At 40.3% G+C, this 72,089-nt stretch overlaps 3 protein-coding genes across 3 annotated transcripts; 1 reads left to right on the forward strand and 2 right to left on the reverse strand.

Moving 5' to 3' along the window:
- Positions 1–2,851: 2,851 nt before the first annotated feature.
- LOC139475027 (alpha-amylase-like) lies at positions 2,852–10,882 on the reverse strand. The gene is made up of 8 exons (XM_071258245.1): positions 10,806–10,882; positions 9,902–10,038; positions 7,078–7,229; positions 5,990–6,324; positions 5,054–5,240; positions 4,633–4,923; positions 3,887–4,242; positions 2,852–2,960 (listed from the first exon to the last, which is right to left on the reverse strand). Exons 1-8 carry the CDS (start codon positions 10,843–10,845, stop codon positions 2,923–2,925), a joined length of 1,536 nt encoding a protein of 511 aa, XP_071114346.1. The 5' UTR covers positions 10,846–10,882; the 3' UTR covers positions 2,852–2,922.
- A 4,381-nt stretch (positions 10,883–15,263) lies between these two features.
- Positions 15,264–26,317, reverse strand: LOC139462311 (alpha-amylase-like). Its single transcript, XM_071243945.1, has 8 exons — positions 26,261–26,317; positions 23,868–24,004; positions 21,112–21,263; positions 19,972–20,306; positions 19,237–19,426; positions 18,350–18,646; positions 16,334–16,689; positions 15,264–15,418 (listed from the first exon to the last, which is right to left on the reverse strand). The coding sequence occupies exons 1-8, from the start codon at positions 26,298–26,300 to the stop codon at positions 15,381–15,383; spliced, it is 1,545 nt and encodes a 514-aa protein (XP_071100046.1). The 5' UTR covers positions 26,301–26,317; the 3' UTR covers positions 15,264–15,380.
- Positions 26,318–32,366: 6,049 nt separating this feature from the next.
- Positions 32,367–54,336, forward strand: LOC139462318 (uncharacterized protein C8orf34 homolog). Its single transcript, XM_071243957.1, has 20 exons — positions 32,367–32,468; positions 32,852–32,947; positions 34,302–34,344; positions 35,793–35,843; positions 35,975–36,073; positions 37,099–37,179; positions 41,591–41,748; positions 42,686–42,831; positions 43,632–43,774; positions 44,968–45,035; positions 46,499–46,545; positions 48,153–48,190; positions 49,570–49,620; positions 50,068–50,135; positions 51,335–51,368; positions 51,850–51,925; positions 52,238–52,364; positions 52,833–52,941; positions 53,093–53,122; positions 54,167–54,336. Exons 1-20 carry the CDS (start codon positions 32,412–32,414, stop codon positions 54,172–54,174), a joined length of 1,530 nt encoding a protein of 509 aa, XP_071100058.1. The 5' UTR covers positions 32,367–32,411; the 3' UTR covers positions 54,175–54,336.
- Positions 54,337–72,089: the final 17,753 nt, after the last annotated feature.

Here is a 72,089-nt window from a genome sequence, read left to right on the forward strand (position 1 = left end):
TTATTGCAGTCAACGTTTTTTTGACAACAACATTTTTGACAATGAGGCACTATACTAGTATTAATTACTTGAAACTAAATTAGATTTTGCATTTAGTTTACCCTTTTAAGTATAGGCAAGTATATTTGAATTAAATATCAATAATTTAATTTAATCTAAATATTTACATTCTAAACCTACAACCTAAAACCTTCGGTTAGAATTTTCTAAAAAATAGATCAAACTATTTCGGATTTTTAATACCTGCCAACCTTTCAACACATATACACCGTGATGTTCCAATCGATAACAGGAGTGACAGTGACAATGACTGACACTAGCGCTATGGAAACTACACTCTTTCTATATTTTCTATTGTATTGGTTAGCAGGTAAGCCTAGCGTGATGGTTGGAACAGCCTTGTCGTAGGAGCCCAGTCTCTATTAACCTGACGTGTTCTGTTCTCTACGAACAACGTCATTGATCTAAGCGAGAGTTAATTTCTTTTTATTGAGCCCTAGTCGCCTTATATGCAGATCTGGCGCACTCATTAATCTATTCTAGGGGGGTCATGTTTCCCTTCACTTAAGGAAGTCGACAGGCCATTTCCTGCAGTATTTTCACTGAGCAGTTTCATCATTAAAATCGAGGTAAAGATGAAGGCTAGCGTTAATACGGCAATTTACTCTTGGATTTACTTTGGATAGCTGTCTTTAAAACTGGTTTCACATCTATTACACCATTCGTCAGTGATATGATTTGTGCACATTGTTACGTTCACAGCTTCATTCAGCACGAGACAGATCAATAAGAACAGGAATATGACCCCAGTTACCTTTTAAAGCCGCCAATTAATCAAAAGCACTCATCTACAAAATGATTCAGGCGTATGTTTTACCGCGTTGCGACCTAAGCTGATTTCAGTTCCTCGTGAGAATGATAATGATGAAGGCAAATATACCAATGAATGCGAGTACAAAAACAAGTCATCTGGGTTCAACGCAACATTGAACAGTATTGAGCCAGTTCTATTGCTTACCGTTTGCTTAACTCTTGCACGATGTTTGAGCAGGTATACAACACTCAAGGCCTCAGAAGGCTTTCAATGGGTTTATGGTAGGTATGTGGAAGACATTTCCAATTTTGACGTAATTGGAAAACTAACTGATGTCCAATGAAATTCTCTGTTTTGACTTGCACTATATGTTCCCCTGTTTGTTCAGGTGAACAATTGACGTGCCGTTGCATGTGTTTGTGACGTGTGCCAACAAAGGGAAGTAACACCCTGGTATCACCAGTGTTTGATTATGATTCATAAACACATGCTCGTGACATAGACGGAATCGAACAATGATCGTCTTATTATTGTGGAAAGTGTTCTGTCGCTTTTATTCATCATATATTGTAATATTTCTTAACATGAATATGTGGCGTAATTATAATGATAGCAGGAAAGTGCTAATGTCAGGTCACAACATTATGAAGCTTAGTTTCGGTAACTGTATCTCAGGGGTACAGACATCATTCTATCACGACATATTATTTTCTTCATCCCCTACGCTTTTTCTCCTCCTGCTTCCTTTCCTCCGTCTTAACCCTCTTCTTCTGCTCCTCCGTTTTAACCTTCTTCTTCCCCTGCGCCCTAACCTCCTTCTCTTCTCCGTCTTAAGCTCCTCCTTCTTCTCCTCTGTCGTAACCTCCTCCTTTTTCTCCGTCTTAACCTCCACCTCCTTCCTCTCCTCCGCCTTATCTTCCTTCTTCCTCTCCGTCGTAACCTCCTCTTCTCTTCCGTCTTAAGCTCCTCCTTCTCCTCCGTCTTAAGCTCCTCCTCCTCCGTCTTAGTCTCCTCCTTCTCCCCGTCTAATCTCCTCCTTCTTCTCCTCCGTCTTAACCTCTTTCTTTACCACCTCCTTCTCACGCTCTTTTACGCAATCTTCTCATCTCCTCCGCGTTCTTCTTTTCGCCTCCTATTTCTCTTCCTTCGTCTCCTCCTCCGTCGCCTTCTTCACCTATTTCTCTTCCTTCTTCACATCGGCCTTATTACCCCCCTGCTATTTTGCCTTTCTAAATGTGTCTCTTTTAATGGGACGATAGAAGGTCTGCCCCGAACACGTCATGTCGGCGGTTCGATCCCCGCGTTATACCAAAAGACGTTAAAAGATGGTACTCCCTTAAGGGAGTTAAACAAGGACCGGTCAGTATAGTGTGCATCAGACTTAAACTTTAAAACCGGCACAAGTCCCGACGACTGCAAGCAGCCACACACACGTGCATGCACATCGCTATATAAACGTAATAATCTTCAATGCGACATTAAACCCCAATCCTCACCTCACCTAATGTTAATGTATCTTCCAGTAACAATCATATTGTTAGGTAACAGTAGAGAAGTGTATTTGTAGTTATTGTCAGTGGCAGCATACGATTGAAGCGCAAGTAAATTGTCGAGTGCTGCAGTGGCCAGATTGTAACAGGATGTGATTTAGAGTTACCTCCCGTGGACGTAGACAAACATGGGAGGCAGTATCGCGACAGTTTCTAGAAGTCTGGTTGTACCTGCAACATGAGGTCGATGATGACTCGCATCTCGCAACACCGAATTCCTTCCAGCCGGGCACTATCCCAGATGCAAGTACACAGTCACTGTTACAAGATACACCTAGACGAGGGCCTGTTACTTAAGTACATATTGCTGATGACACGTATGTGATCCATTGCATTGCCTGATTGATTGTAAATCTAATGTGTGTTAGAATATAATTGATTATTCAGTGATCATGTGTGGTCATTTACTGATTTCACAATTTAGTTTTGCATGAACCGATTTCTCGGTTAACCTTTGCTTTTTGACTTGGAAATCACTTCGCAACAATATGAAATAACAGTTTATTCACGTTCGCACGTCCCCATGTAAGATTACAGCTCCTGACCAATTTACAGCTCCTAACCAACGCGCCTTGGCGACGATCCCTTCTTCGCACCTGAAAATTTGAATGAAAAAAAATGAAAAAAAGAGAATCAAAGGAAGAGTTAGTATTCTTTACCGATCCACATTTTGCTAATAAGAACTGACCGGCGGTGGAGTTGTTTTATGATTAACGGGGCGTTTGGGTAGCCTACAGCTAATGGTTAACGCATTTGCTCGTCAGTCAAAAGGCCCGGGTTCGATTCCCCACATTGGTACAATGTGTGGGCTGGTATATTATCAAAGCACAGAAATTGTCTCCGAAATTCTTGTAAACATTAACCATGCATGCATCAGGCTCATATCTGGTTTTGTTGTTGAATGTACACAACGAAATGAGTTGTGTGTTTGTTTTTTGTTTAACGCCGCAATATTCCAGCTATATGACGGCGGTCTGTAAATATCAAGTCTGGACCAGACAATCCAGTGACAACATGAGCATCGATCCACGCAATTGGGATCGATGACATGCATCAACCAAGTCAGCGAGCCTGATCACCCTATCCCGTTAGTCGCCTTTTACGACAAGCATAGTCGCCTTTTACGGCAAACATGGGTTGCTGAAGACCTATTCTATTCCGGATCTTCACGGGCCCAACAAAATGGATGTTACAATTAGCATAAATAGGATTGTTAAGCCAATATGTTCTAATCTTAGCGAAGCATAGGGGTTGCAGTAACAATAGTTTGTAATTAATATTAGGCCTTTTGTAAAGATATTTCTTTATTGTGTTCACATAAACGTCTAATTCAACCGGTTCAACACAATATAGATTATATAATTTTGCCCCAATCCAGATTCCACCATTCAAATGTTAATCCACATGATATTGACTGATAGAGCTGGCTTGGACAAGAATTAGATAAAATAGTAATTTTCTGTTGAAAGAATCACTAAGAAAGAAACAAAATACCAATTGAGTGAATGAAACAAAATCTTACCGGCATGGATGGCCACCATTGGATCTTTATCGGAGCTGCTGATATGAATCGAAGCATGGCCACTTCCATCAACGTCAATTGTCTTGCCAGTACAGCTGCCGTTCTCGAGGTTGCCAGAAATAACATCGCAATAGCTTCCAGACGGAAGTCCAGTGTTAAGGGATTTGGAAAGGTCATATCCCTCAAGGTTGAAGGCAATAAAGGCCTTGTTTCCTCTGGAAAATGCTATCTGATAGTCTGAGCCTGACCACCAATTAGATAACCCGGAGTAACCCGCGATGTTCCTGAAGGCAACCATGTTGTACATCTGGCGCCATCGGTGCTCACACGTCCAGCCGTTACCACAGTTCATACCACTAAAAACAGAAAATGGCCTCTAGATAACGAAATGAACAAATATGAATGGTGTTGTTCCCCATCTACGTTCAGGAATCATATATATGATATAACTGGAATACTGTTCAAAGCGGCGTCAAACCCATTGACAGATATAACGAACTTGTCTTTTTGACCTGGCCATTTCCTGTTTATATGCTGTATATATGCCTATAACGAACTACGACTGTTACGAACTAAAATTAGTGGTCCATTTGAGTTCGTTATAACCGTAGTTTACTGTATATCAAATCGAAATTATCTCCAGAAACGTGTTTGCTTGAAGGATTTCCCATATGCTTAGACAAGGGAAAGGTACAGAAGATCTGAAACATAAAGTGTACATTGGATCCTGGATATACTTTACATACTTGATGGTTACCGGCTTAGTACTCATGTCGCCGTTTTGAGGGGGTCCTTGGTCAGTGTTGGCTTGGTTGAAGTCATATGAGCTCATCACCCTGGGGAAACCATAAGGATGGGCCAGCATGAAGGCTGTAGCCAGCTTATAAGGACGGGACTCAAAGTGGGTGAGAACACCTCCGCCGCCGCCATGACCACGCTGATTGTCATGGTTATCGATGAAGACGACAGAATCGTCGGATTTCAACATGCCCCAAGCTGATCCCCAGTTGGCTAAATACTTCATGGCGTTTTGCTTCCTAGAAAGAGAAACAGTTTTCATTGAACATCCATGCAATATCAGAGACTCGTATGCAAGGAGCCGGATAGCATTGCAATGTGGAAACTTGTGAATTACCACCTTGGTCCGATAATTTATAAATCAAATACCTGAAGACTTGAGCCAACTTGGCACCAAAGATGAAGTTGGTGACCCTACCACTGCCAAGGTACTGGTCTCCTTTGATCGGCTCACCACCCATGTCGATTACCTCCTGGAAGATGAAAGGCTTCTTGCCACCCCCAAACACGTCAGAACGGAGATTCTTTACACTCCCGAATATAGCAGTCAGGTCCCCTGCAACACAGGAGACGGAAAATAGTTCATTTGTAAACTCTTTATGTCAATGACATTATGTTGGTGGGTTGGTGGGTTTGTTGTTTTACGCCGCACTCAGCAATATTCGAACTATATGACGGCGGTCTGTAAATAATCAAGTCTGGACCAGACAATGCAGTGATTGATATCATGAGCATCGATTCATGCAATTGGGATCGATGACATGCATCAACCAGGTCAGCGAGCCTGACCACCCGATCCCGTTAGTCGCTTCTAACGACAAGCACAGTCGCCTTTTACGGCAAGCATGGGTTGTTGAAGATCTATTCTACTACGGATCTTCACGGGTCAACATTTTAAGGACATTGTTAGGTATTGTCTTATAGTCGTACAATTGTGAGGACTTTATTATGTCTCAACCCCACAGTGATTTTTTCCAACATCTTCACGGGTCTAATGTCATTATGTGGTACATATTTTTCACCATATGTGGAAATTAGTTTACTTCTTTGCAGTACTGTGATAAACAGGTATTTATCCTACCCAAATGGTCTTGGATTACAGTTAAGACCCCATTGGTAATGTCATGATAATGAACACTGATCACAATTGAATGACATGTGCTTATTGGGGTAAGTCAATGTTATTTGGAGTCAACAATGCAATACCACTTTTGGAAACACTCAATGGGTACTGACAAAGACATTGGCAACTGAACATTACCGTTTTTACGTCGCTTTTGTCGCCAAATGTACCAAATGGCCTACCTGGCCACATATGTTTGGCAGCGTCGACTCTGAATCCAGCAATTCCAATGTCGACCAGGTGGTTAAGGTAACCCTCAATCTCGCTCCTCACGTAATCCTTGCCGGCTTTCAGATCCGCCAACCCGACCAACCGGCAGTTCCTCACCTCTTCCGGGTTATTGTAGTTATGAATTTGCATGTCGCCAGTGTGGCAGTTGGAGTTGTCGTTGAAGTCGGTTGGGCCGAATGGAACGCCTGGGTACTTCAGCTGGTTGGCGTCGTACGAAGATCCAGCAGTGCCTTGACCCGTACCTCCAACACCGGTCATGTGATTGATCACAGTGTCCGCATATATTCTAAAGGAAAAATGCTAAAGAACTATATCTTCGTATTAAAAAATGTCTATACATGTATTTATATATAATTTATGGTATATATATCTTGCTTTATTTGTGCGTGCGTGCGTGCGTGCGTGCGTGCGTGCGTGCGTGTCTCACATATATTCACTGTGTCCGCATATATTCTAAAGAAAAAGTACTAAAGAACTATATCTTCGTATTAAAAAATGTCTATACATGTATTGATATATAATTTATGGTATATATATCTGGCTTTATTTGTGCGTGCGTGCGTGCGTGCGTGCGTGCGTGCGTGTCTCTTCATGCCGCACTTAAATATCATGCAACGTGTCAGGTTGTTACCTTTTTTACAGAGGCGACATGCATTCATAAGACAATCTTCATTTGTGGATTTATTAATTGGGTAGTTATCACCGATTTCATATGCTCCCTTTAACATTTTTCTTCGAAATGAATCCTCTCCCAAGACGACGCTCTCGCACGCACGAAGCTCACCTGACTCCAACCTTGTTGTACTTTGCTCACTCACTCACTCAGTCACACTTGCTTAAGTCATAACATGTATGTGACCTTCTTCTTTAACCAGCCCCTGATTCTATGTGGGTATGTGTGAAGCTCACCTGACTCCGGCCTTGTTGCACCTGGCTCACTCACTCACTCACTCAGTCACACCTTGCTTAAGTCATAACATGTATGTGACCTTCTTCTTTAACCAGCCCCTGATTCAGTGTGGGTATGTGTGAAGCTCACCTGACTCCGGCCTTGTTGCACCTGGACACCATGTCCCTCAGGTCCTGCTCTGAGCCGCTCCTCGTCTGAAGTTTGTAGCTGACAGGCTGGTACCTCTCCCACCATGGCCGTCTCGGGTTAGTGACCACACGGTTCTCATTAGGAGGAGATATCTGTAGGTAGGAACGTCATGTTAACCTGCATACATTTCTCTTCTCTGAGCTCATGGTTTCCCCAAAGGAGTCAAGTCAACAAACAACAGACTACAAGAATATAATTCAGTTCACGCTCTATCGTAAGGCCTGCTGAATAAAGGATACACTAAATGTGTTAATTACAAAATAAAACCAGTTCATCCATCGTTGACGTTTGTTCAGAAAACAAATCCGACTTTTTCCTCATTTTAAAAGAAACCTTATTCTCAATGCTGAAGGCACTCCTCAATGTCGTTGGAGGCTCTTCATGACAGAATTGTATCGTACACTTTTGCACACGTTTTTTGTTTGATGATCCTCTTGTGAAAAAAGGGATGCCACAGTTTTCTTAAACGAGCCAAGGACGTGGGGCATAATCTCAATATCAGTGTTTATTTTTTTAATGGTTCTGTATGATAGACGGTATAGAAATAAGTGTCAACCAAGCGGTGCCATTTCAAATCGTCCCAGAGGCTATGAACGTCGAGTTTATGTGCAGTGTGTTGAGAGAATCAGCCGACCTGCAGGCCTCAAAAGTGAAACAGAAGGCTCTCTGTTTGCTGCTCAGGACCAGCCACTTCCCAATCGAAACCGTCAATGTGTGACTTTGCATCAAAATGTAAATATGAAATGTAGAATATTCAAGGAATTTAATGTGTCCAACACATTGTCAGTGGATGCCCACCTATGGCACGAACGCAGTATCTTAAACGACGTGATGGAGTGGTTCGATCGTTTTCTTGTCGCCGTCGCCATGCTTGTGGTTTTGACACAGAGGTCCATCCATTGTACTACCCAGAATATTTTGAGGGCGTCGTGGAAAATTATAAATGCAATGTATCGGCCTATATACGAACTCAGACCTATCCAGGCCAACAAACCTGATCTTGTCCTTTTTGATAAATCCAATGAAATCATTTATATTATTGAATTTTCTGTCCCTTTTGAGGAAAAACATTGCAAATATTCAGACCTCGGTTCGAAATGTCACGCTTGAATCCAGAGTACATAGTTGTCTGACTCCCTATTCTTCTCAGTGCCTTAGGTTAGGTAGCTCCCAATCTACTGACTGACATTTGGAGAGTACCCGGGTTTGTTCCAAGGAATACAGCCCTTCTGACAATCTGGTAATACAGGAGGCTGCAGTGTTGGGGAGCCTTAGGCAGCGGAGTCTTGGGCTGCGTGATTGAGGTAATGAGCCTGACCAGCCTGACTGTGATCACCCGAACCCTCTTTGCAGTATTGTTTGTTTTAATCTGTAACTACTACTACTACCACCACCACCACCACCACCACCACCACCACCACTACTACTACTACTACCACCACCACCACCACCACTACTACTACCACCACCACCACCACCACCACCAAAACCACTACTACTACTACTACTACTACTACTACTACTACTACTACTACTACTACTACAACGATATGTAATTTAAAATTCAATCTCAAAAGATAATCAAAAATCAAAAACGTTCGTTTGCACAACGAATATTTATTTGTCCGATGGTGTAACCAAAAAAGCTAAACAGTTTAGGCAAAGAGGATACCTTGATTAATTTAAATATAATATAAGAGAAAAAGAAGTAAACTCGGTCTTTACTGGAAACCGGAAGTTTGTTCACATACTACAACGAAGTGGAATCCACTCTTGCTTGCTTACAAGGAGACTTATGCTCTGTGCTTATCGTCAGAGGTGACTAACGGGATCGGATGGTCAGGCTCGCTGACTTGGTTGGTGCATTTCATCGTATCTTAAGTACGTACATCGATGCTCATGATGTCAGCCACTGGATTGTCTTGTCCAGATTCGATTATTTAGAGATCGCCTTCATATAGCTGTAATATTGCTAAGTGCGACTTTAAACTACGAACAAACAAACAAATAAACATTCTGTTCAATACCCTTAAGACACTCAAACAATTCCGTTTGATACATCTGTATAATGGTGTAACCTTATAAGCGAAACAGTCAAGGCACAAGGGAGTGGTTGGTCCGTGTACTATCTCTTGGAACCTTTCAGTTTAACGGAAATCCTACTTTATGTATGTATTTATGTATGTTAGGTGAGGTGAGGTGAAATTGGGTTAAACGTCTCGTCCAAGATTATTGCACTTATATAGCGACGTACATGCACGCGTGTGTGTGTGTGTGTGTGTGGCTACTTGGACTAGTCCGGACTGATGCCGATTTATAGTGCTAGCACACTGAGATATCATGCCGCAGTTTAACATGAATACCCCACTCAGACACAGTATACTGACTCCGAGCCGACCAGTCCTTGTTTTAGCCCTTTGATGCCGAGCGCCAGACAGGGTAACAACAAGTACTATCTTTTAACGTCTTTTGGTATGACGCGGCCGGGGATCGAACCCCGGACCTTCCGCTCTCCGGGCGGACGCTCTACCACTAGACCACGGAGGCGGTCTTTTATGTATGTTAATGGATATAACATACATGTATAAAAATACAATTAAGGAACTAACATATATACATGTTTTCATAGTTTTCCTCCTACCAATGCCCATGTTTACTTGTGAATACCTGTAAAGTCGTTTAACACAAGAGTTATTGCAGTGAATGGTATTGAAGCTGTATGGCGAGGTGACTGATTAGTAGTCACATGTGACCATCTACTGACCTGAACGCCACAGTAGCCATATGGTCCAAGGAACCTCTCACATTCTTTCGCAATGTCCGACCACGTCCACTCGAACAGGTGGGTGATGGCACTCCTACCATTCGAACAGTGGGGATCACTGTACATCGACGCTAGAGCTACGCAATATTGCAGGAAAAAGAGGCATGTTAAATGTTGAACATGGTTCGAAACAGATACTTACGGACATATTTCATTTGCTTGATTAATTAGGGTGTGTTGTTTGTCTGGTTTGTATGCATTTGATCTCGGCACGGTTCCTCACCCTCTGACCAGCGGTTAAGAGAAATATACCATAGCTCGCTTTCCATCGTCGAGTGTTTACCGGCAAAGCAGGACATGTTACCCTTTTCGTGAACACCCGGTGTCATCACTTATTTTCAGTGATCCATTCATACAATTTACACCACTGTGATACCTTTTATGCCCTATTGAATCTGTTTCGGCAGATAATCGAGACTGGGTATTCTCTGGCGTTGACGTTTTATATTTACATAACAGTAATTCGACACCTAACCAGTTCGAAAGGATTTGATGTGATGTGATATCTTTTAGAGATAAACCATTTTCACATGTATATGGGTAAGGATATGATTCGACCGGCGTGAAGAGTCCAGGTTAGACTAATTTTAATCATCAGCGGCCAATGACTGTCGTTAGAAGCGACGAACGGGATCGGGTGGTCAGGCTCGCTGGCTTGGTTGATGCATGTCTTAATCCAATTGCGTAGATCGATGCTCGTGATGTTAATCACTGGATAGTCTGTTTCAGATTTAATTATTTACAGACCGCCGTCATATACCTGGAATATTGCTGAATGGGGCGTAAACACCAAACAAACAAACAAAGTATGCTTTAAACATACTGGTGTTAAGTACAGACTTACCCGTTGGCAGCAGGAACGCTAAAGACCAGGTAGGAATCATGACAGACGTTGCTATAATGACAAGAGGAGATAGCCGATCTGTCTTTTATAGAGAGATAAAAATTGCTAGGGACAGCCTTGACATATGCTTTATATAATTTGTCATAAGCCTTGTCCTTTTCACTTTCACAAACGTCATCTGTTTTACTTGACATGAGTCGCACCTTCTTGATTAATACCACAAAACAGCACGTTTGTGAAATCTGCGCAGTAATTATGACCTGCAGGTTTGTCATCGGGAGATTATTGTTTGAAAGTTTACTCAGGTATTTTTTTCTTAATGACCACATCCCGTTTCACCAGAAATATGACACTCTCTAGGAGAGGTCACAAAAAGTAATACACACATTAGGGGAGGGTCATGGAAAATGGACATTTAATAATGAAATACAAAGCCCTTAGTGTTTTTTTTCATTTTGTCTTTTCATGGCGGGTTACGGAAAGTTGTACATGGACACAAGGAGCGCCATCCAAACATAGGGCAAGCATTGGGGAAGGGTAATTACTTTCAGTGTATCAGTGCATCTACAAGGTTTGACCCCCACCCCAACCCCTAATAACGTTTGACATTTTGACTTTGACATTAGCCAACATGTGTTCATCGTTATAGACAGCGACAGCGTCATAACTATCACCTTACCCAAATGGATTTACCAGACTTTTACCTTGAAATGAATTAACTGTAACTCTGTCCTTCAAGAAACTAATCCTTTGTTGTGACCTTAAATTATTCTGTTCTTATCGCCAAGACCTTGCGAAGTATTCAAGGATATCTTTATCTCCTACCGATAACAGACGTTAAATTTCACTTAAACAATCTCTGCATACCAATGATAAAAGCTATATATGCTACTCAAAGTTGGTAAGGATCACCACTATAAAAGGTAATACACCATATTGTGTGCATCTGTTGAAACAGCCAACGACAATATTGGGTGAAAACATGTTTAATGAGAAAAAGCCCGTTGTCATGTGCCACACAATGCCAACAGACAACAGGTCACCATTGATCAGTCAGAGGGGAGGTGAAATTGGGTTCAACGTCGCGCCCAAGATTATTGCACTTATATAGCGACGTGCATGCACGTGTGTGTGTGTGGCTGTTTGTACTATTCCTGACTGATGCAGACATTTCGCGACAATCCATCGGTCTGTCCGCTAGAGTAACTTCCCTTTGTCAAAGGGCCGTCCATGACGACTGCCACAGACCCTACAACTACGGCGACACGTTAATGTATATCTACTTCGGTGCATGTAATGCGAGAAACGTTATATCCCATTCCATTTTATCTGAAACCATTTATTTACGCTTGTACAACTATTTTGCAGTTAACGCCTCAATCATATTCACTGTTTACATGTACAGGTTCACTTCAATTTTGCACTGATACGTTAAATTTGGAAATGTCATCACATATCTACCATATGTTTTTTTCTGAAATACGTTCATATATATACTCTTAAAAAAGCCAGATTTGTGTGAGGTAAGAAAATACATTAAACGAGGAACCGTACAAGGTATTGAGCCAAAACGTTGTGGAGAGAACACTTGGTGATTCTAGTCATCTCAGTTATCGGTACATAGGAAAATTCCAAGGTAAAGATCAGTTACCATCAATAACGCGTATGTCCCCCGTTTGGATCGATAGCGGCCTGACATTTCCTGCCCATGGAAGAGACGAATATGCGATTCACATCCTGGTGAATGGTAGCCAACTCGATCTGCAATGCAAAAGCAATGTGGCGTAGCCGTCTATCCAATTCATCCAACAGGTGCTCCATCGGGTTCAAATTCGGGAATCTGGAGGGCTAGGGGAGAACATCCATATTGACAACATGGACAGGCTCTTGTGATCCGTGCTGTATGCGGTCGAGCGTTGTCCTGCTAGAATACACCGTTGCTATTGGCTGTAATTGGGAGGACGTGTGGTCGGAGAATTTCGTTGATGTATCGTTGAGCCGTAAGATTGCCCTGGATATGGATATATGGATATATGCTCTTAAACGGTTTCGTACGATCTGGTCGGAGATTCTGCGCAGTCCGGGTATTTGGGATGCGGTTGAGGTGGCTGTGGTCGTCCTTTCACGTAGGTGGCGCAGTTGGATGAAGCGGTTTTGGCCAGGGGTGGTGGGCGCTACATTGAAAACCCTGGCTACGGCTTATCGGGATTCCCCTGCCTGCAAGCGGCCTATGACCTTGTTTCTTTGTGCTTCTGTTAATCTTGGCATGTTGTTGAACTGTGACTGTTCGATTGACGCAGATGCCAGGCAATCAAAAACCCTTCACTTTAATACCGTTCATAGTACTGCTCCACTTGCAGTGCGTGCAGCTCCGTGGCCCTCTTGTTAATGTACCAGGTGCGTTTTTTTACGAATCGTGCGTGTTTACGACTAATGGTTTGCATGTCCTTGTTGTGATCATTTTGATCCGGGAAATTTGTCACTGACTCTATAACACAATAAACCTCTTCATTTTGCATCCGCTAATTCTGCTTTTATGGCCAAATATATCCGTGTTGCGTTTCTGTTTTTATTTAAGAGTATGTATCCTTATATTAAATACCTTAAGGCAGATATGAACGCCAACAGGAAATATATGAACATTCTTAGTAGGCCTTTGACGTGTTTGGGTTAGTGACAGCGCTTCACATTCATTCACAAAATCATCATCACCGTACATTAAATATCATCTCTTAACGGCCAGCAAACTCATCTTCATCGTCATTCACACCCCCTCTTCAGTCATTCACAACCTCACCATCATCTTCATTCACATCATCTTCACTTTCTATTCACATCTTCACCGTCCATTAACGACATCACCAAACCGCCATTTGCAGCAGCAACTTCCAAACTGGACTTTAAACACTCTCTTCAGGATTAGCTTGGCCGTCAAGGACAAGATAACCGTTTCTGCTGTTCATGACATAGGTATTTACATCAACGCCATTTACACTATCAACATGTATAGCATTGTTAAAAAATATATTTATAAAACAGTTACGTATATTCGTATATGAAATACGTATCGTGATTTAAGGATTGATTTAAAGCACAAACTAGTTCAATCCACATTCGTTCTTCAGTTCACATTTACAGTAAACGCAGGGATCTATCGATTGTCGCAGAGAGACGTATAAACGCATTCATTTTCCCGTCAATATATACACCATTGATATTTGTTCTTGCACCTTTTAACCCGCGTACAATGTGGTCTTTATGGATAAACCGAGCAGGTCCATGTTTACCTATGTAACACAAACATGTAATATTTCTCCTACCTACAACAAAATATCTTTGATCTGTAAACATCTATCCAGCAATGAGGAATCGTACAATGGACTGAAATGTTTGCAGAGATTTCTTATGAATATGAAAAATTAATGCTTTTGTCGTTAATATTTTTTCAATCCAAGCAGCGTTAAACCCAGCTTACTCAATCATAACGTTTAGAGAACTAGACTTGTTTTCACAAAGCAATCTTAGCGCTTTGAGTACTTTAACTCTCCTAACTGTATTCATCCTTACAATCTTCGTAGCATTGTGTCCATCTGAGACCAACCATTTGACATTCTTACAAGTATTTTGCCTGAGGGTCTACCATAAAATGTTGCTACATGCTGGATGTCCCGAAAACATTAATTGTGTACAAGACGAAAAATCTTGTTCGGCTCCCCTTTCAGAGAAAAATATTTGTATGTCTTGAAGTAACTGGTTTTACAAATGGGTACCCTGTAACCTGCTGTGTAGGTTTTCAATGTAGTTTCTTCTTTGATCAAGGTTCGTCCCATGTTGTATTTCCTTTTAGATCACTGTTGTGCCTTTCCAGATAGTCGATATGTTGACGTTTTAAATGCAGAAGTAGTCAAATGTTCAAGGTGTGAATGGGTCATGTGTAGGACTATATGAAAATGAAGAACAATCATTGTAGTTCATATTGCAAAGATAACTTTTTCACTTTTCAGTTCAAAGTTCATCATCTATATGAACGTCTATATTCCAAAGTATCTAACCTTTGAAAAGTGTGTTGTTGACAGGTTCTTATAGTTTACGTGTATTTATTATATATAACCTTTGAATGTCACGAATTGGCTGAAATATTGCCTATGTGACTTTAAATTTTAAACTTTTTAAACCATGGACTTGGTATGTAGGTCCGTGCTGGAACCAACTGATGATATCCTTCCATCATTACAGTTACGATAACAGTTCTTAATGATCTGCTTTGAACAATGTTTTAAAGACTCCTCTCCTTATAATGTGTTGGGCAAAATTTACAAAATTCGTCAGTGACGTGTAACGAATGCATATTTTATGTGTACATTCCAGCTGTATAATATTGACAACATCTACGTTTACAAGCTCTGGAAATTCTTTCTTTTATCATTTGTTCATTTTGTTATCTTTTAATTTGTCAGTTATTGTAATTGAGGTGATTCTTAATTAACTAAATCTTATGAAACAGTTTTCTTTATTACTGTACATATATCTCAAGGATAGTTATTCTGCGATACATCCGAGTAAGCACGGCCTTGCTTAGCCAACACGACGCATAGGAAAACCGACCTTTGCCCCTAGAAGAAAACAAAATATAACATAATGGTTTAGGTTACACATTAAAGTTATCATTTCAGCGAATCCAATTTATCAATAATAAACACATGCTTTTGGTTCAGATAAGGTCAATGCTATTCCAAATATTTACTTTCAAAATTTGATCAGTCAATTTATTTGACTACAAAATACTATTTGTTTCCTTATACCTGCCGGTTTCAAGCATCATCGTTGTACACCTGCAGTGATGGCGGGTTGGAATAAGCCCACAACAAGCTTTGCTTATCATGAGAGGCGACAAAATGGTGGTCAAGCTTAGAGACTTGCATATCATAGTATCGCTGCTCATAACATCACGAGTGAGTGAGTGAGTGGGTGGGTGAGTGGGTGAGTGTGGTTTTACGCCTGTTTTAGCACTATTCCAGCAATACCACGGCAAGGGACGCCAGAAATGGGCTTCACACATTGTACCCATGTCGGGATTCGAACCCGGGTCTTCAGCGTGACGAGGGAAGGCTTTAACCACTAGGCTACCCGACCGCCCCAATAACACCAAGAGGGATACGACAACCGAGTTCCAATTGTTCAGCACCCTTGTCATTCGGGGTAAGAATATAAGGCCCCAGTTGCCTAAGCCTGTCGTAGGAGGCAACTAAATGGATTGGGTGGTCGGACTCGGTGACGTGGTTGAGTTCATGCCATCGTATCCCAAACGTTGACCAATCATGTAGATCGATTCACATGATGTCACTCACTTGACTGTCTTGTGTCTTGTATAGATTCGATTATGGACAGACCGCCATCCGAGTGTGGCGTTAAACAACAAACAAACAATCGAATTATTCAGGGTAAACCTTCTCGAAGGGAATAAAATCTGTAAAAAAGGGTAAATGCTGCTTTGTGATGTTTGTAAATATAATACTATCATTGCTTACCAACATGGATGGCCACCATGGGGTCTTGGTCAGAGCCACCGACATGTATAGGGGCATGTCCGTTAGTATCAACATGCACTGTTTGGCCAGTGCAGTTTCCGTTCTTAAGGTTGCCGGAAATTACATCGCAATAGTCTCCAGACGGAAGTCCAGTGTTGAGTGTCTGTTGGAGATCGGCTCCCTCGAGATTAAAGGCAATAAAGGCTTTGTTCCCTCTCGAGAATGCTATCTGATAGTCTGAACCCGACCACCAGTTAGTCAACTCAGAGCCATAAGCAACGTTCTTGAAGGCAACCATGTTGTACATCGGGCGCCATCGGTGCTCACAAGTCCATCCGTTACCACAGCTCATATCACTGGAATACAGCAAATTGAAAAACGTGAATGGAATCAATAGTTTAATGGTATTCGTATTCGCATTCGCCTTCGCCCGTGAAGAGACCATCCGTTCAATAAGCATACAGCTGTATGACACGTTGCGTAATACCAAAGAGCGTGCTCATGTACTGTGGGAACAAGTTTCACTGACAAATATTGAAAACTCTCAACATCCCTTGGCTTATTCAATGACATTGTGTGTACAGATGATAGATCACTGAGAGTACACTTGACGATCCCAGCAACACCGATGCTATTCTGACGTCACGTGGCATAGGGTTTGGTGACGTGATTGTAAACTTTGTGGTGCAAGGTCCCGTTCCACAATGCAACGACAGTCGTGAGTCTATGTTAAAGTACGGGAGCTTCAATCGTTTTGTGGAACAGACCTCTGAATTCAAATGTTAGGCTGTTGTATTGTATATGGTTAGTACTAAAACTATTCACTCGTTTCACTAAACTGGTAGTACACGGGAGCCCGTTAAGTATTCTATATGTCTGTGATGAGAAACGAAAAACGAGTTCCAACAAAGTGGCAAGACTAAATTATTCACAGTAGGATTACAATGGATATGCATATTCTGCCGCTACATACGTTGTGGGGCATGTATGGCAATAAGCTGATTACCTTCGAAAAAATGTTCAGGAAATAATGTCTCAAGTTACATGAGACTTGATTCAATAATGCCCTAATATAATAATAGTTTCAGGGATCAATGAAATCTGTGATGCTATTATATTAAATTGTTTTTCAAATCCATTTCAAGGGACTTGAGACGATGACAGCTAGCTGTAACATTATATATATAATATATGGCAGACATAGAGAAAGAGCCACAGAATTGAGAATATGTGAGCAATGTGGTTTAAATGTGATTGAAGATGAGTTTCATTTTCTGTTGGCTTGTCCAAAATACGCCCACCTAAGAAGAAAATAGATTGATATGCCTTTTTATGTACATCCAAATCAACAACAAAATATATCGATCATGTCAACAACTGATAAAGATACTCTAAAAATTAAACAGGGCCCCGTTCCACAAAGCGATCTTAGCGCTAAGTCGGTCGTAACTCCCATTCTTTAACACTGACTTACAACAGTCGCAGCGATCTGTAACCACTCCTGAAAACAGAATTGCACTATGGGCCTGAGGCTCTTCAGTATGGAATAAAACTTATCCTTATCCTATATACAAAATTGATATATAATCATAATGACGAATAAAACCCCTTCCATAATCATAAAAAATCTGTGCGAAAAGCAGAGGCCATTGTAAGAGTGTACACAAAAGCGGCAAAACATTTCCATAATTATAAGAAACAGCTGTACGATTCCGACTATATTACAAACAGTCATGATACAAGATATCCGCCAAAAGGTGAGGGTATTCTGCCCCTTCGGTGGCACCCGTCACAAACACACGCAAAGGCAAGTCAGGTGTTCACCCGAACAAACACGTGAACACATGGTACTAGTCAAACTAGGGAATTGCATCGGACATCATTTGTGTCACAGATGCGTCAAATTTGGAAATGTCCTCCACATGTCAACTAAGACATATTCTTGTTGGACCCGTGAATACAGCATTATATGATCAAACATTAAGCTTCATAGCCTTGATCTTGCAATACACATACCTATTGATAGACACTGATTTGATGGTCATGTCGTTGTTATGAGGAGGTCCCTGATCGGTGTCCGTCAGGGGAAAGTCGTATGAGCTCATCACTTTGGCGAAGCCATACGGAAAGGCTAACATGAACGCCGTCGCCATCTTGTAAGCACGGGGCTCAAAGTGGGAGAGGACGTCCCCCGGGGCTCCATGGTCTCCGTGGTCTCTCTGGGTGTCCTGGGTGTCAATGAAGATAACTGTATCGTCAGATCTCATCATCCCTGTTACCAAGTTGATCAACAGTTTCATGGCCTTTTGTTTCCTTGCAGAGAAAAAACAAATACACACGGTCAGTGTAAAGTAAACATACATACCACACTTGTTTGTATACAAACGAACGATTCAAGGACAAATGAAACATAAACAAGCACAGTAACTCAAGATGTTGCTGGCATGATGATATTCCCTTTATATTGTATCATTTATAATATCAATCTAGCCGTTAATAATCACGCAATATATCTCACAAATGAAACTTATAACAACGTCTTTCCTTGCCTGAAAATGAGTACGGTGGCTCATAGTGCATAGTTAACTCGTGTTATATTTAAATTGTTTGAGTGGCGGGAGCTACCGGTAGACCATTGTCCGAACACCAGATCTTCTCAGTTTGGGATTCTAAATTGTCTTCCATGCACAAAGTTGGACGTCGGGTATTGCTGAATGCGCCTACTGGAAGAGCAGGACATGCTTACCCTATTCGCGAATACCTTGTGTCGGCTCTGATTTTCAGTGATCCATTCATATAATTGTCACCACTATTTTGTCTTTAACGCCCAATGGAATCCATTTCGGCCGATAATCGAGACTGATTACTTTTTATATGTAAACATAACCATTGCACATTGTTACCTGAAGTACTTGGTGATCTCGGCTCCATAGATGAAATTGGTGACTCTACCGCTGCTGAGATACTGGTCCCCAGTGATTGGCTCAGGGACAACCCTGTCTATTACTTCTTGGAATACGAAGGGCCTCTTGTTGTGACCAAATACCTCGGAACGGAGGTTGTTCGCTTGATCCATAATAGCTAAAATGTCCCCTAGAACGAATTGATACCAAACATGCACAGATCTATTACGTCAAGTGAAACGTATGGCTTGAACATTAACAGGTTCATCATTTCCATTGTAATATTTTGGATACGATCATCATATCCCAACTGCGTGGATCGATGTTCATGATGTCAATCACTTGACTGTCTTGCATAGATTCGATTATGTACAGACCGTCGTCACATAGCTGGAATATTGCTGATTGCGGCGTTAAACAACCTTTACACAAGAAATAAATAAAACATCGAAACTAAATAGTTAAGTCAGTGAGTATAGTTTTATGCCGTTCATAACAATCACGGTGGGGGACACCAGAAATGGGCTTCACACATTGTACCATTGTCGGGAATCGAACGCGGGTCTTCGGCGTGACGAGCGAACGATTTAACCAGTAGGCTACCCGACCGCCCCCTAAACATTTAAGGTTATAGAAAGTTATCAGATAATTATCATGTACCAACACGGTCGTTGAACGTACACGTCAATTTTGAAATTAAAAACATAAGGACAATGACGGCACGTCTCTACACACCTGGCCACATGTGCTTTGCAGCATCCAGACGGAAGCCAGCGAACCCCATGTCAATCAGGTGATTCAGATAGGCCACTATCTTAACTCGAACAGAGGTCTTGTCCAGCATCAGATCTACCAGGTCAAACAGTCTGCAGTTCCGCACCTCTTCAACATTGTTGAAATCGTGGATGCTCATGTCAGGGCTGTGGCACGTAGCGTCGTCGTTGAAGTCGGAGGGGCCAAAGGGCACGCCGGGAAATTGAAGCGCAGTCCCATTGTACGTACTGCCAGACGTCCCATAGCCAGAACTCGCAGCGCTTGCCATGTGGTTAATAACCGAGTCACCGTATATTCTACAAGTAATAGGTGTCATCGGAATGTAAGGGTAATATGTTGTTTATCGACAGTAAACACTTGAAACATAACACAGCACGGTGACAAAGAAACAACTAGATAAAAAAGTAATACCACATCATGTGTTTCCTTTGCTAGATCAAATAAACACGCACATATCTTACAGATAAATTTAGTAAAAAGCCTTCAAGCAGTTTCGCAATTCAAATACATATACGTTAGTTGTGATATTCGAAAAGAATATAAGTAAACTACGGTTATAACGAACTCAAAGGGACCACTATTCCTAGTTCGTTATAACCGTAGTTCGCTATAAGCATATATATGGCGTATATGCGGCAGTGGCCTGGGCAAACAAATGAGTTCGTTATATCTGTCAGTTCGTTATAAGCGTGTTCGTTATAAACGTAGCTTACTGTATACCTCCGAAAGTTTCCAAAGGAATAATGAGGTGCAGGTACCATACTGTCGTAATATTGCATTGCTCACACCCTATTCAACATCAACAATATTTGCTGACAAAACTAATATAACCCTCCAAGAAGATCAGTCTGAAAATGTGACATCTTAAATAGGCAGCGAATAGAGAACATATGGAGATGGACATACTCACTCACTCGACCACTCTCTCACTCACTCACTCACTCACTCACTCAGACATTCCTTGCATATTCAAGTAATTACATTTTGTGACATTTTTCTTTTAACCAATCCCTAATTCTGTGTGGTTTTGGAAGTATACAAATGTGAAACATGAAACGAACCCTTTCCCTGGGACGATGGTGCCTACAGCCAAAAGCTCACCTGACTCCGACCTTGTTGCACCTGGCTACCATGTCCTTCAGTTCCTGCTCTGTGCCACTCCTCGTCTGGAGTTTGAAACTGATAGGCTGGTACCTCTCCCACCATGGCCGCATGGGGTTGTTGATAACTCGATTTTCATGGGGAGGGGAGATCTGTTAATGAATAATGATAATGGGCACTTATAAAGCCTCCATGTAGCAGTTAATGCTCAAAGAGCTACAATATTATTACCCCGAACAATGGATCACTCGATTTTCCTTCTCAGCTCCCTGGGAAGTATACAACCTAAGCTGCCTGTGAGGCGCTAGAAGGTTAACAGCCACTTTACCATATCATCCTACCGGGTACCCACTCACTGCTGGGTGAACAGAAGCACATTTCGAACAAAGTCACTTGTGCTGCAGTACGGGACCAAAGCCCTAGACACTCTCAGGAGTCAAGCTGCTCAACGTGGTCACCCATCCAACTACTCTCCGAGACCGACGTTGCTTAAGTTCACCTGATTTGTGACCTGAATAAATGAGTGAATGTTGTTTTGCGAGAATGGCAGCAGTGTGTTTGCTACATCACAATGGTCTTTAAATCCTCATCTTCCCGAGGCAAGGGAGTTACCAGACAGTTAAACTCCAGATTCAACCCTTGCCGAACTAGGCTGACAATTATGGGGTTATAGTTTGGCCGGACTTACGAGTCAATGCAAAGTCCAATAAAAATCACGTAACTAAGTCGACATCCGGTTCGTAACTAACATGAATTTCAACGTTAGGATTTCGGTCGACTGCAGGATTTGCAAAAGAGGTGTACCGTCAATTGGGCGTCAACATATATTTTCCAAATCTTTTCATGTTTTTAATCAAGTAGCTCACGTGATTTGATGCGCCTCGCGATGTAAGACCCGTCTTAATGCAATATAAATGCACGTGATATGAGAGAATCTGATTGGTCAGTGGAAGGGGCATAGAAGGGGCATAACTAATAGCCAGTGGCGGCGCTACTATCAAGCCCAGGAATTCCAGCCAAGTGCGGCAAGGGTGGAAACTGGACTTATAAAGTCAGTTAAGACCCTTGCTTCGCGTAGATGGTTAATCCTCGAGGCAAACCAATTGTTGATGGCACGAGGGCACACAAGCAGGCAGGCACTTGGCATGCGTTGGAATGTATAAATGGTTTACATAAGGACAAAAGTAGCTTGCATATATTGACTGACTGTTTGATTGGCATTCTAGAGGAAACTGTTGGTGAGTAAATAACAAAACGTAACAACTTCTGGTTTATTGCATATAGCGACGAAGGTTACTGTGCACCCTGGTCTGATTTTCTAAAAAGGGTCAAATCCTCGGCAGAAAGAAAAGGATCTGCATGAAGGCATGTCACTGAACTAAGTTCTGAGAAAACATCAAGAAACGCTAAGCATGTTAATAAAATATCACAAATTCATCTAACTTGATAAATACAAATAAATACGCATACCCACATAAAGCTGCTCCAGCCGAAACGTAAAACATCTAGCTGATTGATTAACAATGTCATATAACTATATTCTTATGATAAAGAGTAGCTCAACATTCGTGTCTTCGCAAATCAATTCCATGAATAGAAATACAAATTGAAAAATGAACACGAGAGAAATGCGTTAACCCAAAGAAATACAAATGAAGCCAATTTCAAGCCCGCTAGTTTCCCCGGTAACCTATAACACAGGACACAAGAATCAAGTGCGTAGGAAAGCCCTAAAAACACATTGGATCTGCAAATAATGATTACAATCAGAAAACAAATGCATCTCAATCATCCTGATATTCTTTTACCTCCCACCCGTGTCATGCTCATAGTAGTTTATCGTGAGAGTTGAGTACAGTTGCATCATGTATATTGCTTGCTAAGCACTCATATTTAGTTCATATAATTGTACAAAAGACTATGTTTAGGTGTGGCAAAGATTCAATTCAATGGCGTTATGTTACAGACGAGGTGTGCACATTAGTATACCCGTTGCGATTAATGACAATGTCAACGAATCACTGTTATAAAGTTGTTAGTGGGCAAGGGTACTTCCTGTTGCTGAAACACCATAACAGATGACCACCTGCTGCCTCTCCTTCAAAGTCGATGTTGGAGGGGTGCTGTCGTTGTTGTTGGGGGAGATGTAGATGACGATATGGAATGTCCTGACCTGGACTAATCAGTGTAACATCATCGACTATCATGAGAAATGACCTACTAATGTCTCATTAACCAGGACAGATAAAGAATCGATGACATTGAAAGATAAATGAAATTAGTTGAGCGTCTACATAAGAGGCACTCAGTGGCAAGATGGTATTGTTGACGATCTGATGATTGTGGACATCTTGTCCTGTCAGTCTGTGGAAAATTACACTTACACTCCCGTAGTACTATTTCAGTGTGACCTACATCATAATGACACAAGTAATATGTAGCAATAGTTAATTCGTTAAGCCATTTTCTTGCCAAATCAGAAACCAGAGTTCAAGAGTTCATTCAGACGATGAACACGTCTGAATTACGATGTCTGTTATAGTTGAACAATCCATTATTTATTTACTCTAGGAATACAATTATATGTACAATATGATTAAAAATATATTTAAAAAAAGTACTTATATACAACAAATGGCCGGGACTAAATAATACGTTCGTTATATCGGTCAGTTCGTTATAAGCGTTTTCGTTATAAACGTAGTCTACTGTATATAATATATTGGTGATTGAATTTCCTATATATAGATAGATACCTGAACACCACAGTACCCGTAGGGCCCAAGGAACCTCTCACATTCGGCAGCAATATCCGCCCAACGCCACTCGAACAGATGTGTGATGGTGCTTCGCCCCTCGACACAGTTGGGGTCACTGTACATGGACCCGAGAGCTGCAGGGATGAAAACAGATCTGACTAAATAACACGCATAGAGATAACGTCTTGTTTTGTACTTCATTAAAAAACCCGTGCATTTCATATTGTGTTCGTCGTATAGACTATTGTTTTTCAAAGAATTGACTTAAATTATTATATGTCTTCGTTTATAGAGGTATGAACATACAAACCGATGTGGACACTGTGTAAATCCGTGTATAAAACGTATTAACAAACCGGTGTGGACACTGTGTAAATCTGTGTATAAAACGTATTAACAAACCGGTGTGGACACTGTGCAAATCCGAGTATAAAACGTATTAACAAACCTGTGTGGACACTGTGTAAATCTGTGTATAAAACGTATCAAACCGGTGTGGACACTGTGCAAATCCGTGTATAAAACGTATTAACAAACCTGTGTGGACACTGTGTAAATCTGTGTATAAAACGTATTAACAAACCGATGTGGACACTGTGCAAATCCGCGTATAAAACGTATTAACAAACCGGTGTGGACACTGTGTAAATCTGTGTATAAAACGTATCAAACCGGTGTGGACACTGTGTAAATCCGTGTATAAAACGTATTAACAAACCTGTGTGGACACTGTGTAAATCTGTGTATAAAACGTATCAAACCGGTGTGGACACTGTGCAAATCCGCGTATAAAACGTATTAACAAACCGGTGTGGACACTGTGTAAATCCGTGTAAAAAACGTAACAAACCGATGTGGACACTGTGTAAATCCGTGTATAAAACGTAACAAACCTGTGTGGACACTGTGTAAATCCGTGTATAAAACGTAAAAACCGATGTGGACACTGCGTAAATCCGTGTATAAAACGTAAAAACCGATGTGGTCACTGTGTAAATCCGTGTATAAAACGTATTAACAAACCGGTGTGGACACTGTGTAAATCCGTGTATAAAACGGTAACAAACCGGAGTGGACACTGTGTAAATCCGTGTATAAAACGTAACAAACCGATGTGGTCACTGTGTAAATCCGTGTATAAAACGTAACCAACCGGTGTGGACACTGTGTAAATCCGTGTATAAAACGTAAAAACCGATGTGGTCACTGTGTAAATCCGTGTATAAAACGTAACAAACCGGTGTGGACACTGTTTAAATCCGTGTATAAAACGTAAATTAAATACGTCAAGAATAATAACTTCATAGACTGCTTATTCAATGATTATGACAAAAAAACAGTGACATCGTTCAGCGACATAATGCAACACAGGCCCCGCTTATTTTACGGTCTGCCAATCAGGAAACAGTAGTACGTTAGTGGGAGTGGCGTGTTTTTTTCCGTTTCGGCGACTGTAAAGAGCAAATGAAGCGTCTTTGCATTCTGGACCGGACGAGATTCATATTGTGAACAACGATCAAAGAGGTCGGGTTACCCATCATCTATATCTCAAGATCTTGAATTTCGGTAAACCTACACTAATCCCTCGATCCACCCCCGTGGTTCTCGCAGTTACCCGCCCTTGATTTTAATTAACCAATGTAATTTGCCAAGGTGCTCAGTCTAAAGGACCAATCAGAATGCGAGTTAGAAATCAGCTTTAATGTTGGGTTTGGGATATAAAATACATGATTACGACAGCGTTTGCGAGCAGTTCAACATTGAAAAACCGAAAGTATGTCTTCGTGCCAATTAAAACTGGCGGTTGCAAATCCCATTTCAGATTTCCTTATATCGACGTTTGATGGGTCTGTAAAAATGATAATAAAATCAATGGGAGTTAATTTGGGAACCACGTAAATGGATCCAGGGGTTCGTGTAGGTTTGTCGAAATGTGAGCCCTGGAGACAGAGGATGTCGGAGGACACTGAAAAGCTGTCAACTAAGTCACCGAGCCTGCCCACCCAATCCCCACTTGGTTACTTGAACCTGTATGTATTCCAGGGCCCCGTTCCACAAAGCAATCTTAGCGCTACGATTGTCGTACGTCTATGTTAAAGTATGGAAGTTATGATCTCCTTAGTGCTGTGATCGCTTTGTGGAACGGGGCCTGGATAGGGTTATGCGTCATTGGGCTGGTAATAAATGCGTCAATGGGCTGGTAATAAATGAGTCATTGGGCTGGTAATAAAGTCGTGCAGTACGTATCAACAACAGAGGTATGTCTAGTAGTGATGAGCATTCTGTGAACTTTTAGTGACAAGTCTTGTGCAATTTATTGTACTTCTAACCAGCTTGCGTAATAAGGTTAACTTCCCAAGCTTCTGGTTTCAGTGTGCAAATTTGCTTACCCGTGTGCACGATGAACGCCAGGAACCAGATGGGAGCCATGACAGCAGACACTAACCGCTCAGATAACGGAACTGCCTTATATAAACGGCTATATGTGACATAAATACACATACTGACACGGCTGGGGTCGTGTCTTTCAACGTTATATATCTTGAACCCGAAAAAAACATTTCTGGCAAAACGTGATTTTTTAATACAAATGATAAATTCTAACCAACCAACCAGATTGTGAACCAACCAGATAGTACGTCTACTCTACGCCCTTTCTGCGCTATATAGGTGCAGTTATCTTGAACGCCACCTAAAAACCCAACCTCTGTATCAGCAGTTGTCATGTGTGTATGAAGACATATGTCATGGGTGTACATAAACAGTTTGTCATGGATGTATATTCAAATGTTTTCATTGGCGCATATTACCATTTGACACGGGTATACATTAAAATATTTTCATGGGGCATATTAACATTAGACATGATGTATGTAGACATTTTTCATGACGCATATAAACATTTTTCATGATTCTTGTGGACATTTGTCATGATGTATATGGACATTTGTCATGATGTATATGGACATTTGTCATGGGTCTATATTAACTTGTCATAGAAGCAATTAATCAGCGGTATGGTATTTCAGTAAACTAACTATAAAACGGGCATAAGTCTCTAGTACAAGCAGCCACACACATACGTGTATGCACGTCGCTGTGTAAAATCTTGACCGCGACGTTAAACCCACCTCACCACTTGAAGAGCGATATTAAACCCAACTTACACACTAAAGAGAATATAAAATATTCTTTAATACCACACACCGTCTACTCGTCCATATGGTGTTACCTTTCTCTGTTTTCGCCAATACCAATACCAATATACCCTGATGGGAAAATGTCTATAAGGGATCAAAATATGACGTTATCATTATCGTGTAGGAGTAGGCCTTTACCTAATGTAATGCTCTATAAACAAGTTGATATATTGACCTTGTCTTGTTCCTGCAGTTGAGTCACCAGATGTGTGCCTTTGTCCATCACTGTAGCGACCATGCAGTATTGTATCAAGTTGATCTGATGCTAAGCTATAATGAGGTTTTAATGATACATCTACAGATCGTTATGAATTGTAAGTTTAGATGACAGTGCAGAGTCTTTTTTGTGAAATGGGACATGACAATGAACAAACAACAAGGGACGCTACAACGGCCTCATTTCCGGCTAAAACATGCTAATTGTGAACTTGTCTTTCTCGTTATGGCGTATTTATCCTATGATGCGATGAAGAGGATAGATAGATGGTTAGATTGTGTCGCCCGCTGTGATGGACAATATGGAATCACGTTGTTGGCCGTGCTGCGAAATCAGGGAACTATTTTTCACTTTTTACTTTCACAATCATGTAGGATTTGTTATGGGTGTATGCAAATATTTGTCATGGGTGAATATAAACAGTTGGCATTGTTATATATGAACATTTGTCATGGTGTGTGTAAACATTTGTCATGGGTATATATGAACAGTTGCCATGGGTATATATTAGCATTTGTCATGGGTATATATTAGCGTTTGTCATGGCTGTGTGTAAACATTTGTCATGGGTATAATGAAGTTGTCATGGGTATATATTAGCATTTGTCATGGTGTGTGTAACCATTTGTCATGGGTATATATGAACAGTTGTCATGGTTATATATTAGCATTTGTCATGGGTGTGTGTAAACATTTGTCATGGGTATAATGAACAGTTGCCATGGGTATATATTAGCATTTGTCATGGGTGTGAGTAAACATTTGTCATGGGTATAATGAACAGTTGCCATGGGTATATATTAGCATTTGTCATGGGTGTGAGTAAACATTTGTCATGGGTATAATGAACAGTTGCCATGGGTATATATTAGCATTTGTCATGGGTGTGTGTAAACATTTGTCATGGGTATAATGAACAGTTGCCATGGGTATATATTAGCATTTGTCATGGGTGTGTGTAAACATTTGTCAAGGGTATATATGAACAGTTGCCATGGGTATATATTAGCAATTGTCATGGGTGTGTGTACACATTTGTCATGGGTGAATATAAAAGTTGGCATTGTTATATATTAGCATTTTGCATGGGTGTGTGTAAACATTTGTCATGGGTATATATGAACAGTTGTCATGGGTATATATTAGCATTTGTCATGGGTGTGTGTAAACATTTGTCATGGGTATAATGAACAGTTGTCATGGGTATATATTAGCATTTGTCATGGGTGTGTGTAAACATTTGTCATGGGTATAATGAACAGTTGTCATGGGTATATATTAGCATTTGTCATGGGTGTGTGTAAACATTTGTCATGGGTATATATGAACAGTTGTCATGGGTATATATTAGCATTTGTCATGGTGTGTGTAACCATTTGTCATGGGTATATATAAACAGTTGTCATGGGTATATATTAGCATTTGTCATGGGTGTGTGTAAACATTTGTCATGGGTATAATGAACAGTTGTCATGGGTATATATTAGCATTTGTCATGGGTGTGTGTAAACATTTGTCATGGGTATATATGAACAGTTGTCATGGGTATATATTAGCATTTGTCATGGTGTGTGTAACCATTTGTCATGGGTATATATAAACAGTTGTCATGGGTATATATTAGCATTTGTCATGGGTGTGTGTAAACATTTGTCATGGGTATAATGAACAGTTGTCATGGGTATATATTAGCATTTGTCATGGGTGTGTGTAAACATTTGTTATGGGTATATATGAACAGGTATCAAGGGTATATATTGTTATATGGTAGTGTATAGTGATTGTGATTATAACTGTATTGTATTGTTTCTGTTCATATTCAGTAGAAGCTCATTGCATTGTTTTGGGACAGTGATATTTTGTGGTAATGAAGTACTATTAATGTAAGCAGTGGTGATGACGTTATTATATTTAGATGCTTGCTTAAATTATCTGTAAACTTTCGGAATTCCATTGCTCTCACATTATATACTGCCATTGACCGTTCTTCTTCCGCTCTATTGTGTACTGCAATAATTGCTGTGCAGTTATTTGTATTGATTTGTGAACCTAGTTAATTTTGTAATACAACGTTGATTGTATATCATTTGTTGTTTGTTTGTTTGTTTCACACCAAATGTTTTTACGTACCAATTTCTGGGTTAAAATATTTCTTCAATTTGGGAATCGACACATAACAATATGAACATTTGCCACGGGTGCACATAGACATTTCTCATTAGTATATATGAACGTTTGTTATAGGTATATACGGATGTGGTCATGGGTGTATATGGACATTTTTCATGGCTATACATGTATATTGACCACTGTCATATATATACATTGTCATATTTGACATCATGGGTGTACATTACAAATTGTCATGGGTGTATATTAACAATTGCCGCGAGTATATATTAACATTTGTCATGGGGTCATATTAATATTTTTCATGGGTCTTTATGAACAACTGTCATGCGTGTATACGAACACTTGTCATGGATATACACGCTTCAAAAAAAGAACTACGCACATGTAGTATGTAGTTCTTTAAACCTGACTACACAAAAAATCCGGTATATAAATTGGATAGATGTTATTGGAAAATGTTGGTGGTCTGATATTCGACAAACGGTGAGTCAAAACGCAGCCATTGTCGATTTACATTGTCTTAAACGGCAACTTTTTCCCACTTGTTTAAAAATATCATGGATAAAAATAGTAAAGCAAAATGCACGTGCAAGTTATGGCACTCGTAACTCATGGTAGTGGCTATAAAAAGGCAAACATGAGCCAATGATTTGTCATTCAATTGTCAAGTGAGTGAATATGATTTTACGCAGCCTTTAGCAATATTCCAGCAATATCACGGGGGAGGACACCAGAAATGGGCTTCACACATTGTAACCGAGTCGGGAATCGAACCCGGGTCATCGGCGTGACGAGCTTTAACCACTAGTACACCCGACCGCCCCTCAATTGTCAACAGTTTTCAAGTTCGAAAATGCCGAGACTCAGCGCTACCGATCGGAAAATCCAACGGATGTTGGATAGGACGTATCCAAAGAGGAGAATCGCAGTCGTCTGTTGCACCACACTTCAACGTGGAATCGATACACACAGTTCAATTCCACTGCAGACCGTCCGAGAACCGGTCGACCAAGAGTTACCACCCCTGCACAGGATCGCTACATTCGACTGTTCCGCCTACGTCATCGCAATGACACAGCTACGGAGACTGCGTGACGCATCCCTGGTTTGAGGAGGATATATCCTACGCCACGAGATCTGACAAGGTTGTGGTTCAGGGAATCGCTACATGTTCAAATTCTTCAACCTCACCTTCTTCCAATCATTGACCGCCAGTGGGAGCTGTTTCACCAGGACAACGCTTCACCACACAAAGCTCGTGTCACGGTAGACTAACTTCATAATGCCAACATCAACGTTTAGCCCTGGCCGTCGAGATTTCAAGATCTCAACCCAATCGAACATAAACTGTATGAACGTCGGAGCTTGCGACAATGTTTGGCCCTCACTCTATGAAGGTTCATACTCCAATGAACTCACACAAGTGAAAGTCAATTCTTATAATTTTTTATCACAATTTCTTACCTCAAAGGATGTAGGCCAATATCTAAACACAATTTTATTTAGTACATGTGACTTCATGTTTACACTGACAGCCGAACAACAACCAGCTATATCGCGGAATAAAATAGTTCCCCAAAAAGAGAGGTGACATGAGCGTATGGATGCACAAATTGCTCTTCAGAAACATCGTACGCAACACATGTGTTCAAATAATATCACCATTAGATGGGAAAGGTCTGTAAAGAACTACCTCAGTAAGTCAGTCACAATGACAGCGCGTCGTAATACATTTACATCAAGTACAAGACGTCAAAATGGCCGACACGATAAACGTGACGGGAGGATTTCCGAAGTTGTTAATGAACCTGTGGCGGTTACATGTGTTAGTCATCATTTATCAACTGACCGATTATTGAAAGGTGATTAAAGATGCGTCGAACAGACACCAAGGTAAATTCGTAGATTGCTGGAGACGGTCAATGTCAGCCTAGACACAGATCGAGTCGATACTAACGATAGTTTGGATGTGCATTTTTTCGTTTGTTCACTAGGATGGGCCGTAGCAAAGAAAGAAATTCGTGAACAGTCATGCAGTCAAGCTTTCTTACGTTTCTCAATGTATACTGAAATGCTGAGACCAAGATTAAAGGCTCTGCATGATCCGAAATAATGCTTATGTATGTTTTCGTGCCAGGGAATTCCCAGGGGTTCCACAGGAATGTGGAAGTAGTCCGTCAGTGTTTACGTCAATTCAAGAACACGGCCTCGTGAAAAACGTAGGAACGTCAAATTGTGTCGTTCATACACTTATGAACGTCAATTTCGCGGTCATGTCACCGACCTCTCGTCCAATGGAAAAGCCGTCAATAAAAAAATTATAAAAAATTCAACGTCATAGAACATAATATATGATGACGGTACAGACTAGAAACGTGACGCCAATGACGTCACATTACAATAAAACAGATGGCAGCCCCTCGGTGGGGAAATGCGGGCAATGGTTCGCAGATTTATGATAACATGCGGTCATTTTTATAATAATTCTGTCCATTTTAGCTGAGACTGTTTACAAACTGAAAAAAGTTGTAAGACAGATTTTTTATGATAAATAGAAAATCTCATCTTTTGATATAAAATATATCAACACTGGTCAATAAAAGTTTAAAACACTTCGGCTAGTTTAAGCTTACATCGATTCGTGTTGATATATATTTGTCTTGATATCAAATGACACTTAGGTGAGATTCCCAATTTATTTCTAAATCACCTTATTAACTCGGGCGGCAGAGAACATATCTCATTCTACAGTGCCCCTTGAAAAAGGGTAGTCTATGTAAGATTGGCTCCATACTGTCCTGGAGCGAAATCGTTGTGTGCAAATAAAATTGGCATTTTGAGAATAAGAGTCCGTTCTATTTGTCTGGCGCAACATATACTAATAACCAGTTTATATTTCTGGTACGAGTTACCCACCTTTGCCGCTAGAGCGCACTGACCGTATCCGGCGCGGAATAGCTGCTAAGGAAAACAAATCTAAACACGTTTGAAATGACACTAAAGATGCAGAACTACATGGAAAAACATAAGATAGGTCCTCTATTTGAGGTAAATAATAACAGACAATTATACAATTAGAAAGGTTTACCATGTCACGAGTGCAGTAACTATATGCATTAGCTTTTCTGTGTCAGATTGTGTTTGTGTACTGTTTCGACAAGCCTGTTCTAAGACTAATAATTGTAACAGAAAAATTCTGACATTTTTATCTTCGTTTCGGTATGTGTGCATACGTTTGTTACTAGATGTGTGCATACGTATGTGACTAGAAATAATAGAATAATAAAGTGTTTTCCGGATTTATGTCATTGGTGTTATTGTCTAACTAACAGATCTTAGCCATCTAATAATATTGGGTAAAATCAGTTAAATTTCCGTGTTTTTTTTTTCCTTTTCTTGCTGCATATGTATTGTCACGATCTGTTGTACAGGACCTAATGAATAAAGTCTTACGAGACATGCCAGAGGATCCCCTCATCTATATCCTGAGGGCAGTTTACAAGAAGGCTGGAGTAGAAATTCCACAGGTACGTACCAGTGAACTAATTTCTATACATAACAACATATTTGTTGTTTGTAAACTAAGGGTTTTTCGTATAGTAGTGTGGGGGCCGCTGTAGAATATGTCTGCTACTATTATTTAAGAATCCCTAGCACAACTAACTATGTATTACATATGTGTTTTCTTACAATATATCCAGTTTTAATCATGCTGGTAGGCAAACAGATTCTATGATTGCGCCTTGGTAAGAAAGGAAGTGCAAGACTGTGATTGTAAAGACACTTCATTTTCACCACTGTATGTCAGAGACTTCTGTGCGGAATTGGGTTAGATTAGGTGTCAGGCATATCGTGCAAGACTGAGAAGCAGTTAAAGGGGCAGTGCGTAGACGGTTCTGGGTATTTTTAAATCATACATGAAATAATTATCGATTGTCACATTGCACCTTTAGTTCATGCTTAATCCAAAATAAAAAGCGCTGTGCAGTGTAGACTGGCTTCAGCATGTTCAGGCGTGTGTTTCATTTGAGGCAAATTGAAGAGAAAGCTCTAACAGACGAGTTACAAAATCCTTATTGCCAACTTGATTGTATTAGACATGTTAGAAGCCAGTGTTTAACAAAGCCTAGATTACGATATGAATGCATCAGTCGTATGAAGCCAATCCTTCCCAGAGTTACTTGTGGTCGGCCTAGTACCTCTGCCCACATTGTCACATCCTACCCAGCCCATCCAGATAAACATTTAGATAAACATATGACATGAAATGTTTTACTTTCATTGAGAAAGTATCCTAAAATGTGAAAAAATTATTTCCGTTTGCATATTTGTCCTTTGTTTACGTTAGTTGAACATTGCCCAAAGGTGCTTTGTGTAAGGCTGTCTTGTCATGCACCTCACTGTCACAGTTGGTGTAGCATATCTATATGATTATGCAAAAACAATACTGGTATGTAAAGTGCACTAGGCCAGTCTGTTTTAAGAATAATTTTAAGTAATTCAGATCAGTCGACTTTAGCCCTTTTAGTGAGATGAGGTTGTCGGGCATTGTACCATGGTTGGTTGTGTGTCATCATTCCCCAACAACCTGAAACATTGCTTCGAATATCAGACGCTGGTTTGTCTGATCCAGGCTCAATTATTTACAGATGGTGCAGGCAAATCAAAACACAAACTTAAACAAAAATGAGCCCCAAGAGCGCTTAGAATGTGGGGAATATCGAATATCGTTTCTTTAAATGACATTTTAGAAATTGTAGTGTGAATGAAGATGACTTGATGTATGGATGTTGGTTTGTTTTGTATTTCAATGTGATGTTTAGCTACAAATTCCAGTACCTTTGAATGACTCTGAGTATGATGACTGCTGTTTAATTCCAGGACATCAGGTATGGCGGTATGAGGAGAAGTGCTTCAGACTTGAGTGAGTAGAATCATAGTGAGAAACCAAAATACATTTGTGAACTGACACCTTGAAATTGTTTAAATCGCAAAACATTATACTCCGTGATCTAGTGCATAAAGCATCTGCCTGGAGAGCAGAAAGTTGGTGGTTTGATCACCGGACACTATATACCAAAACAACCCGTGAAGATCCGGGTAGAATAGGTCTTCAGCAACCCATTCTTGCCGTAAAAGTTGACTATACTTGTCGTAAGAGGTGACTAACAGGATCTAGTGGTCAGATTTGCTGACTTCGTTGATGCATATCATCATATCCCAATGGCGTGGATCGGTGCTCTTGATGTCAATGACTGGATTGTCTGGTCTAGGCTTGATTATTTAGAGACCCCCTGTCTTATAGCTAGAATATTGCTGAGTGGGGTGTTCAACAAAAAACAAACACACAACTCATTTTGTTGTGTACATTCAACAACAAAACCAGATATGAGCATGATGAGCCTGATTCATGCATGGTTAATGTTTACAAGAATTTCGGAGACAATTTATGTTCTTTGATAAACAAACAAAATACCAAAAGACACTAAAAGATGGTACTTGTTGTTACTTTGCCAAGGGGATAAAATGAAGACTGGTCGTCTTGGAGTCAGTATACTGTGTCCAAATGGGATGTCCCTGTTAAACTGCGCAGTATGGCATCTAAGGATAGCACCATGAAACTAGCAGCATTATTCTGGGAGTAGTACATAGAAGCACCTCTCACCACGCACACAGGCGTGCATGCATGCATGTCACCATATAAGTGCAATATTCTTAAATGTGACGTTAAGTCCAATTTCAACTCACCACAACCAACTTCGACAATTTCAATCTGAACTCAGAGTTTGGTTCATGATAAAAGCTGTTTTGTAACAGTCTGAGATAACCATTAACAACTGCAAGTTCAGGGCTCGATTTAGCAACTTCATTTAACTTGCACCAGGTGCACGTTTACATGAAAACCTTGTTGCACCAGGTTGCACCCTGGTCCCACAAATTTATCAAAGTTGAAACATAGGCTGGTCTGCTGCCAGTGTCACATAAATTAATGACGTATTGTTGTAAAACGTAGCAGGAACATGTGCAAATAATCTTGAAGTACCCGTAGTTTGACGATGTCAGGCCCACCGAAGCATTACAAATTACCCATAAACAGAGATGAATGATATCATTGATTTTGTGTTGACAAGCAAGAGTTAGACAAACACAGATTTTCAAATCTTTTTACATGCGCCTAGTGCATGTTGATATGAATATTAGGTTGCAATTTTCATTAATAGGTTGTTGCACTGGTGCATGTTTTATATAAGTAAATCAAGCCCTTAAGTGTGCAGTTGGCTGTCAGATAGGTAATGTGATGAGATAAGCTGACTAGATGGAGGAAATAACTGCCGGATGTGTTATTAATGTGTTCATGTTATCTCACTTCAGCACGTGGAAGAAGTAGGAGTCCCGAGAAAATGCCCGTGTCCAGCAGCGCAGGTTAGTTTTCGTCCTTGTGTCTTTTCTAACTTCATGTACTCACATAATTAGAGATTTTTAGTTGAGTGTTTTTGTATCATAAATATCATATATTTGGAATAAAAATTGAGTTATGCAAACCTTTTTTGTAGATGCAGCATTAGGAACTCGGGACTATGACCGACCATGGAAGTCGCAGGCCAAGAGACTCAAGCCGAAGAAGTCTTCAGATGATGCAGAGCTGTCAAGATGTAAGAACTGATAAATTTTAGCATCTTTAGGAATATTAATGATGCCTTCAATGTGAAAATATTGGCTGTGTTGATGGCTCCCTTATATTAAGATTATTCTGTATACCCGTTACATATGTTTGTGGTAAAAAAATAAGATGTAAATTTTAAATGATCACTTTGTTGAAAAGAAACATGTTCATGGTATCTGTGGGTCTTTCAGCAGGGTCTCCCGTCCACAGATATGTAGACACTTCTCTGTATTCTTACCTACACATCACTACCTGTCTGTTGTAAAAGGTATTCCTTGTGACAGTGTATTGCTACACTTACAGCACAGTGCAAAATCAGCAACACTGGAAGCTCTTGTTCAATCTCCAACATCATCGTCATCATCATCAACTTACAGCCTTAATATTTCTGTTTAAGGCAACTCGTTTCTTCTTGTACTACAACTTCTTGTCAGCATCCCTCTGTCATCATGCTTGATTACCCTGTATATTATGATACATTCCCTCGACCCATTTGTCACCATGGATTCATTTTGGAAGTGACATCACCACGACCATCATTCTTTATGCACAAAATTTCAATCATTAATGAGCTTTAATCCAACAACCATTAAAAAAAACGGAACAAAAATTCTGTATTTATTGAAAGTATTTATGGCAACCTTGGATGAGAGTAAAGGAGTTTACAAGGAATCAAGATACTTTTATTATGGTAAGAAATAAACTTTTAGATGGAAAATATGTTTCCAGAGTAGCAGCTTGATTAAGACATGGGGAAGTAAGTCAGCATGCTACCGGGTGTTCCCGGGTTTATTGGAGACACAAGTCAATTCAAATACAATGGAATCGTAGCTTTTTTCCACCACAGTGTAATTTCATTTGGCCACTGTTTGTGTCACCTTATTCAAAACAGATTCAAATGATACAATAGTGGTTAAAGGGTCCAGGGTGTATATCATGATTGGATGGAGATATCATACCCTGGATAATGGAGGATGCTCTGTGATCAACACTTTACAATTACTCATATTTCAGCTCAGAGCTCCAGGCTGCACTCTGCCTCTCTCAGTGACAAAACTGTAGAGGATTTGCTTAAAGTGACCCCGGTCAAACTGGGCAGGTGTTATTCTGTTATCAGCATGTCTTAGGTCTGCCTGGACACTGGTCAAGGAAATAGTGCCGGATATTGGTGCATGGTGGCAGTTCCTACTAATATCTATATGGTGGAAGGCTTGCTTTAGTGCAGCATGAAGACCAGTCAGTGTCCTAAAACCTCCCCCAATACGATCTCGCATAGCCAGTGCATTTCCAAAGATGCCAACCATTCTGACATGACATAATCATGGCAGTATTTTTGGCCAAATAGCACCAATACGATTAAGAGAAATATATTATATATATTGCCAATAATTCTGACTAGTTAATGACTTTGCTACAGGCACTGACACATGTGCCGGCAATAAATGTCAATGTGATCGCTTGTTTTTGATGGGAAGGTTGAAGGATTTAGAGGAGCTTGGGTGGTTCCGTGAAATGCCAGAAATACCATGCAATCAGTCATGCTAATTACTAATTTTTTATCTCAATTATCCTTTATATTCCTAAATCCCTCAATTTGGATTTGGCATCTCAGTATTGACAGCCTTCGACATCCACTCTGGTCTTTCAGCACGAGGCTGCTAAATTGTGCTGATGACAATACAAATCCAGTGATGGCAGTCCTCATCAACTATAGCATTTGAGGGCTATAACTCTGACCCAGTCACAATGCTTCAAGCTTGCTACAAATTGGAACTGAATGAAACTGACAGAATATGTAAACAGAAACATTTTTGTCTCGTTCAAGCAAGACTAGCTACAAACTCTTGAGGGAGGACTAAAAGATATACACTCGTTTGGTTTGAGACTGGATTAGGGCATAGGGTGCTTGTTGGTATTTGAACCTGGCAATAGTACATAGAAATCAGTCTGATGATTACATGCATGTGGACATGAGTGTCGGTTGGAGTGTATGAAATGAGTGTCAGAAATGTCCTTCACAAGAGTGAAAGAAAAACAATAATTTGGACACAATTTTTGCACACAAAATGAAATAATATCTTTATATCCCTACAACATACTTTGCTGCAGTGAACAAGGGATGTCTTCTGTAATTAGAACTGTATCAAGCATGTTGAGAAGCGTCTTCCCGAGGTAAGGGAGTTAACTGACTATAAAAGCCCAGTTTCTACCATTACCGAACTAGTCGGATAACTCCCTTGCCTTGGGAAGATGGTTGAAAAGCCTGTGTCATGACATCTATAAGTCAACTGTGCAGTAGAGAGTGTGCTTCACATAGATTGATATTACGCATAATTAACATGCTTGTCTTGAACCATATAATTATGACATATTGATAATAATATTAAGGTGTCACATTAATGTTATCATGAAGTCATAGAAGGACATAAGCTGGGAATATTTTTTTTTATTAAGGTTTCTTAATGACGAATTATAACTTCAGGTAAACTCTTTAAGATATTGAATAGTTGGTGAAGGAAGACAGTATTTTCCATGTGAACATTTAGTGATGGAACATTTATGAAAATTGTGTCTAATTTGTGAATGTTTTGGGTTATTTCTGAAATCATTGAGTGAAATAAGTCAAATAAGTGAAATAACGACCAAGTTTTTAGAAATTATATTTTTCAAATGAATATTTATCTATTTGAGATGGGGAGGAAGGTTTATAGGTTATAGCACAAGAGATAGAAAAATTAAACTAGTTTGTCAGAAGTAGTGTTACGATATGGCGATGCAGTATTGAATCCAGATACAAGGTGCACAATACATCGATTTACAATCCCTGTATCATGATTTTATTAAAGTTATAAAGTTTTTTTGGTGTAAAAACATGAATAATAACATTTAAAATGCTAAACGAAACTGTTCATCAACCATCTTATGCAGATTCTCTTGTATTTCCTGGTTGGTTTTAAGTACAAGGCTTGATTAAAGGAAGTTGATGTAACTTGAACCATGTGCATTTTGACGTAAAAACCAAGTTGCACCAAATAAAACCAAGTTGCACCAAATAAAACCAGGTTGCACCAAATAAAACCAGGCTGCACCAAATAAAACAAGGTTGCACCAAATAAAACAAGGTTGCACCCCGATCCCATAAATCTATCAAAGTTGAAACACAGGCCTGTCTTCCGCCAGTGTCACATAAATTAACGAAGCATTGCTTTAAAACGGGAACAGGAACATGTGCATATTATCTTAAAGTACCCACAGTTTGATGACGTCAAGAAAGTATGACAAATTACACATAACACAGGTATTGGTGATGTAGGATGTTAAATAAACCTGAGAGGTATTGGGTGTGTTCAAAGATCAATTTTGTGTGGGGACAAGTTAGGCTTACTCAGAAACAAATTTGAATATGTTTTACCTGCGCCTTGTGCATGTACACATAAATATTAGGTATATTTTTCAATCATAGGTTGCCGTGTTACATGTTTTATAAAACTCACTCAAGCCCTAAAATAGCATGACATTCACAGAACCCTCCAGCCTACACGTGTCAGCCCTGCTATTGCCCATTCTCCCTGAAATTTGGGGCGGTCGGGTAGCCTGGTGGTTAAAGCGTTTGCTCATCACCCCCAATACCCGGGTTCGATTCCCGACATGGGTACAATGTATGAAGCCCATTTCTGGTGTACCCCAGCGGGATATTGCTGGAATATTGCTAAAAGCGGCGTTAAACCATACTATGAAGATATAGTGTTATGATGGAAAAATCACATACTAGAAGCTGCATTGTATGCTTGACATTCCTGTTTATACTTCGAAGCATGTAATAAAGTATAGGATAAATGCTGGATGTATGCCCATAACATGTTTGTTTGTTTGTTTCTTAGTTTGTTGTTTGATACCCCACTCAGCAATATTTCGGCAATATGACAGCAGTCTGTAAATAATTGAGTCTGGACCAGACAATCCAGTGATTGATATCATGAGCATTGATCCAAGCAACTGTGTTTTGATATCATCCATCAACCAAGTCAGCGAGCCTAACCACCTGATCCCGTTAGTCGCTTTTCTGACAAGCATGGACTGCTGAAGACCTATTCTAACCCACATCTTCATGGGTCATGATAACATGTGATTATAGGGCCAACTGGTTCAGCAGATATGTGAACGTACATTATTTGAGTATATAAAGGTCTACCTCTGTCTCAATACTTGAGATTATGGAGACAGAGGTAGACCTTTATACTGTATTAGGGCTGGGACGGGTAACTCGGGTACTCGGGTTTGCTGGGTAATGAGTAGGACCCGGGTACCCACAGGACTTCCAGGACCCGAGGTTAGTCAAGTGATATAGTGTTTAATGACAAAAACTATCGAAAACACTATGGTTACCGTATATGACCGTGGATAAGCCGACCCCGTAGATAAACCGAGGTGTTAACTTGTCCATTGAAATACGAAAGAAAATGATATGACCTGCAGATAAGCCGAACCAGGAAGTGCAAGGCAAAAAACACTGCGAAGTCTGACTGCGCCGGTGTCGAAGACATGTGCCGGTACTCTCAGATGTTCAATAATATAAGATGAAAAACGTTGTAATTATATTTAAAAAGTCATTATTATTTCTCTTAAAGATTTAACAAACCAGTCATCCACTTTCATAATGTGGGAAGCTGTTTCTCTTGTCTTTTTTTAATCTCATTATGATCGTTTTTTGTTGCCATCAACAACGAAGTGCCATTACAAGGTACACTACAAGTCACTAATGTTCCCATTTCTTTCTAACTATGCACCATTCCTCTGACTTTGATATGTTTGAATAAAGATAAAACTTCATACAGTAATCTTCAGTGTTTGCAAGACCAGATTGTTTTATACGTGTATCTAAATACATTTTGCCAGGGCAGTCTTTTCCAAATCGGACATTTTGTACCTATCTCATGAGACCTACAGCAGGTACCCGGGAAGGGTTGGGTAATAGGGGGTGGGTACCCGGGTAGTAAATACTGTACATTCACATATCTGCTGACCAACAGACCCATAGGTTTCATAGTTGTGGAATAAACTTAGTTTCTATCTTCATCTCTACTCTGTTAACTAATTTCAGTAAAAGAAAAAAGTATATGAAGGAGTCAAGTTGGGGAAGGGAGATAACCCTCTGACTTAGGTTTCCCCAAACATACTCTTACTATAGTTTTTATTTGTTTCAGAGGCCTGAAATACTTAAAAAGAGAGCATATAAAAAAAAATCATATGTTGTTGAATTTTAGTTTAATCGATAATCTGTGTTTGGAAATTAATCTGAAAGCTTGCTAATTAGAAGAAAGGGTCTTTTCATGATAAACAATCAACACATTAAATGTTAAAAAGTGTTTTAGTGTGATAAATGATGCTTTTTCTTCTAGTTCAGCATTGATATTGCAATGGTTTGAGGTTTGTTTCAACAAGCATGTTATGGTGCATGCTACTACAGGTACATGGTGAATTAATCTGTATTGGTGTGTTACAACAGCTCGGCGGCAGAGACCGGACTGGAACGCCGATGTGAAGATGAAGACGACATCATTTGATGAGTTATGGGAAGATACATCACCAGTGAAGAGAGATGACGCAGTGAGATCAGAGACTGTCAGTATCATGAAGAAATCCTGGGCCAGGGTTGGGCTGGATGTAAGTTGTGCTTCTATACTTGGTGGCAGTATTGTTATTTATAAGTTATATGGGAGGCAGTGAGTAACTTTTACTGTCTCCTCTCCCAACTGTCTAGTTATATATTCCCAGTTGTAACACTGCTTTATCTAAAAGCTACAGAAAGTATCAGAAAGTTAAGGTATTCCTCGGTCTTTCTAGTTTTGAGTCTGGTGGACTCTCAGTACTACATTTTGAGGGTATGAACAAAGGGGGTCCCAGGATGATCACACGTGACAGACTTCATTTGGTATCCAAGAATTTTCCTGGCATCATATCATTACACATGCTGAGAAGTTGTAAGCCTATTATAGATGGGAAATTCAATGTTAGATTTATGAAATTAACCATTTACGCTGTGCACATGCAAAACTTGTGTGCTTCTGAGAAGGCACTGTGGTTGTTAACAGGCAGCTTGGGTTGTATACTCCCCAGGGAGCTGAGAATGATTCTTGAGTGCACACTGATCCAGAGACCGGGGTAATGATAGCGCTTTGAGCATGCCCCTGAGTGGTGTGGAAATATGCACAATAGAAACAGCCTATTATTATTATTAGTTTGTATGCGGGCGGTCGGGTAGCCTAGTGGTTAAAGCGTTCACTGCTCACGGGTTTGATTCCCGTCATGGCTACAGGGTGTGAAGCCCATTTCTGGTGTCCCCTGCCGTGATATTGCTGGAATATTGCTAAAAGTGAAGTAAAACCATAAACCATAGTTTGTATGTATATAGAATGCCATGTTTTGTGTGAAGAAAGATCCTTAAGACAAAAGGAGTGTTTCCGTTATTGAGTAGAATCTGATAATAATAATAATAATAATAATAATAATAATAATAATAATATTTATTATTATTATTATTATTATTATTATCATCATCATCATCATCATCATCATCATCATCATTATTATTATCTCACAGGATGAAAATGACAACATATACAGCAGCAACAAATACACAGGTCCTCGTCATGCCCACTTTAAATCTGATGAAGACCTGCTGGCCTCAGAGAATATTGTGTCATCTCACAGGGACAACAAGCACCAGATGAAGCCCAAAGGGAAGAGGTGGGTTGCACTACATGTCATTTACATGATACATTTGTCTCATTCTGAAATGGCGAGGTGAGGCAAAATGTGATTTAACATCTGGTTCCAGGTTATTGCACTTATATAGCTGCAGGCATGCACTTGAGTGCATGGCTCCTTGTACTTGTCTGCAGTAATCAGTTTTATAGTGCTAGCCCACTGAGAAACCATGCTGCAGTTTAACATAGCAACCTCACTCAGACACAGTATGCTGAATTGGAGCCCAGCAGTCCATTTTATTCTCTTTTCAACAAGTACCATCTTTTGACATATTTTGGTATAGGCCCTGTTCCACAACTTGTGGATTGTGACTCTCATACTTTAACATATGCTTCCCCCAGTCATAGTGCTAAGATATTCATAACTCCCTTACTAAAGAAATAGACTACCCTCAGTTATAGAGCTAAGAAGTTTGGAGCTCCTTACATTAACATAGACTCACCCCAGTCATAGCGCCAAGACATTTGGAACTCCTTACTTAAACATAGACTTACCCGAGTTCATGGTGCTATGACATTGGAACTCCTTACTTTAACATAATTTTACAACAATTGTAATGCTAAGATCACTGTTTGTAATGAGGCCCAGGTGATGTGTGCTACAAGGCAATGTAATCATTACCATGTTTAGGGAATACTGTGAAAAATTTATGCAGTTGTCACTATTGCATTGAAGAGCATTCAACAAAATCCTTGAGGTTGATAAGATTTGCCGCCAGTATTCGGGCTTCCAGGGATGTTTGATTTAGAGACCGTCATGTTGATGTTGTCTGTTGCCAGCACATCCTCTCGAAGCCACAAGCTCAGTGCTGTACAGCATCGCCAGGAGCTGGAGAAGTTGTTGATGGAGTCGGAGAAGAGGTCTACAGATTCAGGCTACACGGAGGAACTAGGGGAGGAAGATGAAGCCTTAGAAATGCTCGGTGAGGCGGGAAGATTGAGACATTGTGTCCTCGATGCAGGATATTTGATAGCCCAGAAGTAATGTCAATATCCTACCTCGGGTACATCACTGTTATGAATCCTGTGTTAATCACACTATACAGTCTTCAGATGTTTAACAGAAGTCTTCTTCACTTTCGACTATCCATTAACAGATGTGCAGGAAATGTATCCTGCTGTCTAATGCAGGCACAAAGGGAGCAAACTCACTCTCTGATGTTCCCCAACATATTGTTACAAGCAGTGTAAAGCCACTGTCCTTACTCACTTGGTTCATTCCTCCACATGTTAACTTTCACTCTAATCACAGTCATGTTTGAGTAGGTCTCTGACTGGGCAGATTTTCTTGTTAAAGAAGGCTTCCAGTGATTCCTAAATGTGTTGTTGAATCAGGGTACTGTAAATCTTGACATTAACTCGAGCGTGAATTAAATGCGAAAAATGCGAGTGGTCTTTGTTGGTATTAATGAAACTTCGCATTTTTGTCTCCGAAATGACTACCAACAATTTGCACACTTTGGATAGCGGAAATACCAACGTGAATATATACACAAACACAGTTTATTGAGCAGCAGTTGTAACAAGTACATAACAATGCCATTGAGAGAATAGGAATTACACAATAGGCATCCGGTGAGTTATCACTGCTGGGGGTCAAGAGTTCTACCCACTCGTGTCAAACTAGGCATCAATGACCACTCCAATCAGTGAATTGTTGATGGTTCAATTATTATATTGCCTTTGAACTTCCATTATGCCAGTCAACAGAATAATCATATATACTGTGTTGTTTTTAACGAAGTGTTAATAAGAGGTGCTAATGCTGTTAGATTGGATTTAAAGTAAGGATTTGTATCATAAGTTATAAAGGATATGAGTCACAATTTTTGGCTAGGGGTCAGCAGTTGTATTAATTTAGAGACACATTAATTTCAAGATTTACAGTATGTGCCAAGATGTACCAATCAGCCAATCAGTGTCTGAGCTTCCAAAGCCTTGGTATGAACAAGCATTCATACCTGCATATCTGATTGATAATCGGCTTGTTCCCAGTGTAAACTGTAAATGCTGTGCCATTATATTGTTGTTGGTATTATGTTCACCCTGTCTTGCCATCGAAGGAATCCTGTGTGGTATTTCTTTGTGTTGGTAACGCCTCAATATTGTCATTCAGAGGATGCTGATGATTTGAGACGAGAAGGGGTAACCAACATCCCAGCTACAGGCTACAGACTCAGTAAGGTGAGTAGAAACTATCTACAAGTATATCTACAAGTACTCAGTCCAGTCCCCAGTACGTCCCCAGTACCCTATTCTTGTCTTCCTGTGGGGATTCTGGGTACAATAGGTCCCCAGTACACCATGCTTGTCTTCCTGTGGGGATTCTGGGTACAATAGGTCCCCAGTACCCTCCTTTGTCTTCCTGTGGGGATTCTGGGTACAATAGGTCCCCAGTACACCATGCTTGTCTTCCTGTGGGGATTCTGGGTACAATAGGTCCCCAGTACCCTATTCTTGTCTTCCTGTGGGGATTCCATGTTGAATAGGTCCCAAGTACACCATGCTTGTCTTCCTATGGGGATTCTGGGTACAAAAGGTCCCCAGTACCCTATTCTTGTCTTCCTGTGGGGATTCTCGGTACAATCCCCAGTACCCTATACTTGTCTTCCTGTGGGGGTTTCATGTAGAACAGGTCCCCAGTACCCCATTCTTGTCTTCCTGTGGGGATTCTGGGTACAATAGGTCCACAGTACCCTATTCTTGTCTTCCTGTGGGGATTCCATATAGAACAGGTCCCCAGTACCCTATTCTTGTCTTCCTGTGGGGATTCTGGGTACAATAGGTCCACAGTACCCTATTCTTGTCTTCCTGTGGGGATTCTGGGTACAAAAGGTCCCCAGTACCCTATTCTTGTCTTCCTGTGGGGATTTTCGGTACAATAGGTCCACAGTACCCTATTCTTGTCTTCCTGTGGGGATTCCATGTAGAACAGGTCCCCAGTACCCTATTCTTGTCTTCCTGTGGGGATTCTGGGTACAATAAGTCCACAGTACCCTATTCTTGTCTTCCTGTGGGGATTCTGGGTACAATAGGTCCACAGTACCCTATTCTTGTCTTCCTGTGGGGATTCCATGTAGAACAGGTCCCCAGTACCCTATTCTTGTCTTCCTGTGGAGATTCTGGGTACAATAGGTCCACAGTACCCTATACTTGTCTTCCTGTGGGGATTCCATGTAGAACAGGTCCCCAGTACCCTATTCTTGTCTTCCTTTGGGGATTCTGGGTACAATAGGTCCCCAGTACCCTATTCTTGTCTTCCTGTGGGGATTCCATGTTGAATAGGTCCCCAGTACCCTATTCTTGTCTTCCTGTGGGGATTCCATGTAGAATAGGTCCCGAGTGCCCTATTCTTGTCTTCCTGTGGGAATTCCATGTAGAATAGGTCCCCAGTGCACCATGCTTCTCGTAGGAGCTTGCTAAAATTGAGATCTGTTGGTTACTGTTGGACCAGGCTGATTGCCTGGGTTCATAGTATCCGTGCCCTGACAGCGGGGGTCATTTGCTCATTCTATCAACCACTGGTTCGCTTACCTTTATGCAGCTAGAATATCACTGTCATGTTACTGTGAGAAGGAGTTCGTATAACTGTTTGGAGTTTGTTAGTAGAATTTATTAATATTTATCATATATATCCTGTTTTGCAGATCATGCGTCAGCGACGAGCGGAGCCAACTGTAAAACTGAACATCAAGTAAGTACTGTCATGCTAAACCACAAGGTTTCATTCAAAATTTGATTATAATATGTTAATAGTCCACATTATTGTGTGAACAGAAAAAAATAAGTATATTAGCAGTCTATATTCTACCAGATTTGAGGGCACTGGTCGCCCACTTGCCTAAGGCCATTTGCTCTGCAGACTTGCCGAAAGCTTTGATGGTGGGTTAGTTACCCTGTTTGCTCCAATTATGTTGCTAGGTTTTTCAGCACCCTTCCAGTGCATGCTGGTATCACCAAACTGGTAAATGTCTGAAACCTGCATCACTTCGGGCTGACACTCTGTGATATAACTGGAATACTGCTCAAAGTAGTGTTGAACCCAATTCACTTACTCACTCTATCAGATTTGCAGCAGTGACCCTGATGTTTAAACAAGTGAAAATAGATCTCATGAAAAATAAGTAATTCAACTTTAAGGTGACGGAATCAAGCTTTCTGTGTCAGTTTTAATGCTAGCCATCTAACTCAAGATCTCGATTTGTATTTTATTCACTTTGTGTTGATTATCTTAGACCAATAACAGTTTCCAAAAGTGAGTACATAGATTTTGCATTAGCTGATACCGGTATTGTTTGTTCACACTGTTGTTTATATTCTGGAAACAGCTTCTTTGATTCCTTGTTGACTTTGCTTGCACTTGGTTATTTTTTCCTTGTTCTTTTTCCCCTTGCAAATGTAACTTGCGAAAAAATAACATATTTTAGGAGTTGTACAAAGAGTAGGTGAAAAGAGATTAGTTCAGTAGATGTAACAAAATAATTGAAAAGTTAATGTCTATTTTAATACATTCTAAACAAGGGCTTGTTTTGGTCATATTTTGATTTGAAGTAATATTTGTCAGTATTCAAACTTAAGCATTAAACTAAATTGTCAGTGACCCTGGGACAACCCTTAAACACTGTATCTGTTCATCTTGTATTATTTGTATTCATATCTTAGAGGGGTGGTGGGGTAGCCTTGTGGTTAAAGCATTTCCTCGTCACGCCGATGGTCCAGGTTCGAATACCCACATGGGTGCAATGCGAGAAGTCCATTTCTGGTGTCCCTATCCGTGATATTGCTGGAATATTGCTAAAGGCGGCGAAAAACCCAACTCACTGACTTTCTCACTCAAAAACATAATAAAATGGAAGCGTATGAAAACACATTATTTTCTTTACTTGGAATGGTGGAACACATTTTTTAACCAAACACATAAGACCCAATTCACAATGAGGTTTAATTCTACGAGTTTTGTATGTCTATGTTAAACTACCAGAGTTACACAGTTGTTGCGCTAAATCTGTTTGCGAAACCAGGCAATAGTTGTTGTGTTTAGTATGGCTTACCTTAGGATGTGTAGATCCCTTAGTAGATTAGAGGAATGTGCATACAGTGCTGCTAAATTCTTCATTGACCATCAGACAATAATCTTGGGGACATCAATGTCCCAAAATGATACGCAATTTTCAGAAGAACAATTATAAAAAATGACCAATTTGCAGCAAAGTATATATTGTGCACTGCTTGTCTAATGATGTGTTGTGCTAGTTATCTCCCCTGTCTAACTCTCTCACCCGTGGTCTCTCCATCTTACAGTCTTTATCCAAGGCCTGAGCCAGCACCCTCAGTACAAGGTATGTCTGCTGTCATACCCCCCTCTATTGAGTTTATACTATGTCACAAAGCTCAAGTCAAGATTTTAACTGTTCAAATCACTATTTCTTGTTGTTAAAAGTGCTTTTGACTTAAATTTCCACATTGTAACAAGTTTTTATTGTTGCCTAATTTTACAACTAACATTTCGTTACAGGTACATTTGCTCTTTCTCTTCTCTTATTATCAATATTGTAATATTATCAAGATCATAAATCAGATAAACCAATGATCATCTTGTTGTGAATGACCACAGAAATAGCCAATGTGTTTAGGAAATAAAATATTTTTGTTTGATCTTTGCCTGAAATGCCTCTGAGTAAAGTGTTCTTGTCTTGCCTCATTTTGGTGTGTTATTAATGATAAAAAGTTTGCCAGTTGTATTTACATCATAAGATGTGATCTGCATGATACATAGGTTGTATTTGCGGATGTTTGTCTTATGTAGTTATGTATGTCTCTACCAAAGCCTGTTAAGGCAATTACCAAAAAATACAATTGTATGTCTTGATGTTATGATAATATGTTGGTTTTTCAGATGATATAAACATTCCAAAACCAATTTTTTAAGAAAACATCTTTCAGCATATTGTTGCATTTATGCTGTATACATCATTAGATTTCTTTATATGATTGTTTATATATTGTGATGTTTTTTAAAAATAAGTTGTGATGTTCTTTAGAAAATACGTTTACTGCAGGAAATTCAAACTGTGATATATTGTGTTCTTTGATGGGTATTTCATAGAAGTTGAGGGATCACAAAGCAGGCCAACAGTATTTAATGGATAACAACTTCTTTATTATACTGTAACAGTGATATTTCGATATAGATCCGAGAACCGTTGTCAAGCAAGGACAATAACTTACACTTGAATCATATGTCTCTTGTATATGGGCTTCTTGAACCACCCTGAGGCATCGGAGTAGCCTAGTGGTTAAGACGTTCGCTTGTCATGCCCGGGTGAAGGCCCGGGTTCGATTCCACGCATAGGTACAATGTGTGAAGCCCATTTTTGGTGTCCCCCTGCCGTGATATTGCTGGAATATTGCTAAAAGTGGCGTAAAACCATACTCACTCACTCACTCACTCCAACCACCCTGGAATTGGACTGATGTCCCAGACCTGCATCCTCATGATCCTACAGCCTGAAGCTCTGTTTGGCAAAGCAGTGTCCACATGTAATCTTCCCAGTGTTCACATAATCAGTATTTTATGAGGTGTACATGTCATGATATGTTTTCTGAGATAGGTGATTCTCGAGTCCAGGCTCCATGATGTCCCGAGTGTTTCCTCACTACCCTTCTAACCCTTAGTAACTAACGTGATTATCCTTAATGCCCTATGTTTTTCTTCAAGGAGAATCGTATGGAGAGTATGATTCTGACATGGAGTACAGGCCACATACAGGTCAGTATTGTAGAGCTCTATAGACTTGTGTTGTATACTACTCAAAAGAAGTTATCGACCGATTCCCCCATATCAGGCATAAAAAAAATAAGAAGAATTGGTTCTCAGGCAATGGATTTTAAAATATAATGCGGGCGGTTGCCCTTTTTGCTGTTGTTGTTGTTCAACCATGTCATGCCATGACAAATTATTTATGGTAATATGAAAGATTTTGGTGGTCCTAAACGTCTTTTGAGTAGAATTTATTCAGGGGTAGAGACCATGATGAAAATTCCAATAGTCCACAGCTTATTTTGAATTCTTTTGGGTAGATAATCACTATTCCTTCCCCTCTCCTTGGGACCATTGTACTGTTGGCACAGTGCAATCCTGTTTTCCCCAAAAATTAAATCTGTAACCTGGAATTGTTTTTGAAATCGTTGTTCCAATTTGAAAACGTTGTTTCAGGAAGTCCGTCCGGAGTGGAGAGTGACGATGAGTTTGAGAGCGTCTCCCAGGTGACGGGCCCGGTAAGTGTAAGTCATCACTTTTCACATCACAGTTGTCGTTTGTAGATGTTGCCACAGCTTTCACACTGCCTGTGTTGCCAGGGACTACCTGCTCTCTCTCCTCCACAACTGTTGTTTGTTTGTTTGTTTGCTTTCTTGTTCCTGTTAACATCTAAAAGCAAGAAACTTGGATTGGGGGGGGGGGGGGCAAGCACAGTGACTTCGTTGATTAAATTTCAAGTGTTGAATGTTGTTCATTTTGTCAACCTCTGGTTTATCTGGCCAAGAATCTATTATTAACATACTGTTGTGATGTAGATATAGTAATGCTAACAGGCTGAATAGGATACCGGTAGCAATGTCAAACCTCTCTCCAGTTGGATGAGACACTGCTACATCTTCCTCATCTTCTGTGTCTTCAGTGTTGCATGTCAATGTCATCTTGATACGAATTCGTTTGTGTATAACATGATCCTTACAATGCCCTGACTTAATTGATAAACGTGTATATGTATATTTGACTATTCAACATTAAACACACTGACTTACTTTAGCTATACTCAGTGACAGTGACAGTGACAGGATTAACAGGGAACAATTTTGCTATATCCAAGCTGCACCAGTGCAGGTAAAACATTGCTAGTGCAGGTAACTTTTATTGCCAGGTTGCACCCAGTGCAGGTAACATTTCCCACCACAAGTGCATGGCAGCAGTTATATTTGATAACAGTGGAAAACAGAATTCATTTGGAATTGGCTGAAAATCTTTTAGAATCCAGGAAACAAAAGTTCCTTACAATAATTAGATACACAGGTCTAAATGCAGCAAACTTGCAGAACTAATTCTTCACAAATACCACTTAGCAGTCACTCATGCGGTTACAATCACAACAAACAGACACTTTGAAAGTTCTGTTTAAGGTTTTCTACTGGATATCGATACGTGAAAAGCCATGATATATACAGAATACCTCAAAATATGATACTGGAGCACATTCTAAAGTTTATTTTCTCTTTAAATTTATTAAATATTCCAAATAACTGAAAATACAGGGTTTCAATTAATGATAAAATTGTGCAGCCAATATTTTGATGGTGCAACCTGATTAATTCACTTGGTTTCACCCGGTGCATGTAATAAAAAAGAATGAAATTGACCCTGATTAACAAGGGTTGAGTCGTCATTCTTCTGTTCCTGCTGCTAACATTGTTGATGGTTCTTTCAGAGACGCCCTGTGTGGAATGTCCCTGATTCTGATGGTAAGTGTACATATTGTTTACAGGACAACTTATTATGTTAGAATTCAGTCAAGAGATAAATTGCCCTCATTATCTACATATATCACGTAAATAAAAAACAACAATACCAGAGAATAACCTGCTTCGATTATCCAAAAGCTCATTAAATAAAATGAATCCTATTAACCAAACTCAGTTCTAATAACTTTATGAGCGGTTACCTTTGAAATTTCAATGTGGGGATTCCGTGGAATTTCTTCCCAGCTCTGTCGTTGGAACCACATGGATAAATTAAATACTGCTTATCATCATGACTTGTAGGGCATTCCGGAATGTTCAGCAATATCTGTAGGTGTAACTGATGTCAGAAATGCAGGTGAGATGATCATGCATTTAGATAACAGTTGGACTGAAAGAGGAAAACCAGAAAGTAAGTCTACTGTTACCATGGTTACCATGCATGTATGTGACAGATACCAGTATTTTATTTTTGTGTCAACAGGAGAAAGCTACATACCTCGTCCTGCCTTCTCCACTCCGCAGCCAAGCAAAGCCAAGGCGAAATCATCAAAGCACAGGTCTGCATTTCTTCATGTTTTTTTATATACACTAGATATTCAAAGATGATATCAATGCAAAATGGAGATATACACTAGATATTCAAAGATGATATCAATGCAAAATGGAGATATACACTAGATATTCAAAGATGATATCAATGCCAAGAATATTTGTACATATTGTATGCATACAGATACACTGTAAGATGGACTCTGTATATAGAAAACAACATTTAATCAGTCTGTCGTTTGCATATTTTAGTCAGACTATGGGGGTTTAATTGATGTGTGTATTTTTGCAAGTTGACACAGGTTGTTCTCTTTCCACAGACACCTCTCCTCAACTGGTCCCGCCAGATACAACATCCCGAGTCCTGGTCGGTCGCTGGAGAGTGTGGACGACTTTACAAGGGAAGGCGTGAAGACATGGACGCCGGGCGCAGCCAGCTCACATCGGGTACTACTTAAATTTGCTGAAGTATGGTTTTAGGTCTGGCCACATGATGTGTGTTTGGACACGTGACCACAGAACTTGCTTTCATATTGTAGGATTACCTTTTTTAAGAAACGTTCAATGAGTTACATCAAGTGGATAATGATGTGTCAAGCTATATATTTGTGTCTGATATTTATTCCTTTGAGGTGCAGCAATTCAGTTGTTGCACCTGGGGCGTCCAAGAATCCAATATTTGTGTGTTCGATTCCCAGAATTGCCCTGATAATGATTCTTGGTTTGTCAGCACCAAATCCATGCTTGTTGGTTCCATAGTGGTAGTCATCACTTTGGGCATTCTTTACACATTAAACGGAAACTGTTATACAGCTGAAATACTGTTGAAAGCAGAGTTGAACACAACTTGCCCACTCAATGTTACTAGTCTACCGACTCGTGCTGCTATGGTGATGATGGTGTTGTTTTTGACAGAGAGTGATGTCCCCTGATGGAGACGAGGTTAGAGAGTCCTTACAGTCAGCACGTGGGGGATGGACATTCCCGGATGATTCTGATGCCAGTTTCACAGAATTCAGCAATAGTAAGTCACTTCCATGAATATTCTTGCTCATGTTTATCAACTGTGTCATGAGGACTTGGTGAGAATTGATCTTTGTGAATGATTGCTGCCATTTCCGTGGTCTTTGGTTGGTATCACAAGATTTCTAAAGACTGGTCCTTTTCTTTTTCAGGGAAAGGATCATCATATAGAGAACCACAAGGTAAGCTGGATGAATCCATGTCTTGTCAACCCTGACAAAGCAGCCATATAAGACTGAGAATGCTGTAAACTCTCTACTGTACTTAGGACAATCATAAAGATCCGGGGTAGAATATGTCTTCAGTAACCCCTGCTTGCCATGTAAGAGGCGACTAACAGGATCGGGTGGTCAGGCTCACTGACTTGGTTGATGCATGTCATCAAATCCCATTTTTGTGGATCAATGCTCATGTTTTCAAACAAACAAACATATCACTGAAATACATACACTTGTGACCTTGATCTTCACTCATGAAGGGGGCAACAGGTTGGGCTCATCTTTTTCACAAACCTTTTTTGTGGTGAAGATCTTGATGTCACGTAAGGATCCACTGATCATGTGTTTTTAATCTCATATCCTCACTAGTTATGATCCTTGGTTTGTCAGCACCATACTTAAGACCTAGGAGTTTCATCAATGTGATCAATGTGTGTGACCTTGGAGTGGTCTACAACCTGCATCACTGGAGCTTTTAGCTGACATCAAGCTGTCATATAACTGAAGTACCGTTCCATGTCTTGTTGCAAAGAGGTGACTAACGGGATAAGGTGGTCAGCCTCGCTGACATGGTTGATCCACGTCATCAAATTAAGACATGTATCAAAGAATTAAACCATGTACATTGATATCATACTTCCTATGATAATGCTAGTTCCGGAAGTGTTTATATTCAATGTTAATGGACCTGTGATGATTCGGGGTAGAATAGGTCTTCAGCAACCCATGCTTGCCGTAAAAGGGGAGTATGCTTGTCGTAAGAGGCGACCTACAGGATCGGGTGGTCAGACTTGCTGACTTGGTTGATGCATGTCATCGTATCCCAAATGCATAGATTGATGCTCATTATATCAATCATTGGATTGTCTGTTCCAGACTCAATTATTTACAGACCGCTGTCATATACATGTAGCTGCAATTTTGCTAAGTGCGACGTTAAACAACAAATAAACACAAACACACACTTGTTGCACAAAACTCATTCCATCAATTATTTGCCTTTTTCAGCATACTGATCTACAGTCTAGAGGAGAGAAGCACAGACTCGCCACTGTTAATGGATTTTTCGCATATATGTAACTCCTTTTTCAAATAATGCATTGTTAAATTTACTTGATAGGTTTACATGATCCTTTTTTAAACTTTTCTGCTCATCCATTTTTGTAGGAAATCTATATTTTTCATCTATATTTTTCAGATAATATAGTTTGATATCAGTGATACAGAGCATAATGATAAAAAAAGGATTAAAATTAGTTTGTGAGTTTATAGAGAGATAGCTGTTGTGATATATGGTAAGCCTTATGTTCTATAATACATAGCACATGTAAACATGTTTGTTGTTTTTGTCCTTTCATCCTGATCGACATTGAACTGTGATATTTGCAACTTGACTGTCAATGTTGTATCATTGTATACAATTCTTTCATGTACATTATTTTGTACATGCATGATTTAAATAAAAGGTTTAGCTAAACATTGTTCTTCTTTTTATCGTCATCAATTAGTCAGATATCATGCACTCACCCAGCTCACACGTGGTAAAAACCTGATCCTCAATAGTCGTCATGGGTACTCAAGACCAATTCTAGATGACAGCCTTTAAAATTCATACTAGTCCTCCAGCCCGAGATTCCTAAATTGTGCCGAGGAAATCAAATGATGTTAGTCCTCATTGACTAGAGGGCTTTAATCGTGAACCATAACAAATGTTATATTTGGGATAACATTTTCTTGGAAAAGTACAGATTCAAGTACTCTTTGGGTTTAGGTCCTATCCAGGATTCGAACCCACACTGCCAAGAGTGAGGCACCTAATCGCCAGCACTCAAAGTCAGTGATCCAACCCACTCAGCCACCGAGGCTTCCACAAAAATGAAAGTCTGACAACTAGTCTAGATCACGTATTTTGTGTACCCCTCTGACAAGTGCAATTTGGCATGGCCGAAAGCTATGAACACAATGCCATTTAGACAGGGGTCAAATGTAACAAATGATGTATTTTGGATAACACTTTCTTAGTAAAGTACAGATTCTTGTACTTTTTGGGGTGGAGTCCCATCTGGAATTCGAACCCACACTTCCAGAGTGAGGCAACTAAAAGGCACAGACAAAGTCAGCCATCTAACCCAGGCACCAGGTTTCCACAAAATTGACAGTCCAACAACTGGTAGTGTAGATCACCTACTTTGTGTGCTAAAGATTAGTTTTTGATTTGTTTGAGGGGTAATGTTTATGTTCAACAAATTCTTTGGCTATTCTAATGGATGGTAAAGTAAATCAAACTAACTCATATCTACCTCATATGTACAATCAACTCGCTGCATCAATTTCTGTTCCATCAATATATGCATATGTTACTGTAAAATGGGCTTAAACAATGTCCAGTTCATGGTGGTTACATTAAAATTCAGACTGTAATACTTACAGTATCAGGGCAGTGGTGTAGTCCTGTGGTAAGGTGTTTGCTTATCACGCTGAAGTCACAGGTTTGATTCCTCACATGGGTACAATGTGTGAAGCCCGTTTCTGGTGTCCCCTGCCCTTATTTTGTTGGAATATTGCTAAAAACGGTGTAAGACCACTCACTCACAGTATCCAACATATACCATTGCTGGCTGTCATAACTACAAACTCAACATTCTTAATTTGGATTCCAGGCCTGAACATTTGGTCCCCAGTACATCCGATAGCAGACTGGGTTGTCAGGGTCTTCGACCTTGCTGATTTCATGTTTTCTTACCCCTATGGCGTGGATCGGTGCTCATGCTGTCAATCACTGGTCAAGAGTGGAACATAAACGTGGTACTGCGTGAATACTATGGCGTTCAACAACTTTAAGTGACTCACTCGCAATGATTTCTTCAGAAATCAGAAATCATACTTCCTATGATCATGCTAATTGCGGAAGTGTTTATATTCAGTGTTAATGGACCCGTGAAGATACGGGGTAGAATAGGTCTTCAGCAACCCATGCTTGCCGTAAAAGGCGACTATGCTTGTCGTAAGAGGCGACTAACGGGATCAGGTGGTCAGACTGGCTGACTTGGTTGATGCATGTCATCGTATCCCAATTGCATGGACTGATGCTCATGATGTCAATCATTGGATTGTCTGTTCCAGACTCGATTATTTATAGACTGCCGTCATATAACTGGAATATTTCTGACAACAACAAACAACAACAATGTAGATGCTCGACCACGCCCTCATATCCTCACACCTGTCATGTGAAGCCATTCGATATATATATATAATAAATTGTGTTGCATTATTTGAGAAATCTGAACCATAACGGTAACAAACATATAATTTCGACCAAAATAGTTTACAGGTGTCCCTTTGGATCACGAGTTTCATGTTGCCCTGAAATAATAAATAATTGTTAATATATAGTCACGTCGGTAAGCTGTAAAGTCGAGCGTCCCAACAACAGACACAGCCATGGCTAAAACTTGTGTTTCAGAACCTTTCTTGAACTAATTAAATTAAAGGACATTCAACTTGAAATTTCCCACGGAAATGAACTGTACTGCTTTATGAAAAGCAATCTAAGAAATTAGGTTTAATTGTCAATGTATTATCGAACCAGAAATAGAATATATCTGAACTAAATTTTGAAAGACGTCACAGTCCTAGTTAAAAATCACCAGTTTTGAATAAGTCACTATATGTAACGAAATTATGTAACGAAATTATCTAAGACACATGTCGAGTCTGACCTCAAAGCTGTACACTTATCTCCATATAAAGGCTGTCTGTATCTGTCCGTGACACACCGATTGCCAGGAATCACGTGTGCTCTAGCCTTCCTTCTTCCGACGGGTAAACCTTGCTTTGGCATAGCACTTATGATACGCCATTGGTTGAATTACGAGATAAACCTATTTTCTTTCAACACAGATCAGAAACTTTTTTATTTCAGTTTGGAACCGAACACATTAGCAAGAGGTATTTACAGGCTGTCTTTGACCATTCCGAAAAGTGGTCAGTTGGTTATACTGGTAACAAATATTACCAAAGTTCAAGATTACAATTCTCATAGTCCTGACTACTTCAAAATAATGGTTCAAAACTCATATATTTTGCAAAAAGAAGTTGTCAAAATACCCTCCAAAGATATATAGGTACAATTTCATCGTGACCCGTTACATACATTGTATTTGCACTGTTTGGACTCCATCAAGTGATTCCTTTGAAATCGACGCGACAAGCTATATGACGGCAGTCGGTAAATAATCGAGTCTGGACCAGACAATCCAGTGATCGACATCATGAGCATCGATCCACGCAATTGGGATTCGATGACATGCAACCAAGTCAGCAAGCCTGACCACCCGATTCCGTAAGTCGCCTCTTGCGACAAGCATAGTCGCCTTTTACGGCAAGCATGGGTTGCTGAAGACCTATTCTACCCCGGATCTTCACGGGTGGGATATGCTTACCCTTTTCGAACACCTGGTGTCATTACTGATGTTCAGTGATCTGAGCTGATAAGGCACAATGTAAATTTTAAACAGATATCTCCTCCTAATGAGAACCGTGTGGTCACTAACCCGAGACGGCCATGGTGGGAGAGGTACCAGCCTGTCAGCTACAAACTTTAGACGAGGAGCGGCTCTGAGCAGGACCTGAGGGACATGGTGTCCAGGTGCAACAAGGCCGGAGTCAGGTGAGCTTCACACATACCCACACAGAATCAGGGGCTGGTTAAAGAAGAAGGTCACATACATGTTATGACTTAAGCAAGATGTGACTGAGTGAGTGAGTGAGCCAGGTGGAACAAGGTTGTAGTCAGGTGAGCTTCACACATACCCACACAGAATCAGGGGCTGGTTAAAGAAGAGGGTCATATACATGTTATGACTTAAGCAAGGTGTGACTGAGTGAGTATGTGAGCCAGGTGCAACAAGGTTGGAGTCAATGAGCTCCTTGTTCTCATGCATCTTCATCGATGGTAAACCAGTGACTGCAAGTATGAGCAACGCTCACTGCCATCGGGTACGATAACACGCAATGCGCCCCGCCATACATGTGAAGTCTGTCCATCAGGCGGCCTATTCACGAAGCTGTCTTAGCTAAGCGACGTTTAGGTGTAGGTTCTAACACCGTTATCACTTGCTTGATAGAACCTGCACCGAAACGTCGCTTCTAATTGTAATAAAGGAGTTGTTCATCCATATATCTTATCCTTACTTCGCATGCCTCTCAAAAAAGTTACAAATATCATTCACTAAGTACAATGAAGCTCAAATGTTTATTGTATGATAGGCCATAGGCCAAAATACATAAAAGGGATACAATACAGTACAGGATAATTTTACAAGTAGAATCTCATGTTTCATTTCTGTACATTTCTGGTCTTGAAGGCATATTTTAAATATATCATAACCGATTTTAAATCTTGATAATTTGAGGTTGCCATAAGGAGAAAAAATTGTTGGACGGACGACCGAATTACATATTTATTTTGCATGTTTTGCTTTCGAATATCTCTTAAGGATTGATATATAAAGGTGAAATGATACAGATCTTCGATATTGTTTAGGTAACAATTATACATAATCTTTCAGATTTGGGGAATTTTGTGGTGTCTCCCGGTGTCAATATTAAGTAAGCCTTGTACATCCAACTCGAGCACGAGCAATATCGGTAGCAAACTTATTGGCTCATCTTAAAAAGTGTATAAGCATATCTAGTACTAGATGATATTATATTGGTCCATTCTTGGCTGTACATACATGTATATTTCAAACAGGCTAAAAAAGTTAATAATAATGATGACATCATGTGTTTAGTAAGCGTCTTTTCATACCATGGTTCCCTTCTCAGTTTGGTTCCCAGTTCAGCTATGTTTTTGTTAACGTATATGGGAATCGGGAGGATTTCTTTGCTATTCTTATCGTAAAAGATACTATTGAGGATCGGTTGGTTAAAATGTGCCACGTGGCAAATTAGGCGTGGGTCGTTGCTCGTGTTTTAGTCACTGGTTTGTGAGGATAAGTCTCGATTATGTTCGCTTCCCGTGATACAGCAGGACTATTTTGTACAGTGGCGTTTAACAAGTTTCACACATTCATTTCACCTGAGCATCATGCTAACTAATGACGTCACAGTGTATACTTCACAATCTGCAATCGCCATGACAGCTCAAGCGGGTACCAATTCACCGCAACATCTCTTACGACATGTTGAACTGAAGTGAATGGCTGGAAACTCTCGGGATTCAAGCTTGCCAAACGCTTTGACCCATCCACCTACCCTCCGCCACTAACGTTGCTTCCGAATTTGCTTTGACAACAGCACGGATAAGAACTATGAATCAATTTACACAACATGCATCTGCATACAGAGCCAAAGGTGAAAGTAACGTGTTCAGGTAGATATGGATCATGGGAAATCCCCTGAAATGACACTTAGACTTACGCTAAGTCTCTGAAAATAATATAATAAATATATAAAAGACCCCATGTAAATTGAAAAGGACCCCCAATGAGACGGGCTGTTCTCCCCAGTGTTCACAAGTTAGACTAACGCTTGGCCACTGAAAATATATAATTTTGATGAAAACAAGTAGCTACATTTAAATTGAAAAGGAGCCCCAGTGAGATTCCCAAACCTGTGGACATCTAGACTTGCTTCTTTTAAGGTTGTAGCATTACCGTAAGAACTGGGCGGACTTGAAAATATAATAGTTCAGGGGCTGTGGGACAGGCTAATGGGACACTGAACTGCAATAACACGGATCAGCGGTCGACGTGGAGGTCAAATAAGCATTTATTTATGAATTTATAATCAACAACACAAACACGTTGCGTATGATGTTGACAATGAATAAAGGTGCACACTGCATTCCTATTCAATTTTGAGTCCAGCTGCTTCGGTTGTAAAATCAATCCGGTTGGCCGAGTACTTTTGAACTATTCTGCCCCACACGCCACACGGGGTGATGGTGATGAAGGTGATGAAGGTGACAGCTTGCATTGATCTTATGACTAATGCTAACAATGCTCACTTTAAGTAAGTAACAGGCAAAGCTACATAAAGCCCACGTTATCGTGGTTGTTTGGGATTTAACTATTGTGCTTAAGTTTGTTTGTTAGTTTGTTTGTTTGTTGTTTAACGCCGCACTCAACATTATTCCAGCTATATGACTGCGGTCTGTATATCATCGAGTCTATATCAGACAATCCAGTGATTGACATCATGAACATCGATCCACGCGATTGGGATACGATGACATGTGTCAACCAAGTCACCGAGCCTGACCACCTGATCCCGTTAGTCGCCTCTTACGACAAGCATAGTCGCCTTTTACGGCAAACATGCATGGGTTGACCGGATCTTCACGTGTCTATTGTTGCTTTGGAATAAGATTTTGAAAGCACATGAAAACACGACAATTACATGCATGAGTCGTCTCAAGCCATCAGTGGCAAGTATGTAGGAATGATCTGTTATGTCAGTTTCTTCTTAGTTCGTACGTAACATCGCAGTTGATACCCCTTCTGGTAGCGCTCCAGTGACAACAGGTTAAGTCCGTCCTGGCTCCAGGTCACGAAGATGGCATCTGCAGGAGAAATATCTCATGTCAGGATGAACGTAAATCATGCGTAAATCATGGGCACGGGTGGCCAGTCGTATAAGGCTGTGCAGAGTTGCGTCCCTTGGGCACGCCAGAAACCTATGATTGTGGGTTCGAATCCCGGTTCGCCCCGATTATGTTTCTAGGTTTGTCAGCACCATGCCCGTGCTCGTGGGTTTCACCGAAGTGGTAAACGTCTGAGACCTGCATCACTTCAGGCTTTCCTCCCACATTAAGCTGACACGCCGTGATATAACTTGAATACTGTTAAAAGCGGCGTTAAGTCCAACTCACTCACTCACTTTAACGAAGGACTGTAAATATCAGATCACTCGTTCGCTACAGACCGATATAAAGAAGCAGCAGTCACATAGAGTGAGTGAGTATGGTTTTACGCCGCTTTTAGCAATATTCCAGCAATATATCACGCCGGGGGACTCCAGAAATGTTGACTAATCCAGTACCCCATACTCATAAAGAGGAGTCTAGAGGAGGGTTGTTGTGCCGCGGGGACGTGGATAATGTGCTCATGCTCTCACTCACTGGTCCCGACTCGATAATTTACCGGCCTCCGTGACAAAGCTGAAATTGATTATAGCGTTCAACGTTTAGTCATCATTAGATTCAGACTTATTGTTACTTATTATAATTTGTTTCGAAGAAAATTATATTGAAAACTAGCGCACAGGCATCTCTCGACTGATTACGACTATAATAGTATATCTATCTAAATGGGTACAATGATTTTGAAAAATAATTTGTCAATCAGAGGTTTTAAATCACAATAACAGCCTCTGAATCATTCGGAAATAATTGATTTGACGGACGCATAAGCATGAAAGCTAATACCTATATGAAAGTATTTTTCTCAATCATTTTAGTCAGGCGTGTACTGTAAGAAAAGTTCAAAATTTAGCGACAACAGTGAGTGAGTTTGATTTTATTCCGCTTTTAGCAATATTCCAGCAAGATTAAAGCGGAGGACACAAGAAATGGGCTTCACACATTGAACCCATGTCGGGAATCGAACCAGGGTCTTCGGCGTAACGAGCAAACGCTTTAATCACTAGGCTACCCGACCGCCCCTTAGCGACAACAGAAAGCTCGAATGTAGGCAATAATATTTGGCGCCTGCAGTATTTATTTATCCTCAAGTCTGCAGATGACGTGCAAAGAAGCTCTACACGGAAAATGCAATACGTTTATCGCATCATAATTGTCTATTAATATGAATACACTAACTCTTATTCAGTTGAAGGCTTTCCTGGCAGATGGAGTCCAGCTTCCCAATAACGTCAGGTCCTGCGCTGTAGCAGGCTTTATTCTTCATCATAGTGAGCATCTCCTTGCCATCTTGAGTCAGGCTGACCATGGTAAGGTGCTTGGCATTGACCAGCTGTGTCCTGTCCACGCTTCTCAGTGCATTGTTGCCCATGTGTAGCAGGTGCAGTGTCCCGCCGTCTCCCCCTCCAATGCCAGATTCTACCGTATATATCCGCCCTGTTGGAGTCAGGAAGAAGGCGCCACAGCGACCCTTGATGTTCCTGAAAATAGAATTCGTCACTGAACGTTCCTCAAAAGCTGTTTGTGACAATAGACAATTGGTTTTTGGATTATATGAGAGGTTCACAACTTTTTAAAGAGGTTTAGCGATGAAACACTAAACTTTTCACTGTAATATGCTTTCGAAAAGAATGTCACCAGCTACGTAGAAGAAAAACAAACAAACAAACAAACAAATAACAACAACTCATTATACTTTAAGTGACAATTTGTCGGACAATCGTAAATATTTCTAAACGAACTCATTCCATGTAACTCTTCAAAGAGGTCTAATAATGTTATTTATGAACAAGACAAGTTTAACATTTTATAAAATATTCCCGATAATCGCGATAATCAAAACAGGCAAACCACCCAACCGCGAAACAACGTTTCAGCCCCTGCAACGGAAAACACTCTTTAACGTACAGCAAGCTCCATCCAACAATTCTCGCAACACGCCAACACCCTTTAACATACAGACGACAGCAAGCTCCGTCCAAACAATTCCCGCAACACGCCAGCACGGTTTGAAGTACACCCTAGAACAAGCTCCATCCGACAATTTCCGGGCAACACATTAAGCTCTCACACATTCCACCCGTACACAGCGCAGTGACGAAACAACAACACTTGGAATCGGGTGAGCAGGCCATTTGACTTCATGGTATACATATACCTCGGTGCTGATAAGTTCACTCCCTGGTTAGGGTCCCCTGGCGACTAACGGGATCGGGTGGTCAGGCTCGCTGACTTGGTTGATGCATGTCATCGTATCCCAATTGCGTGGATAGATGCTCTTGAGGTCAATCACTGGATTGTGCAGACTCGATTATTTACAGACCGCCGTCATATAGCTGGGATATTGCTGAGTGCGGCGTTAAACAACAAACAAACTCAGACTATTAAAAAGCTGCTGCGATGTAGCTTGAATATAACTCACTGATATTACTCACTAAGAACTTTCAGTCACACGGAATATACACCGAATTGCTACTGATATCTTACAGGGATGGAATAAAATAATACAATCGTACTCAATAATGTAGTGTCTGGCTCTTGCTGATGTGTTCTTGAGTGCTTTGTGACGGACGTAGTATATACGTTTGGTGAGCTGGCTGCGGCTGTAGGATATCCCCATATACAGGCAGAACTCCCCACTCTGTTGGCAGTATCCAAAGTGAGCGTGGCTCATATTATCACTTTGCATTCCAAGAATCCTGATTGACCTCCACGAAGTGGTTTTGTAATTTGTTTCAGCAATGAATTTGCTGCCGGTGACAGGTGATGTAGTGATGTAGTACGTGACGTTGCGATTGACAGCACTGGCAGCAAACCCCTGAATGTTTCTCTCATTTTCCAGTGTGATGACCTTTTCCTCGGCCGTGAAATCCGTTTCTGAAAAAAAAGCCATGAGGTACATTCCTCATACGCATTACCAACACAAATTCGTATCACGGATTTGAATAAAGAAGTGTGGTATTTCGTGGTATGGTTACTGGTGCTATTTACCAGTTACATGTGCATCTTCCCGAAGCAAGAGAGTTAACTGATTGTAAAAGTCAAGTTTCTACCCTTGCCGAACTGGGCTGGAATTCCGGAGTTACGTTTTAGCTGGACTAACGTGTCTATGCATAATCTCAAAATCGCAACACAAACTAGACATCCGGTTCGTAAACTAACATGGATTTCAACTTGCAGATTTCGGTCGACTGCAGGATTTTCAAAGCATGTGTACTGTCAACTGGACGTCGACAGATATTTTGCAAATCTTTTCATGTTTTTAATGAAGGTGCTAAAAGATTTGATGCACTTCGCGAGGTATGACGCGTTTTATTACAGTATAAATCTTGATTATCGATCAGATCGTCTTGATTGGGCGCCGCCATTTTGTTTCAAGCAAATGCAAGGGATATGGGATATGGATTCTGATTGGTTAATAGGAGGGGCATACGAATTTCAATTGAAAGAAAGGAAGAAATTCAACCATAACTTAAATTTAAACTGCTATGGGATTCAGAAGTATAGCCGATGTTAACCATAAAGCCGTTATCAAAACGATACTAGGCTGAAAACAGTTCCTGAAACACTGCATACTTAAGGTCAAAACACAGCCATGATACCCTATCACATACATCACCATCGATTAGCATGGGTGTACTCTTTCATTTACGGGGGGCACGGGTGGCCCAGTCGTCGAAGGCGCCGTGATTCGCTGTGCAGAGTTGCGTCCCCTGGACACGACAGAAACCTATGGTTGTGGGTTCGAATCCCGGTTCATCCCGATTATGTTTCTAGTTTTGTCAGCACCATACCCGTGCTCGTGGGTTTCACCGAAGTGGTAAACGTCTAAGACCTGCATCACTTCGGGCTTTCCTCCCACATTAAGCTGACACGCCGTGATATAACTGGAATAATGTTAAAAGCGGCGTTAAACCCAACTCACTCACTCACTCTTTCATTTACCAAGCAGCTTAAAATGTTAATACATGGTCACGTACCGAAGGCTATGCATACGTTCTGGTGTCCCCGCGTTTGAACACACCTGGCACTCCTTGAACAGGCGAGCTTGTGACATGGATTCAGGTCAATCTAAAAAAACAAATCATGTCTCAACAATATGTTCAAAAATTTGCAAATGTAATGCGACTTTCATGACACAAAGGACATTTGAATGTTATGTAAAGGCACCGTAGTATGTTTCTTTCGATTTGGTATAAATAAACCTAAAATAAAACATCTTGTTCGTTCGTGAAATTCTTATGCACTGCTGTTATACATCAATTAAGTATGTCTTCCATAGACACCAGTGAGACGTCTCATGAGTATCCAGTGTGAATTCACATCCACAATGTAAATTGGTAAATGTTGAGCAAATATATATGTAAATGACGAGAGTTGCATGTAGTACGAACTGACGTGAGAACGTATGGGAAATGATATTATGTGAAAGTACCTTCAGAAATGGCATTCTGCTCGCTCTTGATCAAACAAGGCGACCAAGTATTTTTTCAAATATTATATGTTGTTGTGTTTTAACGTCGCACTCGGCAGTATTCCATGCCAGCTATATGACGGCCGTCTGTAAATAATCGAGTCTAGACCAGACAATCCAGGATTGACATCATGAGCATCGATCCACGAAATTGGGATCGATGACATGCATCAACCAAGTCAACGAGCCAGACCACCCGATCCCGTTAGTCGCCTTTTACCAAATGTAATATGACTACTTATGTTTATCAGGTACGGCAACCAAAGATTGATTGATTGATTGATTGATTGACCAAAACGTAGAGACATATATACCCTTATTCTTATAGTTTGAAAATACAGTCCGTGTGGACTGGTGCACCATGCGAGTGTTGGGTCAACAAAATATAAATAGAATATGTATGAGTCTCTTTAGTAATAGATCTGAGAAATGTGTCTATCAGTGTGGCATTAATACATTAGTTTTGTTTATTTTACAAAATAATATAGATAAATTGCAACACAAAACTTCTTGCTGACAATTCGATCTTTTTTATTTGTATCACTACAGACGGACGGACGTTTAAAGAATTCTCAGTTCATCAAAAGAATGAACAAATTCCCAGACTGATACAATTTATACCACGGCTCCAGCATCTTTTAGCCTCTCGCCTTTCGAAAGGAACATATAACTGACTTGTTTTAAAAGAACGCTGACAAATATTTGTTCCTCTAGAGTTAGAATGAATATTATTTTACGCCGCTTTTAGCCATAGTCCAGCCTGAATATGGCTTCAGTATTGAACTTCACGGCGTATTTTGCAATATTACTTAAATATATAGAGATGGGAACACAAAGATTTGGTTTCAGCTCAAAAGCCACCTGAAGCCTACCCACGCTGCCACATACGTCAGAACTCATGTACTTTCATATTTGTATATTGTGCATAAACAACATGCGTTTGCTTTACCTGGTCCCATGAGTGAATCTCTGTGAAGCTGACATCGATGTCACGGTAGACCTCGGCAGTTGAAGCATCTACAGATCTCAAGATGCACATCAGTGTAGCCTTGTTGTGAGTGATTGACAAACAAGCAGGCTGGCTGCCACACAGACTCAAGCACATCCTGAAACCGCTTGGTTGATAGGAGTCAAATCCTCCTGCATGTACATTGGTATGTTGCCTAATCTTCCCCCGTACCCGATGAGGAGCATGTGTTCCCTGTGAGTGGACTCCTTGACCTTGTGAGAAACGTATGGCCAGGAGAAGTTGAACCAGACTAGAGATTCGTGCCATTGTCCTCACAGATTTCATATAAACTGACCCTTAAAATGTTTCAAAGCGCCCGATAAAATGCGTGTCTGAAAATGTGTGCCGTGTGAACATGGTACAGTATTTATGTACTAGCTGCAGCCTTGATGGCAACTGTCACGTTACAGACCACTGAGCGAAACGACCACGGACAAAGGCCATAACACGAAATATCAAACAGTATCTATATTTAATTTTCACATTCCATGTGTAAAGAAATATAGAAAATTAGAGATAAAACGCACAGAATCAACTACATTGTAGGATTCTTTGTGTTAGCTGTGATGTTTTTACGTTGTCAATTCTGCACCTCCCCTCCACCCCGTCCACAAAACAAACACCCCCCCCCACACACACACAGCCACCACCACCACCCCCCGCCCACCCCCCACCACACACACCCACACCCACACACACCCACACACACACACACACACACACACAGCCACACACACACACACACACACACACACACACACACACACACACACACACACACACACACACACACACACACACAAACACACACACACACACACACACACACACACACACACACACACAAAATCACACACACAAAATCACACACACACACAATCACACAATCACACACACACACACACAATCACAATCGGATTGTTGGTATCGCGGCAGCCAATGTGAAGATGTGTCTTGTGAAGATGTCAAGCACCTTCCACACCAGCTGTTTACCCCAGAGTTGGTGCCCAATGTGTGTCATTGGCCACGTGAATGAGCAATCCTTGAAAAGTTACACAACCGAACCTTCTGTTGCGTAGCGAAGAGAATTTAGCAACATACAGCAGTCAAACAACGACCGCTGTTGCGCTTCCTTTGTCATTTTCGTCCCACGGCGACGCCATTTCACGGGATGTCATCACGACCAAAGTCGTCGATTCACGGTGAGCACTCCAAATGATCCTAACCAGCGCCACAAGACTCGGGCTATGTTAAACTGAACCAAATTTATTCTAAAACAAAAATTAAACTTCTACGTATTACTGTACGGGATTTAGGACAATGACACACTATGCGAATAATAACATAAGACTTATCTAACGCTAAACTATCCATTTTAGCGGTGTTTTATTATGTTTAAATCGTTTCTTAACGTAAGGGTGGGGGAATTAGGTGGAACAGACCATCAGTTAGCCCTGAACGATTATAAATTTTCTTACATTCAGCATCCCAAACAAGTAATAACATTTGCCCTATTCCATGAGTGAGTGACTGGATGAGTGAGCGAGTCAGTTAGTGAGTGATCGTTTAACCCAGGTTTAGCAATGGACTACAGATACCAGTATTGTCACCGTTCATCACACATGGTCTATAGATACCAGTATTGTCACCGTTCATCACACATGGTCTATATATACCAGTATTAATCCGGTTCAATGTCCATGGTCTATAAACACCAGTGTTGTCACCGTTCATCACACATGATCTATAGATACCAGTATTGTCACTGTTCATCACACATGGTCTATAGATACCAGTATTGTCACCGTTCATCACACATGGTCTATAGATACCAGTATTGTCACCGTTCATCACACGTGGTCTATAGATACCAGTATTGTCACTGTTCATCACACGTGGTCTATAGATACCAGTATTGTCCCTTTCATCACACATGGTCTATGGGTACCAGTATTGTCACCGTTCATCAAACACGATCTATAGATACCAGTATTGTCATTGTTTATCACACATCGTCTATAGATACCAGTCTTGTCACCGTTCATCACACGTGGTCTATAGATACCAGTATTGTCACCGTTCATCACACACGGTCTATATATACCAGCATTTCACTGTTTATCACACATGGTCTAAAGATACCACTATTGTCTCTTTCATCACACATGGTGTACAGATACAAGTATTGTCACCGTTCACAACACATGGACTAAGGATACCAGTACTGTCACTGTTTATCACACATGGTCTATATATACAAGTTTGTCACTGTTTATCACACATGGTCTATATATACAAGTTTGTCACATTTCATCACACGTGGTCTATAGATACCAGTATTGTCCCTTGAATCACACATGGACTACAGATACCAGTACTGTCACTGTTTATCACACATCGTCTAAAGATACCACTATTGTCCCTTTCATCACACATGGACTACAGATACCAGTCTTGTCTCCGTTCATCACACGTGGTCTATAGATACCACTATTGTCTCCGTTCATCCCACATGGTCTATAGATACCAGTAGTGTCCATTTCATCACACATGGACTACAGATACCAGTATTGTCACTGTTTATCACACATGGTCTATATATACCAGTATTGTCACCGCTCATCCCACGTGGTCTATAGATACCCGTATTGTCACCTTTCATCACACATGGTCTATAGATACCATTATTGTCACTGTTTACCACACGTGGTCTATATATACAAGTTTGTCACCGTTCATCACACGTGGTCTATAGATACCAGTATTGTCCCTTGAATCACACATGGACTACAGATACCAGTATTATCACTGTTTATCACTCATGGTCTATAGAAACCAGTGTTGTCACTCTTTATCACACATGGTCTATAGATACCCTTATTGTCACCGTTCATCACACATGGTCTATAGATACCAGTATTGTCACCGTTTATCACACGTGGTCTATAGATACCAGTATTGTTACTGTTCATCACACATGGTCTATAGATACCAGTATTGTCCCTTTCATCACACATGGTCTATGGGTACCAGTATTGTCACCGTTTATCAAACACGATCTATAGATACCAGTATTGTCATTGTTTATCACACATCGTCTATAGATACCAGTCTTGTCACCGTTCATCACACGTGGTCTATAGATACCAGTATTGTCACCGTTCATCACACATGGTACAAAAATACGAGTATGGTCACTGTTCATGACACACGGTCTATAGATACCAGCATTTCACTGTTTATCACACATGGTGTAAAGATACCACTATTGTCTCTTTCATCACACATGGTGTACAGATACAAGTATTGTCACCGTTCATCACACATGGTCTATAGATACCCGTATTGTCACCGTTCATCACACATGGTCTATAGATACCAGTATTGTCACCGTTCATCACACGTGGTCTATAGATACCAGCATTGTCACTGTTTATCGCACATGGTCTATAGATACCAGGTTTGTCACTATTTATCATACCTGGTCTATAGGGACCAGTATTGTCACTGTTTATCACACGTGGTCTTTAGATACCAGCATTGTCACTGTTTATCACATCTGGTCTATAGATACCAGCATTGTCATTGTTCATCTCACGTGGTCTACAGATACCAGTATTGTGGTTGCAACTTCATTTCTTTCCCATGTCACTCAACCAATTTATTTTGACACAAACTTACCCAGCCACATATTATTTTTTTAATTTTCATGTTTCAATGAGAGATGGTCATAAATACTTTAGACGTAGTCAAATTTAACAACATTTCTTTTAATTATCAATTACATAAAAAACCCAACTTGGTGTACTTTTTGTTGCCCAGCTGCATATCAACATCCACACGACATACATTCCTGGCAATAACTGAATTGAGAAATATACGAATTTGATATTATTAATATTCATACATGTCATAGTGATTGTGTGTAAACCTAGACATAACATACAACAACGTTATTTCTACAGTGTTGTTAAACATCAGGATATTAATACTTAAGCTATGGTTAACAATATTTCGTTTAATTGGAGTGCAAAAGGGTGCTCCGAAGGACTAACACCACAACCACCGCGTGTGCTGACTAGATACTTAAAGTACTTATTGTATATATCCTGTATAAAGTACATTTGCATACACAGCAAGATATCGAGTTGGTTTTCACTTGAGACTGAGAACCGCACACCTATGAATATGTCTAACCAAATAACGACAATGCAACCGTGAGTAAAACGCTCACCTGCTGCGCTTGCATTCCGACATGTTTCAGCATGCAATAATCACACGCGATATGAAAATTTCAATTTATTTTTTGTCATTTTGGTACATTCTTTCTCAGTTAAACATTCCTGAGCTTTTTCTGCTTTTCAGAATGATACTATGTATTTTACAAAGGTAGTTTGCAAGAAAACTGATTGAATAAGTATATGCTATTAACACGAAATTCCATGTAGCAGAATTTTTACTTGATTAAAAAACCGCTAAAATGTTTTAACCTTGAGAGGAATACACATTCTGTAGACATGTTACTTGCAAACTCACGGTGATGCAAATAATAATACCAGGCGTTTCAGCTTGACAGAGGAATACCAACATGATATTACACTGTCAGGTGATATGGTGTGTTTACATGATTTACATATTTTCACCAACATTACACAAAGATCCAACAAGATAGCTTTCATGTTCCATGGAGTCTCAGTACCCTTAAGATATACATTGTGTCATAAAAATGTCGCCATCCATCTTTGTTGCTGTAAGATGTAGGGAACGCGATCGAAGCCTCTACAGCCCGGGCCAGTTTATATGTTCCGATAAGAATCTCCGAGCTCAAATTATCATTTCCCTGTGGTGTGACTATTATATAGATATGTATATTTGAGAATGGTACCTTTATACCCTGTGTTCTTTTTGCTTTTGTGCATGAATAAATAAAAAGAAAAAAACTAAAGCCGTATGTTTTCATGTCTCAATTCGCAGTCACTGACCGCTATTTTATTTTAATTCCCTGCCATACTATAAACATGCTTTTTGAATGCACGGAATTTGAATTTGTGTTTTGAAAAGGACTGGTTGTTCAACATTCCAACATCCGCGACTCGCGAGAGATGCATTTCTAAGTTAGTATCGATCGATTTGGCCGGAGCATTGTCTCGTCTCTTCGCCATATCTCCGTGCATTGTGCGAGCACCTTGGTATTCTCCCGCTGTTATATGGCAGAAATACAATAAAATATTCACCTTTTCCAAACTATAATGACACGATATATACAAACGTTCATTCTGTACAGTTCTACTATTTCAGTTATTACCAACCACACACACACACACACACACACACACACACACACACACACACACACACACACACACACACACACACACACACACACACACACACACACACGCACGCACGCACGCACGCACGCACACACACACACACACACACACACACACACACACACACACACGCACACACACACAGAGAACGTTTCTTGACCGTCAAAATCAAATTGTGCATCTAGTAAAAACACAACCCTTTCCACATTCAAAAGGAATCTCTGTCTATTGTACGATTTTGACTATATCATGATCATGTGTTTATTTCATCACTATGAAATAGTGATAATATTAGGTGTCCGCTAAAAGGTGAGCGTATCCTGCCCCGCATATTTTGCAAATTGCCCTGAACCTCTGAAGATAGATATGTAACTGTATCTATTATCACCACGGGCGTTTGGAACAAGAGCCCCATGAATCAAAGAGTGAAGATTTTGACGGAATTGAACTTGGTTCTTTCCTGAGAT

Source organism: Haliotis cracherodii, unplaced genomic scaffold (assembly GCF_022045235.1).
Source record: "Haliotis cracherodii isolate W230 unplaced genomic scaffold, xgHalCrac1.p SCAF_1, whole genome shotgun sequence".
NCBI classification, from domain to species: domain Eukaryota; kingdom Metazoa; phylum Mollusca; class Gastropoda; order Lepetellida; family Haliotidae; genus Haliotis; species Haliotis cracherodii.

Bases quoted from the DNA above. Each gene is read 5' to 3' on its own strand.
- LOC139475027 (XM_071258245.1), bottom strand. From the start codon at position 10,845: ATGATTCCTACCTGGTCTTTAGCGTTCCTGCTGCCAACGG. The intron at 10,039-10,805 runs GTAAGTCTGTAC...AATATTGCGTAG, and splicing joins AGCGTTCCTGCTGCCAACGG to CTCTAGCGTCGATGTACAGT. The intron at 2,961-3,886 runs GTAAGATTTTGT...TCAAATTTTCAG, and splicing joins AATGGTGGCCATCCATGCCG to GTGCGAAGAAGGGATCGTCG.
- LOC139462311 (XM_071243945.1), bottom strand. From the start codon at position 26,300: ATGGCTCCCATCTGGTTCCTGGCGTTCATCGTGCACACGG. The intron at 24,005-26,260 runs GTAAGCAAATTT...TCATCCCTGCAG, and splicing joins GGCGTTCATCGTGCACACGG to CTCTCGGGTCCATGTACAGT. The intron at 21,264-23,867 runs GTATCTATCTAT...ATTCATTAACAG, and splicing joins ACGGGTACTGTGGTGTTCAG to ATCTCCCCTCCCCATGAAAA.
- LOC139462318 (XM_071243957.1), top strand. From the start codon at position 32,412: ATGACACTAAAGATGCAGAACTACATGGAAAAACATAAGATAGGTCCT. The intron at 35,844-35,974 runs GTTAGTTTTCGT...CCTTTTTTGTAG, and splicing joins GCCCGTGTCCAGCAGCGCAG to ATGCAGCATTAGGAACTCGG. The intron at 46,546-48,152 runs GTAAGTACTGTC...TCCATCTTACAG, and splicing joins ACTGTAAAACTGAACATCAA to TCTTTATCCAAGGCCTGAGC.